Raw genomic sequence first — 60,948 nt, 5'->3', positions numbered from 1 at the left:
CTAGTGAGACTGCACCTGGAGTACTGTGTGCAGTTGTACAGGGCCCTAGTGAGACCGCACCTGGAGTACTGTGTGCAGTTTTGGTCTCCAAATTTGAGGAAGGATATTCTTGCTATTGAGGGCGTGCAGCGTAGGTTCACTAGGTTAATTCCCGGAATGGCGGGACTGTCATATGTTGAAAGACTGGAGCGACTAGGCTTGTATACACTGGAATTTAGAAGGATGGGGGGACGGATCTTATCGAAACGTATAAGATTATTAAGGGGTTGGACACGTTAGAGGCAGGAAACATGTTCCCAATGTTGGGAGAGTCCAGAACCAGGGCCAACAGTTTAAGAATAAGGGGTAGGCCATTTAGAACTGAGATGAGGAAAAACTTTTTCAATCAGAGAGTTGTGAATCTGTGGAATTCTCTGCCTCAGAAGGCGGTGGAGGCCAATTCTCTGAATGCATTCAAGAGGGAGCTAAATAGAGCTCTTAAGGATAGCGGAGTCAGGGGGTATGGGGAGAAGGCAGGAACGGGGTACTGATTGAGAATGATCAGCTATGATCACATTGAATGGTGGTGCTGGCTTGAAGGGCCGAATGGCCTCCTCCTGCACCTATTGTCTATTGTCTATTGCCTCCTATAATACTGGGGGAAAGAAAACTGCAGATGCTGGTTTAAATCGAAGATAGACACAAAATGCTGGAGTAACTCAGCAGGTCAGGCAGCATCGCTGGGGAGAAGGAATGGGTGACGTTTCTGGTCTGACCCTCGTTTGTCACCCATTCCTTCTCTCCAGAGATGCTGCCTGACCTGCTGAGTTACTCCAGCATTTTTGTGTCTAACCTCCTATAATATTGGTTTGTCTTGACAAATGCATTCTTCCTGCAGCTTTGGCTACCAATTCCATCACTAATTACATGCACAAATTGTCGTCTAGTTTGGAGATACCGCACAGAAACAGGCCCTTCGGCCCACCAAGTCCACGTCGACCATCATCACCCATAAACTAGTCCAATGCTATTCTCACTTTCGCATCCACTCTCTACACACGAGGGGCAATTACAGAGGGCCGATTAACCTGGAAACCTGCACGTCCTTGTGATGTGGGAGGAAACTGGAGGAAAGCCACGCAGTCACAGGGAAAACTGGCCGGGAGCTGGTGGGGCAGCGGTAGAGTTGCTGCTTTACAGCGAATGCAGCGCCGGAGACACAGGTTCGATCCTGACTACGGGTGCTGTACTGTACGGAGTTTGTACGTTCTCCCCGTGACCTGCGTGGGTTTTCTCCGAGATCTTCGGTTTCCTCCCACACTCCAAAGACGTGCAGGTTTGTAGGTTAATTGACTGGGTAAAATGTAAAATTTGTCCCTAGTGAGTGTAGGATAGTGTAGGCGCGGACCCGTTGGGCCGAAGGGCCTGTTTCTGCGCTGTATCTCTAAATCTAAAAAATCTTTTTTAAAAACGTGCAAACTCCGCACAGACAGCACCCGAGATCAGATCAGATCGAGCCTGGGTCTCAGGTGCTGGGAGGCAGCAGGTCTTTCCATTATTTCAAAACCAAAATAATGGTCCACAACAGACAGATGTGAGTCACTGTTCTATTTATACACGCCTCTCTCTACCTGTGGGCTCACGCCTCTATGGTAGAGAGGTTAGACACGCCTCTCTCTACCTGTGGGCTCACGCCTCTATGGTAGAGAGGTTAGACACGCCTCTCTCTACCTGTGGGCTCACGCCTCTATGGTAGAGAGGTTAGACACGCCTCTCTCTACCTGTGGGCTCACGTCTGCATCTTGTACTTGGTGCTGGCGGGGCGGGCTGTGGGCTGGGCTGGGCTGGGCTGGCGCACTGTCAATGTCAGTCTGCATTCCCCACTCACCTGGGCTTTCCCCGAGCATTGGTCTCACCTGTTCCTTGTGCTGGAGTTCAGTCCCACACTTCCTGCTTCACACACGGCGCCAAACTCGTCCTGAGGGCCAGTGCAGACGCAACCATGGTTAAAAAGTCTCAAAAGGTAATGGGGACTTTATTGTCCTTGACTCTGCAACAGTTAAATTGCTTTTTGTGTTTATTTTGCCCGTTGTTTAAACTTGCAGGAAACTAGACACCACCTTTGTTTCCGCGCAAGAGGAGAAGTCAGAGATTGGTTTGCGTCGGTTTTTGCTTTAAATGTTGATATATTTTCACGCAGTCCTCACCCACTCTGACCGTCGAGTTTGCTGTTCACCCACCCACTCACCCACCCGCCCCACGACATTTGTTCTGCAGCAGTTTGTTATTGAATAATGAACCTGTGGAGTTTCATGTTGAACCTGCAACTTGTCACAGTGCCGCCACCCCAGGAGTGGGTCCAGACTCCTGACCATTAGACCGTGTTCACCTTGGGGCCCAGTGCTCTGTGTGTCCGAGATGTCCACATTCTTTAGGGAGCCGGTGTTTCCCCTCTCCCATTACAGATGAGGCCCTCACTCGTGTCTCCTCTGTACCCCACAGCTCCGCCATTGCTCCCCCTCCCCCTGGTCGCAACAGAGACAGTCCTCCCAGTCCTCACCTTCCACCCCACCAGTTGTCGCTTACAACACATAATCCTTCAACATTTCTGCCACCTCCAACAGGATCCCACCACTGGCGACATTTTCCCATCTCCACCGCTTTCTGCCGAGACCGTTCCCTCTGCAACTCCCTGGTTAATTCATCCCCTCCCACCCAAACCACCCCCTCCCCAGGTACCTTCCCCTGCAACCGCAGAAGATGCAACACCTGTCCCTATACCTCCTCCCTCCACTCTGTCCAGGGACCCCGACAGTCCTTTCAGGTGAGGCAGAGGTTCACTTGCACCTCCTCCAACCTCATCTACTGTATATGTTATTCCAGATGTGGACTCTTACACATCGGCGAGACCAAACGCAGACTGGGCGATGGTTTCACGGAACACCTTCGCTCAGCCCACCTGAACCTGCCTGATCGCCCAGTTGCAGGACACTTTCATTCTCCTTCCCATTCCCACACTGACCTTTCTGTCCTTGGTCCCTCCATTGTCAGAGTGAGGCTAAACGCAACTTAGAGGAACAGCATCTCATATTTCGCTTGGGCAGCTTACAGCCCAGTGCTATGAATATTGATTTCTCTCACTTCAGGTAGCCCCGCCATTCCCCCTCTCTCTCTCTCTATCCCTCCCCACCCAAGTCACATCAGCTTGTCATTGTCACCCAACAAACAGCTTATAATGGCCTGGTTCCTTTATCATCGTTACTTTTTTGCACATCTTTCATTCATTGTTCTTTATCTCTCCACATCACCATCTATATCTCTCGTTTCCCTTATCCCTAACCAGTCTGAAGAAGGGTCTCGACCAGAGATGCTGCCTGACCCGCTGAGTTACTCCAGCACTCTGTGAAACGTCCCCATTCCTTCTCTCCAGAGATGCTGCCTGTCCCGCTGAGTTACTCCAGCATTTTGTGTCTACTTTCTGTCGGTTTGTTAAATTGTGCAAATACTACAACTGGGCCGGCTTGCCTTGTGGACCTTGCGCACAGCCACAGGATGCAGCGATCAAGAGTAGCCCTGTGTGGTTGTGTTTACTCCACATCCCTCCCTCCCTCGATGTGGTGGGATAGGACAGACTGCCCAGGGCCTAACCCTGAGACGGGTATCGCAGGCAGAGTGGTAGCTGGTGTGCAATGTAAATACAGCAGCAACTACCTGCCATAAACAGCAGCCTGATGTTCTGGTTGTGGTCGGGGGAAGGATTTGGTCTCGGACCACAAGCATAAACAAAGGGCAGGAGAGGGGGTTGGGGAGGGAGAAGAGTGCACGGGATGTGGGTGGGGAATGGTGAGGGCAGGAGGTGGTGAAGGATGGGAGCACAGATACCTGAGCAGGAGGGTCCTCTCTTTAAAGGAACGCACAGACGCACAGTGTCTAAAATCCCAATCTCCTGATCGTTATTTTTAGTCAAAGATGCTCTGCATTCCTGAAAGCCACATTGATCCTGTTGCGGCTGAGTGTTCTCCTGCTCTGTGAAGTGAAGGACAAACTTGCATCTCCATGGCACCTTCATGGGCAATGAAGGACACATTCAGTGGTCTTTATTGTCACGTGTAAAGCCCATACCCACAGCGGAATTCCTTTCTTACAAACAGTCCAGTAGAGTGATTGAGAATGATCAGCCATGATCACATTGAATGGCGGTGCTGGCTCGAAGGGCCGAATGGCCTACTCCTGCACCTATTGTCTATTGAGTGTGGCCATACGAAGTACATCCCCGATTAGCAAACCATACAGAAATGATCAACTGATCCTGCATGCAAGAGGCACCATGCTTTGGTGCCATTTTCCAAGTCCAGTCCGTGCTCTAGTTGTTATGAGCGGTGCCCAATCCAGGCGAGCCCTAGGCTGCTGCAGGGCCTCCGGCTGTTGCCTTCCTTGGATGTGTGGGTCGACCAGTGAACCCACGTCCCTCTCCTCTCCTCTCCTCGCCCGTCTGCCTTTGTGCCCCAGGGGGTGGGATCCTCCGGCAGCCGACCTCGAGATCACGATAGGCCAGACTCCGGTACCTTCTCCTCTCCTCTCTCCCATCGGCCTCACTCCTCGCTGGTCATGTACGTCATCGCTATCTCCATCCTCTCGGCCACGAGCATGGCTCGGCTTGGCTCAGCTCGGCACGGGTCGGCACGGCTCAGCACGGCTCGGCTCAGCACGGCACAGGTCAGCACGGCTCGGCTCGGCACGGCTCGGCTCAGCACGGCAGTCTCCCTCTTCCTGGCTCCCATCCACTGGGTTCTCCAAGTATCACTGTTGTAATGTGGCAATTGCAGCCCCCAGCCCACAGCAGGCTGGTTGTAACACAGCGCACAGAGCTGGGGCATGCCCTGCCCTCAGGGTCAGTGCCACACAGCATACACGTACGTGTCACACTCTTCCCTGTATACGGGTCAACACTGAGAACAACTTTGGCTGTTGATATTTATCCTTCAACGAACATGACTGAAGATGACTGATGTGATATTTGTCATGGATCTTGCTGGTCTTTCATACTTTCATCATTGTTGCAGTGTAGCTGTTTCTGAAGCTGCTGCTGTTGGTCTTCAGCCTCTATATATCTAATGGTAGCAGTGAGAAGGAGGCCGGGCCAGGCCGGGCCTGGGTGGTGGGTTCCGTGGTGATAGATGTCACCATCGCATGGAGGAACATGGGGTGTTGATTGTTTTGATGGTGGGTGATTGGCTGATGGAACTATGGCAATGTTATGGCAGTGTTCACTGCTCCTTAGAGATGCCAATGTGATTGGATCAAGGCAGAGTGATACAGCGTGGAAACAGGCTCTTCATGGTCCTGTTCATGGTGTGGAAGAGGTGGTCCATGGTGTTCTGTTGTTGTGGTGGGATCAGGGCTGTGCATGTTGATTCAAGAACCTGATATCTGTAGGAAAGTGTCTGTTCCTGGCTCTGGTGGTGCGGGACTTCAGGACTCTGTGCAGGGGCGCCAACTTCCTCACTCCCAAATACGGGACAAAGGGTGACATCACCGCCCCGTGCCCCATGTGACCTCACCCAGCCAGCGGCCACGTGCTCCCGCTCTACCAATGGCGGCCGCCCGGGCGATCCCATATGGGACAAACTAATTTAGCCCAAAATAGAGGATGTCCCGGCTAATACGGGACAGTTGGCAACCCTACCTCTGTGCCTCCTGCCTGATTGTAGCAGTGAGAAGAGAACAAAGTGGGGCACTGTGATACATGGCATCTCTTGAGGTAGCGCCTTGTGTCGATGCTTTTGATGGTGGGGAGGTATGAGCTGTGATAGACTGGGCTGGTGTAAATATACAACAATATAATTGTCTGTCCAGCCCTCGAGTCCCTGGCAATGTTCACTGATTTTTAGACTTACCAAATGTTCTTGGAGATTTATTTCATCGCCTGCTTTCTCCTCCAATATCCTTCTCCACGATGAAATGAATCCAATTTGACCATTTAACTGGTGTTCAAAAAAGCAAAAAGTATAACTTTGTTTAATTTCCTCTGATTTGTATTTTCTTCTTGCCTCCTCCTCTCCACCACTGCCCACATTAAGCATTCATTGATTGACACTGTCTCGGTGATTAATCCCCACTTCCTGTGCAAACCAGGGCATTCCTCAAAGGTTTTCCACAAATTGCGTAAAGGCCCAAACAACCAGGGTCCCAGCCACACACCCCAGGGTGGAATTACCTGCTCTACCTAAGACCTGAACTTGCAACCTTGGCAGTCCCCTGCCTGTGCAGGAAGGAACTGCAGATGCCGGTTTAAACCGAAGATAGACACAAAATGCTGGAGTAACTCAGCAGGTCAGGCAGCATCTCTGGAGAGAAGAAATGGGTGACGTTTCGGGTCGAGACCCTTCCTGCCGCCATAGTCTGAGGGATTTCTCTTGGAGATTTTGGGTGTCTGTTGTTGACATTTGGGCATCCAATCCAGTTAGGTTTTCGATTAACGTTGAACTCTCCCTTTGAATGGGATTTGTGAAGGAAGCGTTGCTTTTGTTAAAACCCACCAGATTCATTAGTATCCATCATGAAAGTATCTCGCTGGCTTGAAAAGCAGTCTGGTCGTATACATGCCCCTGACCCAAAGCAAGGTGCTTTCTGGACCACAATGTTGTATGACAGCTGGAATGCAAATGTTCCTTAAATCCAAACCATTTGAATTTAACCTTGTATCCATGGCCATTAGTTTGATCATAATCATTTCATTTTTAAAAATTTTTTACAAGCTCTCCTCTCTTCTCACGAATACAGACCTAAATTATTCACCCTTTTGTGCTTCTCCTTCAGACTGGGCAGGTTCTGCTGCTCCCACTTTCCCTCCATCCATCATCCAGAGCAGAATCTGTGGTGAGAGATTGTGGCTGTTCCCCTATCAGCTGCTTTGCTTCAAGTGATTTTTGCTTTTATATTTATATGAACACACAGGGGGACTGTTGGTTGCCACTCCACAGCATCTGTCCTATCTCTCTGCCCCCCTGCAAGTTATTGTGACTGGTGCCGTCAGCTCTCACTTCATCTCCTGGTCGGGTCATCTTCTGGGGATCTGGAAGGAATCGGGGACCTGAGGGCTTCCCATGCAATCACAGAGCTTGCAAAGTCCCCACTGACTGCCCAGACAACAAGGCTTTAGCTGCATAAACATCTGGTATCCTGCACTGCTGCAGAGTGGGGGGTGGGTGGGGGGGTGGGGTGGGTGGGGGGGTGGGGTGGGTGGGGGGGTGGGGTGGGTGGGGAGGTGGGGCCTGTCTACCTGCAGCTGGCTATCAAACTGTGAAAGAGTCCGTTTGCCCTGTATGTCAGTTGTACTCTGTGTAAATGGAAAGAAATGAATAAACATCCTGCCTTTAATCACCTGCTGTGTTGAACGGTAAGCATGTTTGGATCACATGGGGGTGAGGGGTGGGACAGGTAGTTAAGGAAATACTGGAAAATAAATCTGGTCAGACAGCTTTGCAGAGTCACTGCCAGCCAGTGCTCGTGTGTAAGGCAGCTTCACTGCCAGCCAGTGCTCGTGTGTAAGGCAGCTTCACTGCCAGCCAGTGCTCGTGTGTAAGGCAGCTTCACTGCCAGCCAGTGCTCGTGTGTAAGGCAGCTTCGAGTGCTTGTGCCTGTCAGTTTCTACTTCACGGAACGATTTTGGTGCCAATGGGAGGAGTCGATGGGAGGGACTGTAAAGTTGAGGTACAGTTGTCAACTCTGGTCGGTATTCTTGAATGTTTTATCACGTGATCTCTTCCCAGCCTCTATCTGTCCTTCTTCCACCCTCTGTCTATCCTTCTTCCACCCTCTGTCTATCCTTCCTCCCTCTATCTGTCCTTCCTCCCTCTATCTGTCCTTCCTCCCTCTATCTGTCCTTCCTCCAGCCTCTACTGATGCCACGCACGTATACGGAACGCAAGGATCTTTTTCAAAGATCCCACCCCGTGGGGTCAATGTTCGGAAGGGTTTCCGATGACATAGCCTGAACTACCATCCAGTTTCCATGTGATCTTCTCTCCTGCCCTCTCCAAGTTACCAGTCCACAGGAATCCCATCCCCTCTCTTGGCCCCTGATCCTGTCAGACTGCTCACTGTACAACAACCTTAGCTGTTATGTTCAGATGTTTGTGTTCCTTGATGGTTGGAGACCGTGTCGAAGCCAGCATGGAAACATGCCCTGCTCCCAACCTACCAAGTCCACGTTAACCTTCAAGTGCCCTCCACATCAGTTCCATTGCACGTTGTGTATGCTCCCAGTAACTGCCCCTGCCTCCCACCACTCACACACGCATTAGGGGAAATGTTCATTGTCTAATTAACCCAGCAGTGTGTCAGACTATGAGGAAAGTGTAGCAGCAGGGGAAGCTCGTGATGAATGGTTAAGCTCCCTAGACAAGGTTGGGATTGTGGCTGGGTGACTGAAGCAGCAGCTCTACTGGTTACACCACTGTGATTGCTTTTTGATTGTCTCATAACAATCCATTCTTGCCCCCTCCCAATCTGGACGTACACTCCCCCTTGCACACTAACGGTCCCACACTGACCTGCTCATCCCATCCAGAGCCTGGCACTTGCTCATCCTTCTGCTCCGGTATTGAATTGGCTCACTTTAAACTGTGGACTTTAGAGACACAGCATGGAAACAGGCCCTTCGGCCCATCGAGTCCATGCCGACCAGCAATTACCCAGTACATTAACACTATCTTATAAACACTAGGGACAATTTTTGCCGAAGCCAATGAACCTACAAACCCGCATGCCTTTGGAGGGTGGGAGGAAACCAGAGCACCTAGAGAAAACCCACGTGGTCACATGGAGAACGTTCAAACTCCATACAGACAGCATCCGTAGTCTGGATTGAACCCAGGTCTCTGGCGCTGTGAGGCAGCAACTCTACCGCTGCGCCACCATGCTGCCCCTCTCAGTCAAGTTACAAACGTTACGATTGGTTCCTTAGTCCTGCTCGCATTCTTTGACTCCACTACCACCCACGTCCCACCAAAGCCTCGTGTCCATCGCCCAGCTCAGTGGAATTGTCATTCATTTGGTGACATGCTTACAAACCCTGTCACAGAATCAAAGCCAGCATCTCTGTGCTCCTGTATGTGTCATGGGTCTCTTTGAGGAGGTGTCAATAGACAATAGGTGCAGGAGTAGGCCATTCAGCCCTTCGAACCAGCACCGCCATTCAATGCGATCATGGCTGATCACTCTCAATCAGTACCCCGTTCCTGCCTTCTCCCCATACCCCCTCACTCCGCTATCCTTAAGAGCTCTATCCAGCTCTCTCTTGAAAGCATCCAACGAACTGGCCTCCACTGCCTTCTGAGGCAGAGAATTCCACACCTTCACCACTCTCTGACTGAAAAAGTTCTTCCTCATCTCCGTTCTAAATGGCCTACCCCTTATTCTTAAACTGTGGCCCCTTGTTCTGGACTCCCCCAACATTGGGAACATGTTTCCTGCCTCTAATGTGTCCAATCCCCTAATTATCTTATATGTTTCAATAAGATCCCCCCTCATCCTTCTAAATTCCAGTGTATACAAGCCCAATCGCTCCAGCCTTTCAACATACGACAGTCCCGCCATTCCGGAAATTAACCTAGTGAACCTACGCTGCACGCCCTCCATAGCAAGAATATCCTTCCTCAAATTTGGAGACCAAAACTGCACACAGTACTCCAGGTGCGGTCTCACCAGGGCCCGGTACAACTGTAGAAGGACCTCTTTGCTCCTATACTCAACTCCTCTTGTTACGAAGGCCAACATTCCATTGGCTTTCTTCACTGCCTGCTGTACCTGCATGCTTCCTTTCATTGACTGATGCACTAGGACACCCAGATCTCGTTGAACTCCCCCTCCTCCTAACTTGACACCATTCAGATAATAATCTGCCTTTCTATTATTACTTCCAAAGTGAATAACCTCACACTTATCTACATTAAACTGCATCTGCCATGTATCCGCCCATTCACACAACCTGTCCAAATCACCCTGCAGCCTTATGGCATCTTCCTCACAATTCACACTACCCCCCAGCTTAGTATCATCTGCAAATTTGCTAATGGTACTTTTAATCCCTTCGTCTAAGTCATTAATGTATATCGTAAATAGCTGGGGTCCCAGCACCGAACCTTGTGGTACCCCACTGGTCACTGCCTGCCATTCTGAAAGGGACCCATTTATCCCCACTCTTTGCTTTCTGTCTGTCAACCAATTTTCTATCCATGTCAGTACCCTACCCCCAATACCATGTGCCCTAATTTTGCCCACTAATCTCCTATGTGGGACCTTGTCGAAGGCTTTCTGAAAGTCGAGGTACACCACATCCACTGACTCTCCCCTGTCAATTTTCCTAGTTACATCCTCAAAAAATTCCAGTAGATTTGTCAAGCATGATTTCCCCTTCGTAAATCCATGCTGACTCGGAATGATCCTGTTACTGCTATCCAAATGCTCAGCAATTTCGTCTTTTATAATTGACTCCAGCATCTTCCCCACCACTGATGTCAGACTAACTGGTCTATAATTACCCGTTTTCCCTCTCCCTCCTTTCTTAAAAAGTGGGATAACATTTGCTATCCTCCAATCCACAGGAACTGATCCTGAATCTATAGAACATTGAAAAATGATCTCCAATGCTTCCACTATTTCTAGACCCACGTCCTTAAGTACCCTGGGATGCAGACCACCAGGCCCTGGGGATTTATCAGCCTTCAGTCCCATCAGTCTACCCAAAACCATTTCCTGCCTAATGTGGATTTCCTTCAGTTCCTCCATCACCCTAGGTTCTCCGACCCCTAGAACATTTGGGAGATTGTGTGTATCTTCCTCAGTGAAGACAGATCCAAAGTAACGGTTTAACTCGTCTGCCATTTCTTTGTTCCCCATAATAAATTCCCCTGCTTCTGTCTTCAAGGGACCCACATTTGCCTTGACTATTTTTTTCCGCTTCACGTACCTAAAAAAACTTTTGCTATCCTCCTTTATATTATTGGCTAGTTTACCCTCGTACCTCATCTTTTCTCCCCGTATTGCCTTTTTAGTTAACTTTTGTTGCTCTTTAAAAGAGTCCCAATCCTCTGTCCTTGGATTCTTTCTATTTGCTGCTCTACAACAGCAGTAGATTCCATGTGTCACTGACATGGTGTTTCCTTCACCAGCCACGAGCTGCTGAACCTGCAGCCACAGGAGCATTGATGTACAGAGAGTCTTAGTGATGAGGAGAGGTGGAGAGACTTGGACTGTTTATGAAGCATCAAACGCTCCGGGGAGACTGGATAGAAGTGTGGGAAATTGAGAGTCATAAAAATGTTATATAGTCGGATTTTTTTCCTGCGGTAAAATTATCAAATACTCGAGGTATAGGTTTAAGGAGAGGGGGACAAGTTTAAAGGAGATTTGCTCGGCATGTTTTTACACAGTAGTTGTGGCTAGACAAGGGATGGCATTGAAGACTCATTTAGACAGGCATGTGGATCGGCAGGGGGGGGGGTGGGGATGGAGATGGATGTGAACATGATAGTGGGCAGCTGGGATGGTCTACATTGCCATCACGGTCATTATTCCCTTTATTATGTATCTGTACACTGGACGGCTCAATTGTAATCACGTATTATCTTTCCACTGACTGGTTAGCACGCAACAAAAGCTTTACACTGTACCTCGGTACACGTGACAATAAACTGAACTCAATTGAACTCGGCTCATGGTCGGCACAGCCACTGGGGTCCTGTGCTTGGTCTGCACCATTCTATGTTCTATTTCTTGCCATGTTTATCTCTTCAATTCCTCGCCCTCATCTTTATTCCTGTAATCCTTCCAATACTCTGGTCTAGTTTGTATCCCCTATTTTAATCCATTTGTTGTTAACCATGCTTCCAGCTGTCCCAAACCTAAACGCTTACATTCTCTCCTGAGCTATTTACCTATCTCTTCCTTTTGCCGATAAGATCTCCCACATTACTAGGTGTTGGAAAATTATCATTGACCACTTTGCACTGAGTTTGTATATGATTCATGTGAACTGACTAGGCTAAAGCTGTAAAATCCAATTAGTTATTGTAAAGGAAACGCCTCTTTGTCAGATTGGATCAATCGTGGTGAAACCGTTGGTTTCGTCTCCCATCTCCAGGATTTATTTTTAAAGACAGTAAATTAAAGCAAATAGAAAAGAATTCTAACGCTATTTCTCTGTAGGCTTAGCACAGTGATCTAAAGATTGCTCTTCCTGGATTCCTACAGTGGTGCGGAAGGCCCTTCGGCCCACTGCTTCTGTGCTAACCATTAAATACCCATTGACACTGATTCCATTTACATCTATTCTCCTCGCAATCCTGTCAACTCCCTGAGATTCTCCCACCTGCGCACACATTTGGAGTAATTTACAGTGACCAATTACAGAGGTGTTTGCAATGTAGGAGGAAACCAGAGTACCAAACAAGATCCACGTGAAGACTGTGCAAACTCCTCATTGTCAGCACTGGTGGTCGTGGTTGAATTTGTGTCATTGGAACAGTGAGGTTGTGGTCGTCTTGCCCCAGTGTCCCACAGAGCCTGGGACACTCTATGTTTGGTGTCAGAGTCCAGCTGGGCTTGGACATTGTCATTATTGATTTGTACATCCAGGAACACACTGACACAATGCATTCTCTTAAGAGCAGGCACAGACAGTCATTGAGAGACTGAGATTATATAAAACCATGTGCACTTTAACATCCACTTTGTGCCGGCATATAAATTGAACAAAACATTTACCTTACAACCTTCAAGAGAGCAGAACTATGGCTTCTACTGCACATTTGATTTAATGAGCGTAGATCATAACTTATGGTCTGTAACGCTTTTCCACTGCAAGTACATTTCCACCCACAAATGTGATAGTTGGTGAAACCTGACCATTGAAAACATTTCCTTGTTGGCATATTTTCTGAAGGTCAAATATCTACGGTGAATTATGTGGCAAGGTTGTAAAGTGATTCAGTTAATTCCAGCGGTTTTAGATGAGATGTGAAGGAGGTTGGGCTCGAGTGTGTTGTTGAACAGGTGCACAAGGACCATCGTTTCCTCATTCAGAGGCGTGTTCCCTCATTGCTGTGGATATGGGTGACTTCTCAGTTTAATGTGAAAGGAAGATGGCTCCCCTCTCTTCTCTTTAACCGTTTGTAAATGGGGAGGCAGTGATGTGGGTGGATTTTCAAAGGTTTTGAGCTTTGGAGGTAGCAAGGTTTTAAATAGAGTTCTGGTACAGAACATGCAAGGGGAAATTCTGAGGAAGACGATGGACAGTAAGTGTAAGTCCACCTAGCTGCTGTTTCTTGTAAATACTGCAGGTTTTGAATGTTTGCCAACTATTGGAGTAGAATTCAAGTCGTGACTGTGGACGAACAATTGATAAGAATTGAATCAAAGTGCAAAGAGCTGTTTTATGAGTCGGATAATTCGTTTTTCTCGGGTTGATCTTGGTGTTAGGGCGGTTGGGTGGCACAGCAGTCGAGTTGCTGCCTCACAGCACCAGAGCCCTGGGTCCTGGGTTCAATCCTGACCACGGGCGCTGTCTGTACGGAGTTTGTACGTTCTCCCCGTGACCTGCGTGGGTTTCCTCCGAGATCTTTGGTTTCCTCCCACACTCCAAAGACGTACAGGTTTGTAGGTTAATTGGCTTGGTATAAATGTAAATTGTCCTTTGTATGTGTAGGTTAGTGTTAGTGTGCGGGGATCGCTGGTCGGCGAGGACTGGGTGGGCGGATGGGTCTGTTCTCTAAACTAAACTAAATCTCAAGTGCTGTTTTCTGACGATGAAGCATTGCAATAATGGTAATTTATTCCCGTGCGAGTGGCTTCACACACAGGCAAGGTAAGTGATCACGGGGAGTGGTTTGGGGGGGGATTGGGATATTATAGCCATTACAGAAACATGGCTGAGAAAAGGGCAGGGCTAGCAGTCCGATGTTGCAGGGTATGGTTGCTACAGGCATGAGAGAGGAGGGTAGAGCTGTCTGTTTAGTGGGGGAAGACGTGCCCACGAGAGGTTGGCAACTGCTGCTGTGTGCGACGACAGGCTGGAGTTAGCAATGTTCAGTGAACTTTTATAACTTGTCGCCAAAAGGTGGCACCTCCTGTGTACTGTGTAGGTGAAGTCTGCTACATGATTTTACCAGGTTGTATGCAAACCAACGCATTTCACTGTAGCTAGGTCCATGTGACAATATAGAATCATTCAATCGATCATACATAGAGGACTCTAATAGATTGGGCTCAACACTGGACCTCCTCTTGGGGAATGAGGTAGGACTTGTCAGGGTGGGACTACCTTGACCAGTGACCATAATTCAATCGGATTTAAGTTAGTTAGAGACAAGGATAGGAATGGCCCACAAGGTAAGGTCCTAAATTGCAGCATGGCTGAGTTTTTGCACTAGGCGATTGGAACAGTTTGTTTGCAGGAAAGGGGACTTCTGGCAAGTGAGAGTCTTTCAGAAGTGGGATAGCACGAGTATGTGGCCAACGCGCGTCTGTCAGGGTGAAGGGAGAGACGGGCAAGTTTGGGGAACGCTGGTTGATGGCAGATATTGAGGCTCTGGTCAGGAGGGGTTGCACTTACACAGTGCATCCTTTGGGGAATGGTCACAGAATGGTGTCAGTCTGTCACTGGACACTGAGGGACTGGGGCCCGATACAACAATATATCACTGAAGCGATGTTCGTGTTGGGGAAAATAAATCCCATGTTGACACACAAGGGGGCGCCTCCAGACTCAGGAGCAGCCTCTTGCCCTCTGTTATCAGGTCCTTCCTCTGGTTACTGTCTGATTCACATCCACCCTATTGTGGACATTGGACTTTGTCTATGGAACTGATGGACTACGATATTGAGAACTATATTCTGCACCCTTTGCTCTGTCTATTGTTCTCGAGTTTAACTCGTATACTATACTATTCATGTGCAGTATTATCTGATCGGGAGAACAAGCAAAACAAGGCTTTACACATGTGATAATAATCAACCTAAAGCTAACATTGGAAGTGAATGTTTGTACAGTGAAACATTCATTACAGTGTTAAATGAATTAGTGATAACAAGTCAGCTCTTGTACACCTTGCAGAATAGGTGACATGTGTACACTCACACTTACATAAACAATTCCGAGCTCAGTCCCTAGGGTAAATCAAGATAGACACAAAAAGCTGGAGTAACTCAGTGGGACAGGCAGCATCTCCGGAGAGAAGGAATGGGTGAGGTTTCGCGTCGAGACACTTCCCCAGTCTGAGGAAGAGTTTCGACCCGAAACGTCATGGATTCCTTCTCTCCAGAGATGCTGCCTGTCCCACTGAGTTACTCCAGCTTTTTGTGTCTTATCTTTGGTTTAAACCAGCATCTGCAGTTCCTTCTTATGCACCTAGTATAATCAAGGCAGTTTGTAATTTCTACAACAGTGATCACTAATTTACATTGGAAACGAGCTGGCAATGGAGAATGTGTTGACCCAGGAGGCCACGGGTCACTGACACTGCCTGGAAGCCACTGAGAGAGAGAATCATCTGAGGGATTTCGGGCAGGGGATAGAGATGGTGGTTCTGACTTGTGTAAAATCTGCCTTCCGTAAGCATTCACGACATGTAACTCTTGTGTCAGTCGGGAGTGCCTGTAAATGCAAATTTGAATAAATTATATTTCTTTGAAAACAAGATTATGGAATCTGGGTCAAACTAGCTACTGAAGCTCAGCAGACCAGGGAGCATCCGTGGAGCGAGTGGACAGTTGGCCATTCACCTGGGCCTCCAGGTGCCACCTGACCATTCCCCTCCACAGATTGTGCCTGATCCGTGAGTTTCTCCGGCAGCTTTCCTGTTTTTGGAAAATATTATTAAGGTGGCACAGTGGCGTAGTGGTAGAGTTGCTGCCTTACAGCGCCAGAGACCAGGGTTCGATCCTGACTACAGGTGCTTGTCTGTACGGAGTTTGTACGTTCTCCCCATGACCACGTGGGGTTTCTCCAGGTGCTCTGGTTTCCTTCCATACTCCAAAAATGTACAGGTTTGTAGGTTAATTGGGTTTGGTGAAAATTGTAAATTGTCCCTATTGTTTAGGATAGTGTTAGTGTACAGGGTAATCGCTGGTCGGCACAGACTCAGTGGGCTGAAGACCTGTTTCGTGCTGTATCTCAAGTCGAAAGCAAAGTCTAAAATAAAGTATTGAGGGATTTACATACTGTTTTTGCTACATGGGATGATGAGGAGAGATTTGAGGTGAAGAAAACTGATGGCCTAAATACAGTATATGTAGGTCAAAACTAAGGGCAGACGTTTAAAATGATTGGTGTATGATTATATGGAAGAGGAGCATTGTTTTCACACAGAGGGGAGTATGGAGCAGATTATTGAAAGAATGCTGGAGGCAGAAATGCCCAGTGTTCAAACTGTCCGTCTCTCCACTGAAGAATGTGGGTGTTTTCCTGCATGAGAAAATAAAAGGTTAGTGTGCACCTCCAGGAATGAATTATATTGGAAATTATACAATTGCCTTTATTGCTGAGGGGTTAGAGTTTAAAAATAGAGAAGATGTTCTAACAGAGAAGGGTGTTGGGAGTTGTTGAGCATTGACCTCCTTCTCTGCAAATGGATACATTGGCATTGGACACTGTCCAGAAGATGCACTTGACAAATCCTGGAGGGAAAGGATTGAGTGACCACAAACAGCGAGAAAGATTACAGCTCTACGCTTTGGGATTTGGTAGAGTGAGGGGGGCGATCTTATTGAAATCCAGGTTGTCCCAACGTTATGACAGTGCTCCATTCCTGAACGGTTCCCAGGTTGGGAATGGACGGTGATGGGTGTGATGGGAGAGTGAGAGGGCCCGGGAAGAGTGGCTGTCAGTTGTCCTCGTGGGTGAGTGAGTGAAGGGTGAGTGTGCGGTAGTGAGTGTGCGGTAGTGAGTGTGCGGTAGTGAGTGTGCGGTAGAGTGTGTGCGGGGGTGAGTGAGTGTGCGGGGGTGAGTGAGTGTGTGGGTGTGCAAGTGAGGGGGGAGCGGGTGAGTGAGGGGGGAGCGGGTGAGTGAGGGGGAGTGGGTGTGTGAGGGGGGAGTGGGTGTGTGAGGGGGGAGTGGGTGGGTGGGTGGGGGTTGGGTGGGTGGTGGGGTGGGTGGGGGTTGGGTGAGTGGGGAGTGGGTGGGTGGGGTTGGGTGAGTGGGGAGTGGGTGGGTGGGGTTGGGTGAGTGGGGAGTGGGTGGGTGGGGGGTGGGTGGGTGGGCGAGCGGGCGAGCGAGTGAGTGTGTGAGGGGGGAGTGGGTGGGTGAGCGAGGGACTGAGTGTGAGTCTGCTCAGCTCAACCTAGCCCCCTGCTGTTGTACCTCGGTGGGTGGGCGGTGGGGGAGGGTGGGCACGAGGATGTGGCCTGTTGCCCACCTGGTGGGAGATGCTTCAGCCCTGGAGCAGCCAGCCACCCAGCCATCCCACTGGCCTTCCTAATGACCATTCATCAGTCAGAGTATTGAGGGTTGGAGTTTGGAGGTTGTGATCAGTTATATAAGATGTTGGTCAGGCTGCATGCAGAATATTGTGTTACGTTCTGGGCACCATGTGAAAAGAAAGATGTTGTCAAGCTGGAAAGGGTGCAGAGAAGATTTATGAGAATGTTGCCAGGACTTGAGGATGTGACCTGAAGGGAGAGGTTGAGTAGGCTGGGACTCTATTCCTTGGAGCCCAAGAAGATGAGGGGCGATGTGGTAGAGGTGTACAGAATCATGAGAGCAATAGATTGGGTAGACTCAGAGTCTCTTGGCCAGATTAGAGGAATCGAGAACCAGAGAACATAGGTTTAAGGTGAGGGGGGGAGGGGAAAGATTTAATAGGAACCTGAGGGGTAACTTTTTCATGCAAATTGTGGTGGGTGTATGGAACAAGCTGCTGGAGGAGGTAGCTGAGACAGGGACTAACACAACGTTTAAGAAACATTTAGACAGGTACATGGATAGGATATGTTTAGAGTGATATTGGCCAAATTCAGGCAGGTGGGGCTGGTGTAACTGGGACACATTGGTTGGTGTCGGCAAGTTGGGCTGAAGGGCCTGTTTCCATTCTGTATCATTCTGTATGGCTGTCCATAAGTTGGGGGCTTGTAACCTGCATAACAATGGATGTCAGGTTTGTACTAGTGGAAGGACATGGAACTGGGAGACCTAGTGACAAGATACTTTAAACCTGGGCTGTGTTGGAGTCTCTTGTCATGGTGGTGAATCTCTCTGGAATGGAGGCAAGATTCTGGTGGTATATTAAGGGGATTGATAAATGTTTAGAAAGTGTGAGGGCATTGTAGGACTGCTGCAGAAGACTTGAGGACTGGCCAGATCAACCATGATCCTATTGAACGGTGAGATGACTTGGACTAGGTAGCCTACTCCTGATCCTGTGTTCTCGTGTGAATCTATACTTCAAGAGTTGTGACTCACAAGGCTGCAGATTAATGCTGAGAAGTGGGATTATGTTGGGTAACTCTCTGGAATGGCAATGATGCCATAAGCCAATTTGCCACTGATTCCTTGCCCATGATTCCATCGTCTCTGGCTGTGCTGCTGGCTTGTGTTTGGTACCTCTCTCCTTACCAAGGGCTGCACAGTTCACATGTCACTAATGACATTGTGTCAGAGCTCGCCTGAATGGATGTGAGGCAGGAAACTCTTCCTGGCAGAGGGTCTCAAATAAGGAGGTTTCAAGGTATGGTACAAGACCTTTTAGGACTGAGATCTTTTCTCTTTGCAATGAACCTGTAGAGTTATCTACCTCAAAATGATGGACAAAGTGCAGAAAGTATTGAGAAGGTGCAGTATAACTGGAGTAAACAAAGTCATTGTTTGGAAGGAGTGCTGACTAATCACATGCTTGCAAATGGCAACCTGAGAACCTGCCGAATAAAATTGCTTTCAAGTGGATTAAGAATAAATTTAGAATGATAAGTGGGGACTTGAGCATGGGAGGAGTTGTGGTAAAGTCACCGACAAAATCTGACAAAGGGAAGAAGTGGATGGGGAGAAACTATGGAGAAGGTCCATTCAGAACCAGCTTTCCCATGTGGGGTTGGGGTCCATTAGAGAATAAAGGACCAGAAGGGTGGTTGGTCAACAAGGAGTCAAGGCCAGATCATTGTTGTTGTCGTATCGTGGTCATTCATAAAGTATGCGGATCTTCACTAGGGTAACATAAAAGGTGTGTCTGATTTATTCAAGGAGCTTCAGCGCATAATAATATGCAAGCTATAAAATATTACAAATGACGTCACTTAATTCAAGGTCATAATTTCCCCAGTAGAAGTGGGAAACTAGTTTAACAGTATTTACAAAGCGGTGTTGAAGCGATCCACTGGTATTGGGCATCAGTGTCACTGACGTTGATCTTGGAATCTGCGGAGTCTGAAGTAGCAGCTGCCAATGGACGCACTGAAGGCCGTACATCTGTGCTCATATTGTGTGTCCAAACTTCATGAGCCTCCACTGGGACCGAGATACAGCAAAGGCATTAACTGCCACAAATGTCATGCTAAACTTCAAGAATGGAAGAGAGGGCAGGAAATGATGGCCAAGGTAATCTAATTGTGTATGTGTGTGTGTGTGTATGTGTGTGTGTATATATATATATATATATATATATATATGTGTGTGTGTTTATGTGTGTATGTGTATATATGTGTGTGTGTGTGTGCGTGTACGTATATTTGTATGTGTGTATATATATATATGTGTGTGTGTGAATGCAGGAGAACATTTAGAAAATAATGTAGTGTAAATGTGGTGTTATGAAAGGAAAGGTGCTTGACATGTTGTGTGTGGTTGCAATAGGTATGTGGTAAAATGATATCTGTAGATATAGTGTGGCCTCCATTATGGGCTGGGACCCATCGTGAGGTGATATATTAGCATAGATACCCATAGACGTGGCGAGCTAGCATTGTTGGGGTAGAAGGATTATTTTGAACTTGGCAAGGTTTTAAAGGAGTAGTGCTGTGACCACAATTATTTACAATCTACATTAATGAATTGGATGAAGGGACCAAGTGAATTGTATCCACACTCACTGGCACAGAGGTAAGCACGTAGTGCAGAAGATGGTTTGCTGAGGGATATTAGAAAGGTCAAGCAGGTGGGCAGAATTTTAACCGGTTGACTGATGGAGCCTGGTTTCGATAGTTTGCAGAAGTGGATGAGCAGGAATCTATAAGTCTCGGGCTGCTCCTTTAAATATTTCTTAAACCACTGTAGAAATTTGAAACCTAGTCATTCCGTATTTAATTGAATAGTCTCGCACAAGCAAAGTGCTTACAATGACTTGAATGATTATCCAGGAACTTAAAGTGTCTGAGAAAGGTTCCGACCTAAAATGACCAAAACCATGCTTTTTCTGCAGAGATGCTGCCTGACCATCTGAGTTGCTCCAGCACTTTGTCTATCAACTTGAAATGTCTCTTGGTTTTAAATACATTCCCAGTGTAGACCTGCTTCCGCCATGTAGATTAGTCTCCATTGCCCATTGCTTGTTGCTCTTTGAGGTTTTGGCACTCAATGTGCGACTGGGAGCATGAATGAAATTCTCTCCTCGTTCGTCTGCTGGTAAGGTGGTCAGCGACCAAAGTAAGAGGGTTGTGTGGAAGATGGGAGGCAGAGGTGGACTGATCGTAGCTACAGCCAGGCTGGCCATCCCTGGCCACCCCTGGTGATCGAATGGCCTGATCGGATTTGTTGGGCGAGCTGGTTCAGTAAATATGAGGTTAGAATAAAAAGCCAGGACGAGCAGGTTTGTTGTGCATCAACTGATATGAGAGGTCTCTGGGTTTTTGCCATGAGTCAGTGGCTTCTTGAATAGTTTTCATCCTGGGGTAAATTGGCATATAATTAAAGTTATTGACTTTGCTGTAACAAGTGCATGCAATTTGTAAAGTATTGTTAATGCCCAGGGGTTTAGCAACAGTCCCAGTGCTTGGAGGTAATACCTGAGCAGGTATCTATGTTCCAAATAATTTTGGGTGAAGTTGTTGGGTGGAAATCAATGATATTCTTACAGAGTAGAACACTGTGTTTGTTGGCTCTGTGATGCCTGGTGTCTCAGGATATCATTTTTCTGGTGATGAATTAGTGTGATGGGTTGTGTAGAAAATGGTCATTTGGCCCAATTAGACTTGCTAGTGTGTATGCCCCACACTAGATTCCTCCCCATCCTGTAGCATTTTATCTCCCCCTTTTGGAATTCTCTTTTTTTCTCGGCCTAAATGGTGTCAATGATATGCATCTTGTCGATGTGCATTACTCCAGCATGGACACAGATCCGATGGCCCTAACTCGTCCACACTGACCAATTTGGCCATCAACACTAATCCCATTTGCCTGCTTTGGCCCGTGTTGCTCTAAACCTTGGTATCTGTCCAAATATATTTTTAACATTGCAATTGTACCTATCACTCCCCCTAACTCTGGAAGCTCATTCCATGTACCCACCGCATTCCATGTACCCACCACATTCCATGTACCCACCACATTCTGTGGAAAATGTTGCCTCTCAGATTCCCTTTTAAATCTTTCCCCTCTCATATAAAACCTCTGCTCTCCACTTGTAGATTCCTCAACCCCAGGGAAAAAGACTGAGACTTTCTACCCTAACTATGCCCGTATGATTTTATAAGCCTCCTTCCCAGCCTATCCAATCTCAATATAACTCCAGCTGCCCAGAGCAACGTTCCTGTGAATCTTTTCTCTCCCTCTCGTCAGCTACTCCCAGTGTAAAATTCCACAGTCTAACCTTTCCCTCCAGAGATGCTGCCTGACCCGCTGAGTTACCTCGTCTCCTGCCTTGTCTACTAAAATGGAAATGTTTTCTCCATTACTGAGTTATAAATTCTTTCATAATTTTGAAGAACCTCCATCAAGTTGTCTGTGTTTGCTTTTCTGGAGGAAAGATCCCTAGGTTCTTCACCTGATTCATAAATCTTTACCTTCTCCAATTATATTTTATATTGTGATCAGAACTGTGCACAAATTGTTTTGCCTATTTAAAGTCTAATACATTTATGAAAACCTGCTTTTAATTCTTCCCCTCAAGCAATGACACCTGGTTATGATTCCTCAGAACACTTCCCCCTCCACAATTCAACTTTTGCATTAGTATTATGGTTACCTTGTCACTAAGGAAGACATAAATAGTCTGCCGGAAATAGTGGGGGACCAGGGGTCTAATGAGATGGAGGAACTGAGGGAAATCCAGGTTAGTCGGGAAGTGGTGTTAGGTAAATTAAATGGATTAAAGGCAGATAAATCCCCAGGGCCAGATAGGCTGCACCCCAGAGTGCTTAAGGAAGTAGCCTCAGAAATAGTGGATGCATTACTGATAATTTTTCAAAACTCTTTAGATTCTGGAGTAGTTCCTGAGGACTGGAGGGTAGCTAATGTAACCCCACTTTTTAAAAAGGGAGGGAGAGAGAAAACGGGGAATTATAGACCAGTTAGCCTAACATCGGTAGTGGGGAAAATGCTAGAGTCAGTTATTAAAGATGTGATAGCATCACATTTGGAAAGTGGTGAAATCATTGGACAAAGTCAGCATGGATTTACAAAAGGCAAATCATGTCTGACGAATCTTATAGAATTTTTCGAGGATGTAACTAGTAGAGTGGATAAGGGAGAACCAGTCGATGTGTTGAATCTGGACTTTCAGAAGGCCTTCGACAAGGTCCCACATAGGAGATTGGTGTACAAACTTAAAGCACACGGTATTGAGGGTTCAGTGTTGAGGTGGATAGAAAATTGTTTGGTGGACAGGAAGCAAAGAGTAGGAATAAACGGGTCCTTTTCGGAATGGCAGGCAGTGACTAGTGGGGTACCGCAAGGCTCAGTGCTGGGACCCCAGTTATTTACAGTGTATATTAATGATTTGGACGAGGGAATTGAATGCAACATCTCTAAATTTGCGGATGACACGAAGCTGGGTGGCAGTGTTAGCTGCGAGGAGGATGCTAGGAGGCTGCAGAGTGACTTGGATAGATTAGGCGAGTGGGCAAATGCATGGCAGATGCAATATAATGTGGATAAATGTGAGGTTATCCACTTTGGCGGCAAGAACAGGAAAGCAGAGTATTACCTGAATGGTGACCGATTAGGAGAAGGGGAGATGCAACGTGACCTGGGTGTCATGGTGCACCAGTCATTGAAAGCAAGCGTGCAGGTGCAGCAGGCAGTGAAGAAAGCGAATGGTATGTTGGCATTCATAGCAAGAGGATTTGAGTTTAGGAGCAGGGAGGTTCTACTACAGTTGTACAGGGCATTGGTGAGACCGCACCTGGAGTATTGTGTGCAGTTTTGGTCTCCTAATCTGAGGAAAGACGTTCTTGCCTTGGAGGGAGTACAGAGAAGGTTCACCAGATTGATCCCTGGGATGACGGGACTTTCATATGAAGAAAGACTGGATAGACTAGGCTTGTACTCGCTGGAATTTAGAAGACTGAGGGGGGATCTTATAGAAACATATAAAATTCTTAAGGGGTTGGAGAGGCTAGATGCGGGAAGATTGTTCCCGATGTTGGGGGAGTCCAGAACCAGGGGTCACGGCTTAAGGATAAGGGGGAAGTCTTTTAGGACCGAGATGAGAAAACATTTCTTCACACAGAGAGTGGTGAGACTGTGGCATTCTCTGCCAAAGAAGGTAGTTGAGGCCAGTTCATTGGCTATATTTAAGAGGGAGTTAGATGTGGCCCTTGTGGCTAAAGGGATCAGGGGGTATGGAGAGAAGGCAGGTACAGGTTACTGAGCTGGATGATCAGCCATGATCATATTGAATGGCGGTGCAGGCTCGAATGGCCGAATGGCCTACTCCTGCACCTATTTTCTATGTTTCTATGTATTAGTTATTAGTTATTTATTGTTTTTTTAAATTCTAGTCTAAGAATAAAGGGGACGCCATTTAAAACTGAAAAAGAAACTTTTTCACCAAGAGAGTTGTGAATTTGAGGAATTCTCTGCCAAAGAAGGCAGTGGAGGCCAATTCACTGGATGAATTTTAAAGAGAGTTAGATAGAGCTCTAGGGGCTAGTGGAATCAAGGGATATGGGGAGAAGCCAGGCACAGGTTACTGATTATGGATGATCAGCCATGATCACAATGAATGGCGGTGCTGGCTCGAAGGGCTGAATGGCCTCCTCCTGCACCTATTTTCTATGTTTCTATGTTTCTATGATTATATTTTATGTGTGCATTTCATTTCAATGCACATTGAACTACTGAAAGTAAGAATTTCACAGCGCTGCTGTCAATACATGTGATAATTAAACATCTCTGACTCTCTGATACAATAAAATCCAATTCAACATCTTTGTGAAGTTAGTTGTGCACTTAAGACAATGGCATGAATCACCTTTACCTGGTCTACTTGTCCAAGCAGTCAAGTCCCTCTATTTTTTCAGAACGTACTGTTGCATGATCTTTTAAAAATATTGAAATGACCTTGTCAATTATATTCGCTATATGGCACTCTTGCCTGAAGATGGGACATGTTAAATGTCCCTCCATGGTTACTAACCTCTGATGCCAGCTCCTTTGGTGATTCCCACCAACAGCTCTCTTCTTCCAATCCCATGGCATCACGGGATGAGGAAGGGAAGGTGTGAGTGCAGGGATTCAAGATCGTCTCAGATACCTTGCCTCAAACTAATTCATGCTACTAGATGGAACCCCAATCTTTTCCAAGTAGACCGTGTACAACGGATATATGCCAATCCCTTTGTGCACAACTAACTCTCCAGTGAAGTTGTTTTGGATTTTGTTGTATCTAAGAGTCAAAGGCATTTAATTGTGATGTGTGCCGATAACTGAACAATGAAATTCTTACTAGCAGTAATGCAATACACATAGATCATATATTATAATCAGAAAATTCAACAAATTAATGTCCTTAATACTGGGTAACCATAATTCTGCCAAAACCAAAGTGTGTAGGTGCAACAAAGATACAGTGCACAAACGTTCATCATTGCAGAGGCCAGTCTTGTGCAGAATTCAAGAGTGGGAAGCTATACTTGAACGGAGTGGTCATGGTTTTGGGCTGCTGTACCACCTCACTGATGATAGGAGCAGGATGAGCATGTGGCCAGAGTGGTGTGTGTCTTTGATATTGGCTGCTTCTTTGAGGTAGTGGCTCCTGTAGAACCCTGGGGTTGGGAGGTCAGAGCTTGTGATGGGTCAGGAAGTGTCTACCACTCTCTGTAATCTCCTCCATTCCTGGGTGTTTGCATTGCCAAACCGAGCCATGATCCAATCAGTTAGTGTGGTCTCTTCCGTATACCTGTAGATGTTCAAGAGAGTATTTGTCGACATTCCAAACCTCCCTTTGAAGAAAGTGGAGCAATTGGTGAGCATTTTTTGTGACTACATCAATATGCAAGGCCTGAGGCAGATCTTCAATGCCCAGCAACTTGAAGCTGTCGACTCTCACCTTTAATCGCTGACCATCTCTCTTCATTTCTTTCAGCCCCAAGAAAGAGCGAATGTCAAGGGAGAGGCGGATGCATTTGTTCCTCAACGTCCAATAAATGCCATCATTCCAGTAGATCCAGGTGGGACAAATGACTCTCATATTTGTACTTGCATAAAGTGTGTGGATACAATCTCACTTTCCCTGCCTTTCATTAGGAAAGGTTGTTTACCTTTATCCTCTGCCTACTCTGCTTTGTCAGAGGTCAAGCTTGAGCTGATGTCATGATCATGTGATTGGAGCAGAATTAGGCCATTCGGCCCATCAGGTCTACTCCGCCATTCAATCATGGCTGATCTATCTCTCCCTCCTAACCCTGTTCTCTTGCCTTCTCCCCATAACCCATTACACCTATACTAATCAAGAATCTATCTCTGCCTTTTAAAAAGGATTTGAATGGTCATCTAGTGGGTGATAAATAGTAGACTGATAAGAATGTGAGTATTTAATATTCCATACTCATGATGAGTCATGTGCAAGAAGGCTGCAAAAAATTAGTTTCAATGCTGCAGGTCTTCATTAATAATTGTCACTGCATGTGATGGATTTTAGTAACAGGATGCATTTTTCAGTGACATTAACCCTACAGCTTTTGATCATTTATAAATTGGTACAGCGCTTTGAGCAAAATGCAATGTAAACAAAGTACTGCACTGGATTTGTGGGAGCAAGTCTGAGGTCATCCTATTCGGCCACCCTGACTCCATCAAAACGATAACAGGCAGCCTTGGAAGCCTATCCTCCCTAGTCAAACCGCATGTCGAAGACAGAAACAGGGGAATTTATTATGGGAAACAAAGAAATGGCAGACGAGTTAAACCGTTACTTTGGATCTGTCTTCACTGAGGAAGATACGCACAATCTCCCAAATGTTCTAGGGGCCGGAGAACCTAGGGTGATGGAGGAACTGAAGGAAATCCACATTAGGCAGGAAATGGTTTTGGGTAGACTGATGGGACTGAAGGCTGATAAATCCCCAGGGCCTGATGGTCTGCATCCCAGGGTACTTAAGGAGGTGGCTCTAGAAATAGTGGAAGCATTGGAGATCATTTTTCAATGTTCTATAGATTCAGGATCAGTTCCTGTGGATTGGAGGATAGCAAATGTTATCCCACTTTTTAAGAAAGGAGGGAGAGAGAAAACGGGTAATTATAGACCAGTTAGTCTGACATCAGTGGTGGGGAAGATGCTGGAGTCAATTATAAAAGACGAAATTGCTGAGCATTTGGATAGCAGTAACGGGATCATTCCGAGTCAGCATGGATTTACGAAGGGGAAATCATGCTTGACAAATCTACTGGAATTTTTTGAGGATGTAACTAGGAAAATTGACAGGGGCGAGTCAGTGGATGTGGTGTACCTCGACTTTCAGAAAGCCTTTGACAAGGTCCCACATAGGAGATTAGTGGGCAAAATTAGGGCACATGGTATTGGGGGTAGGGTACTGACATGGATAGAAAATTGGTTGACAGACAGAAAGCAAAGAGTGGGGATAAATGGGGCCATTTTGGAATGGCAGGCAGTGACCAGTGGGGTATCGCAAGGTTCGGTGCTGGGACCCCAGCTATTTACGATATACATTAATGACTTAGACGAAGGGATTAAAAGTACCATTAGCAAATTTGCAGATGATACTAAGCTGGGGGGTAGTGTGAATTGTGAGGAAGATGCAATAAGGCTGCAGGGTGACTTGGACAGGTTGTGTGAGTGGGCGGATACATGGCAGATGCAGTTTAATGTAGATAAGTGTGAGGTTATTCACTTTGGAAGTAAGAATAGAAAGGCAGATTATTATCTGAATGGTGTCAAGTTAGGAGGAGGGGGAGTTCAACGAGATCTGGGTGTCCTAGTGCATCAGTCAATGAAAGGAAGCATGCAGGTACAGCAGGCAGTGAAGAAAGCCAATGGAATGTTGGCCTTCGTAACAAGAGGAGTTGAGTATAGGAGCAAAGAGGTCCTTCTACAGTTGTACCGGGCCCTGGTGAGACCGCACCTGGAGTACTGTTTGAGGAAGGATATTCTTGCTATGGAGGGCGTGCAGCGTAGGTTCTCTAGGTTAATTCCCGGAATGGCGGGACTGTCGTATGTTGAAAGGCTGGAGCGATTGGGCTTGTATACACTGGAATTTAGAAGGATGAGGGGGGATCTTACGTATAAGATAATTAGGGGATTGGACACATTAGAGGCAGGAAACATGTTCCCAATGTTGGGGGAGTCCAGAACAAGGGGCCACAGTTTAAGAATAAGGGGTAGGCCATTTAGAACGGAGATGAGGAAGAACTTTTTCAGTCAGAGAGTGGTGAAGGTGTGGAATTCTCTGCCTCAGAAGGCAGTGGAGGCCAGTTCGTTGGATGCTTTCAAGAGAGAGCTGGATAGAGCTCTTAAGGATAGCGGAGTGAGGGGGTATGGGGAGAAGGCAGGAACGGGGTACTGATTGAGAGTGATCAGCCATGATCGCATTGAATGGCGGTGCTGGCTTGAAGGGCTGAATGGCCTACTCCTGCACCTATTGTCTATTGTCTATTGTCTATTGTCAAAAGCCTTGGCGTGATATTTGACTCTGCATTAATGTTTGACAAGCAAGTCAAAGCTGTGTAAAAGCCAGCTTCTTCCAGCTTCGTACCATAGCTAAAATCAAACCATTCCTCCAATTTGACGACATTGAAAAAATCATCCACACATTCATTTCCTCCCGCCTAGACTACTGCAACTCCCTATACACTGGGATCAGCCAATCATCCCTGTCCCGCCTGCAATTGGTCCAAAACGCCGCAGCGAGACTCATCACCCCGATTCTGGCCTCTCTCCACTGGCTCCCAGTACAGTACCAGCTTCAAGCTCCTCCTATTCACATACAAAGCCCTAAATGGGCTTGCCCCCCCCCCCCCTCCCCCCGCCATATCAAAATTCTTCTAACCCACCACTCTATCTCCAGGTCCCTCAGGTTGGCCGACTTGGGGCTACTGACTATCCCGCGGTCTCGGCTTAAGCTCAGAGGTGACCGCGCTTTTGCGGTTGCAGCTCCTAGACTGTGGAACAGCATCCCTCTCCCCATCAGAACTGCCCCCTCCATCGACTCCTTTAAGTCCAGGCTCAAAACCTATTTCTACTCCCTAGCGTTTGAGGCCCTCTGAGGGGGCGCTGTGAACTGTTTATGTATGTGCTGTTATGTTTGTGTGCCATTGTATGTTCGTTCATAGTACCTGAACTGATGTACAGCACTTTGGTCAACGTAGGTTGTTTTTAAATGTGCTATACAAATAAACTTGACTTGACTTATCATATCATATCATATATATACAGCCGGAAACAGGCCTTTTCGGCCCTCCAAGTCCGTGCCGCCCAGTGATCCCCGTACATTAACACTATCCTACACCCACTAGGGACAATTTTTACATTTACCCAGCCAATTAACCTACATACCTGTACGTCTCTTGACTGAAGTCTGCATTTCTTCAGATTTGGGAGTGGAAATATTCAGATGAAGTTGCTAGGTAAAGAGAGGAATGATAATCTTACTCTTTTAATAAACTATTTTTAAGACCTACTCTGAGTACTGAGGCTTTGTGTGGATCATTCCAGTTGGAGTGTTTCAGTCACTCCCAGGTCTGATGGTCCCAACACTGCTTTCCTATCTCTGTAATTAGTTTGTTGTGAGAACAAGCACATGGCAGAGTCATCAAGGGTTTATTTAAATACAAGCACCTGTGGCTAACTCTTTCCCTGGGGAGCAATCAGTCTCCATTAACTCCAGTATACAATCTAGATTGTTACTTTAGTGCTGTGATGTTAGACAAAGGTCCTTTACCTTATCGAGACATAAAGGATACCGCCACACAGGTGAGTCCTGTGTAATGTTAACTCCTAATTATTCCATTGGATTGGGTAATTTGGCCATTATTTGTAAGACTTTGCCCAAATTTGGTTTTCACATTTGCAACATTACAACTTGGTTACATCCAAAGATTTCAATGACTTTAAAGTTTCTTAAGATATCCTAATAAGATGAGTTGTTGGATAAAGAGAGTTGATTTTTGTGGGGGGGGGGGGGGGGAGACAAATGTGGCTCTGTTCCTGTGTGCCATTTCTCAGTAGGATTCTTTAGATCTTGCACCCATATAAATTGGAAGTCAAAAACACTCCTGAATATCTGAAGGCCCAATTAAAGTGAATCCGGAGCCAGACCCTGCGCCTGATCCCAGCTCCTTCCTGAATTTGTCAATGTGGGGATGGGTGAAGAAGCAGACTGACTGACAAGCATTGCACTAACACATTCTCCATCCTCCAGATGACTCTAATTCATCCAAATGTGCCATGGACAAGAGGAAGAAGATCATCATGACGGTCCTCATGGTGCTTATTGTCTTAGCGATCATAGCTGTTGCCGCGTATTTTGGTAAGCTGATTTGCTTCTTTATGCAAAACATGTTCCCAATGTTGGGGGAGTCCAGAACAAGGGGCCACAGTTTAAGAATAAGGGGTGGGCCATTTAGAACTGAGCTGAGGAAAAACTTTTTCAGTCAGAGAGTTGTGAATCTATGGAATTCTCTGCCTCAGAAGGCAGTGGAGGCCAATTCTCTGAATGCATTCAAGAGAGAGCTAGATAGAGCTCTTAAGGATAGCAGAGTCAGGGGGTATGGGGAGAAGGCAGGAACGGGGTACTGATTGAGAATGATCAGCCATGATCACATTGAATGGCGGTGCCGGCTCGAAGGGCCGAATGGCCTCCTCCTGCACCTATTGTCTATTGTCTAAAACATTTTTATAAAGTGTTCCTCCTCTGTGTGCTTTGAATTTGCTGAAATTCTGATTTGTTGTTCTGCTCTGCTTGTTTCCATTGTTCACAAACAAGCCTGGCATCAAATGTCCACTAGGCATTTGGTTGCGTGAGGTATCATGTATGAAGTTTATACCGCAATACAGCTGATTGCATGCTTCCCAGGCCTATGATATCACTGCAAATTATTTTATATGGGGAGGTGTAGCAGGCCATTGACAATGAAAGGGGAGGGAATGTAATTATAAATGGATTAAAAACAAGAGACTAATTGGATTTGGACGTTTGTGGAGAAAAAGAAAGAAATTTCACGAAACTCAGAGCAAGAATTGAGGGGGGGAAAGATTTAATAGGAACCTGAGGCGTAACTGTTTACACAAAGGGTGGTGGGTGTATGGAACAAGCTGCCAGAGGAGGTAGTCGAGGCAGGGTATATTACAACATTTAAGAAACATTTAGACAGGTACATGGATAGGACAGGTTTCGAGGGATATGGGCCAACTGTGGGCAGTGGGACTAGTGTAGGTGGGGCATGTTGGTCGATGTGGGTGGGGTAGGCCACAGGGCCTGTTTCTGCACTGTAAGACGCTATGACTCTAGTTGTTTAGGAGCACTTGAATTAGATCTTGGATCCTCAGCTATTCCTTGCCTTGGAGCTTAAATGTCCTTGTGATTAAAAATACCTACTTCACGACATTGAATATATAATTGACTCTCCACTGAGCTTTTCTGGGAGAGCATGCCAGAATTTCCCTGTCCTTTGTGTACAGATGGTTCCCAGCAGCAGCTGTGAATGCCTTTGCTCTAACTGTATCACCTGTATCACCACCACGAGCCCCGCTCTGCTCTGCCCTGCTCCAGGAAGTGACTTTTCTCTACCTCATGATTGTTTATTCATTCCATTCACCACAGTAAAATCGTCCTGTATTTGCTCTTGGGAGGTCTGATCTATTTGTTTGAAAGGTGAGATTGGTTTTGTTTGTTTTTATCCAGAGATTTCCCTACATGATGGCTCATCAGTTTTAATAACCTTCATGATGGCTCATCTACATGATGGCTCATCAGTTTTAATAACCTTCCCTGGTGATCAGGCACTTACTATCCAGCAATTTAATTAGCTGTGGCTGTTTGTTTGTCTGTTTCTCTGCACATTTGTTCCAGGGGTAGTCACTAGATAGGGTTTGGTCGAAGGGAATCTTGGTTGCCATCATCTAACCCCAGGGATTGGTTTGTTTGATGTCCTTGGGCTGGTTTTCAGCTGGTGCATTGGTGATTGTCCTGTTGTGGTTTGTTGTGATGGATCAGGTGAGGAATCGCTGCTTTAAGTTATTGAATCCTTTGCTTCATTTTGTGAAATACTATCTTAACTGGTAGGTTGGAGCCACTGCCCGGGATTCCTGCACCATCCCATTGGCCACAATAGGCAGTCTTGAGCTAGTTGACCTTGTGTTGATATCTGACCAGCATTGTCCTTTCCCTTTCAGTGAAGGTTGCCATCGACACATACTATTTCTTCTGCCACAAATCTTTTAAGTTCATTTCTGTGGATTTGCAATGCAATGGGATCAGAGACTGTTCCAATGGCGAAGATGAGATTGACTGTGTGGTAAACATTACCTTCCAAGGAGAATATCCAGGTAGGCAAATAGTGATCTTCAGCACAGTATTCTTCAGTGCTTCCCCTGCGGAATGAATTCATCCATGGTGCTGTCCTATGTTCCTTTACAGTGCGGATTTACGGACCCAGCTCCATTCTGCAGGTGAAGGATTCAGCGTCACTGGAGTGGAAGAGTGTGTGTTATAAGAACTGGAATGCCAAGCTTGCCCGAGTCGCCTGTTCTCAGCTTGCTTACGCAAGGTATGGGGCAGCAGTCACGATGACGTTTCTATCCCAGTATCTGTTCAGTGAGATATTAAACAGAAAATAAACTGCTGATATCAGAAATCTAACATGTATTAAAAAAACACAGAAAACACTGGAAGATTCAACAGAGCAGGGCAAATCTGTGGGAAAAGAGACAATTAATATTTTAGGACAAAGACCAAAATAGTGGAAGGCCTGGATAGAGTGGATGTGGACAGAATGTTTCTACTAGTGGAAGAGTTTAGAAATGGAGGGCGCAGTCTCAGAAACAAAGGATGTACCTTTAGAAAGATGAGGAGGAATTTCTTTAGTTAGAGGGTGGTGAGTCTATGGAATTCATTGCCACAGACAGCTGTGGAGGCCAAGTCAGTGGGTATTTTTAAGGTGGAGATTAACAGATTCTTCATCAGTAAGGGAGTCAAAGCAGAAGAATGGGGTTGAGAGGGAAAGAAAGATCAGCCATGATTGAATGGTGGACTGGACTTGATGGGCCGAATGATCAATTCTGCTCCTATCACTTTTGACTAGAATGTTTGAGTGTAAATTAAATGGGCAGGTGGTGACCCCATGCATGTATAATTGATGTCACTGCATTATCAGCAAGAAACTATACTGTCTAACATATATATAATATATACTGGAGCTGAGAATCGGACCATTTGCTTGGTAGAAGTGACTGCAGCGACTGAGACAGAAATGATCTCCTCCGCCCTCTGATGTTGAACCTGCCTCCGTTGGTCTTCAATACCACACGGCACTGTTGCTGTTTAGTTCAGTTTATTGTTGTGTGTACCAGGGCACAATGAAAAGCATTTGTTGCGTGCTAACCAGGCAACGGAAAGACAATACATAATTATAATCAGCCATTCACAGTGTACAGATATATGATACTGAATCAAATTATGCAGTTAAATCATATCCTCTTGAATCCTTAGCTGTGAGTTACCTGGGCCTCTGGTGCCAACACTGTTCCGGCCACACTTGCAAGGATTATGTTTCATTAATGAGTATTGTTTCTACGCAGGGACCCCATCAGTGTCCCGATGTCCTTAAACAACTGGCCCATGCACAAGATTATCAATGCCAACCATGCTACAAACCCTAGCTCCATCCAAAGTGTACTAACGGAAGGGTGAGTAGCATGTTGTGGCCTCTATTCCGCTCATATTCAATAAGATGTGCAGACTTCATTTAAAGCTTGTCCAGGGGATCTCCTATCTCTGAAAGCTGATCCAGGAGAGTAAAGCTCATGCAATGTGTGGAAACTTGGTAGATTGGATTCAAAGTTGGTTTTGACCATAGATGACAGAGGGTATATTTAGAGGGTGTTATTCTGACTGGACGTATAGGGCCAGTGCTGACATCGCTTTGTGATTTTATAGATATAAATGATTTGGATGAAAATGTTGGTGGGTGATGAGTGATCATCTAGTGGGTCTGGGAAGGTGCAGAGGAATCTTGCCAGCATAGCTCCAGGGAAAGATGGGAAAGGGCTTCAGGCAAAGATTTGGATTGGTGAAGTAGGTTGGTATGTGGCTCATCTATTAAAGCCTCGCAGCTCCAGAAAATCCAGGTTCAATCCTGACCTTGGCTGCTGTCTGCGTGGACTTTGCCTATTTTCCCCATGAACGCATGGGTTTCTGCTGGTGCTTGAGTTTCATCCCACATTGCAAAACAGTACAGGTTGTCAGCTTAACTGGCCATTGTAACTTGCCCTGGGTAGAGGTGAGCAGGGAGAATCAGGGGGCAGTTGATGGATATGTGGGGAGATTAAATGGGCTTGGTGTAATTGGGTACTTGATGGCCAGCATAAGCATGATGGGTCGAAGGACCTGTTTCTGTACTCTATGACCATGAGTTCTTGGAGTGCAGAGGGAGGGATGATATTTGATAGCGGTGTACAAGAGCATGGCCGGTCAAGATAGGGTCAACAGGCAAGAAATTCCCATTCGCAGATGGGTTTAAAGCAAAGGTCCTAAATGCAGAGATTCCTGTTGGCGTTGAATCCACTGCCACCATCAACCTTTGCACCTCTTCAAAAAAGTTGATCATTAATTAGGGATAATGTTCCCTAACAGATATGCCAAGAGGGAGATGTGGGGAGAGGAGAGTTTCAATTTGAGAGTCACAGAATTGAGGATGTTAAAGCACAGAGTAGAAGATCCAAACAAGCCAGATGTGGGCAATGCTCAACCATTCCAGAGGCTTGTGCAGCAGGGAAGGAATTTCAGGTCAATAATGTTCTATCAGAAGGAGGCAAATTGGTTCATTAAGTCTGTATCAGATTTGCAGAGTAAACCCCTTAATCCCACTCCATAGTTCTTCTCACTAAATTTTCCTCCTAATTATTTGTCCACTTCCCTTTGAGAAAGCTCTTCCTCCCACATCCCATCAGGTAGTGCATTGGCCCTTGGTTGTTTGAATTTCCTCATTCCAGTGCCAATCATCTTAAACTGGCATCCTTCACAATCTAACTCTAGTCACCAGAAATGCTTGCTCACAGTTTACTCTGTCTAAACCCTTCACGATTTTAGTTCAGAGATACAGCACAGAAACAGTCCCTTTGTCCCACAGAGTCCACATCGACCAGCGACCCCGCACATTAACACTGCCCGATGCACACTCGGGACAGTTTTTATATTCATACCAAGCCAATTTAAACTTGTAGGTCTTTGGAGTATGGGAGGAAACCAAAGATCTCGGAGAAAACCATTGCAGGTCACGGGGAGAACGTACAAACTCCGTACAGACAGCACCTGTAGTCAGGATTGAACCCGGGTCTCTGGCGCTGTGAGGCAGCAACTCTACTGCTGCACCACTGTGCTGCTCCGTGCCTTAAGATATTAAATCATTTATGAAGTTGCAAGATTTTTGAATCTTTTAGAAGCAAAGAACTGCAGATACAAAAGGACACAGAGTGCTGGAGTAAGTAAGTCATCAGGTCAGGCAGCATCTGTGATGTAATTAAAGTAAAGGGGGAGATGTGATGTGTATGTAATGTCATCTTGTAAGAAGATTTTAATAATCATCCTTCAGCAGGAAACCTCTAGAAGGTCACCTGACCTCAGTCACGAGGCACAAGCACATTGGTCAGCTTCTGCTCTTGGTCTCAAGGTCTCTGGCATTTATATTACATGTACATCACAGCATCTCTAGAGACATTTTCAGTCAAGACAATTCAGTTTTTTGTATCTTGCTTGGTTCAGCTCGGAGTCAACATTAAATCACAGAGGGTGAAAGCAAATCAAGATAAAGTTAACTTTCAACTGAAACTCAAACAAATGCTTATTTTGGTTTTATTTTCAGGACTTGCACTTCCGGTCAGATTGTGTCCCTTGTCTGTGCACGTGAGTTAATTATTTAGCTAGATATTAAATAAGTAAATGGGTGTTTGGTAAACAGTCCTTTCATGTGTTCTGTGAAGCTATAAAGCGATCTCATGGATAGGGGCATAGGAATGATCTCAAAGATAAGATTTATTTGGTTTGCCTCCTGGCAGTTGTCTCATAAAGGCATTTGAGTTGATCAATCACAGTGAGCCTTCTCCTCGGCTAATCCAATGCCGGCTTGGACATTGGGCCAGAATGGTTCAGATTGCTGGTTGGTTATTGGGCCAGTCAGGAGGTCCACTTGTCTGAGGTCACTGGCCTTGGTACAGCTTCACGGCGATCTCTGCTGCTTTACTCCCCAACTGCTCACTCGAGTTTTAATGCTCATTGAGAAATTCTGGCCCAGTTTCTCAGACTCTCATCTCCAGCTGTTTGTTTATTCATTCATGGCACGGGTCAAGGATGGTCTTGGAAACGCGAGCACCTCGAGCCCGTCTCTAATTCCCCCTGACAGGTGAGAGGCAGAGGCCACATGGTCAAGGTTCCAGTGCTAAAGACGCAATCTCTCCACTTCACCATGGCCATGGATTCATGCAGAATAGTTTGTGACTTGGACTTGGGCCCATTCACTGGCCACTTTGCCATCTCGATGGTGAACACAGCAATGGCAAGTGATTTTTCAGCAGTCCATCTTGTTGATAACACTCTTTGGAATGAAGGAGCGAGTGGATGTTTGGAGTGGGCTTGCTGAAGCAGATGGGCTGGGTTGACTTTGAGGCTGGGCTACAGGGGTAAATGGTCTCATCCAAAACCAACAGATTTTAGTATTCGTAATTCCTGCTGATGAGGCATCAGTTGACGATCCTCAGGTTCTGACCTTCTCAAGTAGCCATGATGTTTATGGTAAAGTTAACTATGAAAAATGGATGCGCTATAAAATGTGATGGGCTAAAAGGTACATTTGAAATGGATAGAGAAGCCAAGTCAACATGTTTCTGCTATTTCCCCCCCCCCCCCCCTCCCTCCCATTCATACCCCATTAACAGAGTAATGGATAGGCAGAAGCATAACCCCAGTACCCACCCACTCCTCCCCAATCACCACGTCACACCCACTTACAGCCTGACTCCAGTCTGCACTAATTAGGCCCTCGTCCACTACACCCCCCCCCCTGCTGCCCAACATCAGTCTGGCCACTTCTCCATCACGAACAATAGAAATTGAGGAGGTGGAGAGGCTATTCAGGAGACAGAAAAGCCGGAAATCCCCAGGACCAGACAATGTTTCCCCCTCTACCCTCAAGCTCTGTGCCGAACAACTGGCACCGGTCTACACAGACATTTTCAACCAGTCCCTGCAAACCTGCACTGTCCCTGCCAGCTTCAAAGTCTCCATTATCGTTCCTGTACCCAAAAAGCCAAGGATGACTGGTCTTAATGACTACAGGCCGATCGCACTGACCTCTGTAATCATGAAGACCCTTGAAAGACTTGTGCTGGCCCACCTGTAAAACATCGCAAACCCCCTGCAGTTTACATACCAGGCCAATAGATCAGTGGATGATGCAGTCAACCTAGGCCTGCACTTCATCCTCCAGCACCTAGACTGCCAGGGGACCTATGCCAGGATTTTGTTTGTGGATTTTAGCTCTGCATTCAATACCATTGTGCCAGAGCTACTACACTCCAAACTCTCCCAGCTGACTGTGCCTGAACCCCTCTGTCAGTGGATCATCAACTTCCTGACAGACAGGAAGCAGCATGTGAGACTGGGAAAGCACATCTCAGACCCGCAGACCCTCAGCATAGGAGTACCGCAAGGCTGCGTACTCTCCCCTCTCTACTCTCTCTACACCAACGAATGCACCTCCACAGACTCCTCTGTCAAGCTCCTCAAGTTTGCGGACGGACTCCTCTGTCAAGCTCCTCAAGTTTGCGGACGGACTCCTCTGTCAAGCTCTTCAAGTTTGCTTGATTGGACTGATCCAGGATGGGGAGGAATCTGCCTACAGAGGGGAAGTGACACAGCTGGCATCCTGGTGCCATCGCAACAACCTGGAGCTCAATGCTCTTAAGACGGTGGAACTAATTGTAGACTTTAGGAGAGCTCCCCCTCCCCTCCCCACCCCCACTCACCATCAACAACACCATTGTCACATCTGTGGAATCATTTAAGTTCCTTGGAACCATCATCTCCAGGGCCCTTAAATGGGGGGCCACCATCGAGTCCACAGTCAAAAAGGCCCAACAGAGGATGTAATTCCTGCAGCGGCTGAGAAAACACTATCTGCCACAGGCAATGATGGTCCAGTTTTATACTGCCTTCATAGAGTCTGTCCTCACCTTCTCCATCATGGTCTGGTTTGGCCCAGCCACCAAGCATGACATCCGGAGGCTGCAACGCATCGTTCGTTCAGCTGAGAAAGTTGTTGGCTGCAACCTTCCCCCCATTGATGAACTGTACACTGCAAGGGCCAGGAAGCGAGCGGGCAAGATCAACTCTGACCCCTCTCACCCTGGCCACAAACTCTTCGAAGCACTTCCCTCTGGAAGGCGACACCGGACTGTCAAAGCAGCCACAGCCAGACATTAAACCAGCTTGTGTCCACGAGCAGTAGCTCTACTCAACAACCAAACGTTTGTAGCTTCCTTGTGCTCTGGTATTTTATTTCATTCTTTGCATGTTTAAACTATAATGTTTTTTTAAAAATTGTTTACTGTATATTGTGTTGTTATCCTTGAGAGCAAAGCACCAAGGCAAATTCCTTGTATGTATACATACTTGGCTAATAAAAACATATTCTAATTCAAATTTTAAATTCAAATTATTCAAATTTTAAATTTAAATCTATAATCTCTGCTGATGTATGTGATAAGATGCATCTTGGTTTGGATTGGGATGTGACCCTGCATGTGTGTGGTTTCAGAGTGTGAACGGAGTGCTATTGAACGCATTGTGGGAGGGACAGATGCCAACATTGACGAATGGCCGTGGCAGGTCAGCCTCCAGTACAAGAAGCAGCATCTGTGTGGGGGCAGTATGATCAACTCCCAGTGGGTGCTGACTGCCGCACATTGCTTCCCAGAGTAAGTACGCACTCCACTCTCCTCCCCCGCACGCACCACTATACACACTCCACGCTCCTCCCCCGCACGCTCCACTATACACACTCCACGCTCCTCCCCCGCACGCTCCACTATACACACTCCACGCTCCTCCCCCACACGCTCCATTATACACACTCCACGCTCCTCCCCCACACGCTCCACTATACACACTCCACGCTCCTCCCCCGCACGCTCCACTATACACACTCCACGCTCCTCCCCCACACGCTCCACTATACACACTCCACGCTCCTCCCCCACACGCTCCACTATACGCACTCCACGCTCCACTATACACACTCCACACTCCTCCCCCGCACGCTCCACTATACACACTCCACGCTCCTCCCCCACACGCTCCACTATACACACTCCACGCTCCTCCCCCACATGCTGCACTATACGCACTCCACGCTCCACTATACACACTCCACACTCCTCCCCCACACGCTCCACTATACGCACTCCATGCTCCACTATACACACTCCACGCTCCTCCCCCGCACGCTCCACTATACACACTCCACGCTCCTCCCCCACACGCTCCATTATACACACTCCACGCTCCTCCCCCACACGCTCCACTATACGCACTATACGCACTCCACGCTCCTCCCCCACACGCTCCACTATACGCACTCCACGCTCCTCCCCTGCACGCTCCACTATACACACTCCACGCTCCTCCCCCACAAGGTTTGATTTGACTGAATATTGTTCAAAGCTAAGTTGTTTTACACTGTAGCTGGGTTTTACACTGTCGCTGGGTTTTACACTGTCGCTGGGTTTTACACTGTAGCTGGGTTTTACACTGTCGCTGGGTTTTACACTAGCTGGGTTTTACACTGTAGCTGGGTTTTACACTAGCTGGGTTTTACACTGTAGCTGGGTTTTACACTGTAGCTGGGTTTCACACTAGCTGGGTTTCACACTAGCTGGGTTTCACACTAGCTGGGTTTTACACTGTAGCTGGGTTTTACACTGTAGCTGGGTTTTACACTGTAGCTGGGTTTTACACTGTAGCTGGGTTTTACACTGTAGCTGGGTTTCACACTAGCTGGGTTTCACACTAGCTGGGTTTCACACTGTAGCTGGGTTTCACACTAGCTGGGTTTCACACTGTAGCTGGGTTTTACACTGTAGCTGGGTTTTACACTGTAGCTGGGTTTTACACTGTAGCTGGGTTTTACACTGTAGCTGGGTTTTACACTGTAGCTGGGTTTTCCACTGTAGCTGGGTTTTACACTGTAGCTGGGTTTTACACTGTAGCTCAGTGCACACTGCATGTGCAAGCACAATGTGGGCTGAGGGTACATGTCTAAACGTAGGAGCAGAGGTGTTTAAGCAGCCATCTGCGATACTTGCCTTCATTGGCTGGGATATCCGTGTACGGACAGGGTCATTTATGGAGCAACTTTACAAAGTATTAGTTCGATCACACTGGAGGATTGTGTACATTGCTGCCTGGCATGGTGTGATCACACTGGGGAGGTACAGGGGATGTTGCCAAGAGTGGAGTGTTTCAGTTGTGACTAGACTTTGGATAGGTTGGGTTGGTTTTCTTTGGAGCAGAGATAGCTGGGGGCTGCCCTGATTGAGGTACACAAAATTCAGGCGGAGATGAGATGGGGTAGGGAGTGAGATACTTTCCCCTGACCAGCCCTTAGTCTCTGCGCTCTCCACTATTCATTCTGCAGATTTAAGGCGAAGGGTAAGAGCTTAGGATGGGATTTGAGGAATTCTTACATTTGCGGTTGGTTGAATACAGAAGAATGGGTGGAAGTAGGTAGAAATATTCAGATGCCATGGTAATGGGCCATGTGCTGTTTAATGCTCATAGTATGGAGAGTTACTAGGTAGTTGGCATGGGGATGGTTGGCATGGGGATGGTTGGCACGGGGATGGTTGGCACGGGGATGGTTGGCACGGGGATGGTTGGCACGGGGATGGTTGGCACGGGGATGGTTGGCACGGGGATGGTTGGCACGGGGATGGTTGGCACGGGGATGGTTGGCACGGGGATGGTTGGCACGGGGATGGTTGGCACGGGGATGGTTGGCACGGGGATGGTTGGCACGGGGATGGTTGGCACGGGGATGGTTGGCACGGGGATGGTTGGCACGGGGACGGTTGGCACGGGGACGGTTGGCACGGGGACGGTTGGCACGGGGACGGTTGGCACGGGGACGGTTGGCACGGGGACGGTTGGCACGGGGACGGTTGGCACGGGGACGGTTGGCACGGGGACGGTTGGCACGGGGACGGTTGGCACGGGGACGGTTGGCACGGGGACGGTTGGCACGGGGACGGTTGGCACGGGGACGGTGGGCACGGGGACGGTGGGCATGGGGATGATAGGTAAGTTGCACTTTCAAACACTCCATGAACAGGAACAGATAGATCCAAAGTAAAGCTCATTCTCAGCCAGACCATTGACCATTGACCAATGTTTATATAAGGGCAAGTTCTTCAATTTGCTGAAAGGCTGGGGTCACAAGTGTTGTGTTTGGGGATCAGTGGTGACGGGAGTTGTTTGTTACAGGGAATATCAGCAGGTAGCAAACTGGAAGGTGTTTGCTGGAAGTGAGACCCTCTACTCTGGAGGGAATACCTATTCTGTCAAGAAAATCATCACAAACGGGAACTATGACCCCTCGACCAGTGACTTTGACATTGCACTGGTGAAAATGAGATCATCCTTGCCCTACACAGGTGAGGCATAGTCTGCATTAACAATGGACAATATGAATGAAAGCACTGTTAACCTCTGGCAAGTGAGTTTTGCCCCTCCCAGGGATGCCTTCCCCATTCACAGCCAGATTCACGCTATCTTTCCACAATATTTATCTTGCTGCCAATAGTTGATCAACTTTGGGGGTGGGAGGTTCTTGGTGTAGTAAGGGTCTACCTTCTGTGGGGTCGGGTGCGCCAGTTGTCAGTTGAATAGTATAGTCCAAATCATTCACGTTATTCCAGCCATGTTGGGCTTTAAGCATACAGCGCATAAACAGGCCCCTTCCGACCACCCAGCCCAGACTGACCAATGATCCCCGCACACTCACACAATACCACACACACCAGGAACAATTTACAATTTAACCAAAGCCAATTAACCTACAACCTGTATGTGTTTGGAGTGTGGGAGGAAACCAGTACACCCGGAGAAAACCCAGGAGGTCACAGAGAGAACGTATAAACTCCGAACAGATAGGACCCAAAGTCAGGATCAAACTTGGGTCTCTGGCCCATAAGGCAGCAACTCTACCGCTACGCCACCATGAGGCCCCATTTTTGGCAACTCGTGTTTGATCCGAGCCACACTGAATGGGCAGGATGTGGTTACACACTTACTCTGACTGGCCCACGGTGTAGTTGACCATTGCCCAGTTACAACATCCATCAGGGCATGGATCCCCAGAGCAAGAGACAATAGGTGCAGGAGGAGGCCATTCAGCCCTTCGAGCCAGCACCGCCATTCAATGTGATCATGGCTGATCATTCTCAATCAGTACCCTGTTCCTGCCTTCTCCCCATACCCCCTGTCTCCGCTATCCTTGAGCTCTATCTAGTTCTCTCTTGAATGCATTCAGAGAATTGCTCTCCACTGCCTTCTGAGGCAGAGAATTCCACAGATTCACAACTCTCTGACTGACAACGTTTTTCCTCATCTCAGTTCTAAATGGCCTACCCCTTATTCTTAAACTGTGGCCCCTTGTTTTGGACTCCCCCAACATTGGGAGCAAGAGTGGACACATCTAATTGCAGAGCTACGAACAGTTTAACAGTTTAAGGAAGGAGCCTAATGTGTCAATGGTACCAATTTATCACAGCAAGAAATGAAACAGATTGAACATTCTGCCGCCATGTATGAAAGAGGAGCAGAAGAAAAGAGTTTTCCTTTTTTCCCCCCCCAAAAGATGAATATTTTCAAACTGGCCACTCCAATGTTTTTGGATATGTAATGTCAACGTATGCGACACCAGTGGTGGTGAGTGACTACATCAAGATACAGACACAGATTTGCTATCTCTATCAGACATGTCTCTGCCATTTATTTTGCTGTGAACACAATATCTTCTTCTATATAATTCTTTTCATTTCTTTCCCTAGATTTCATCCGTCCAGTTTGTTTACCCAACTATGCCATGCCCATTCAGAATGCAAAGCCATGGGTCACAGGCTGGGGTTACAGGAAAGAATTTGGTAATTATGGATTGGTTGCTGTTGACTATGAGGCAGGGGTAAAAGTAACCTGAATACTAAAAGTAACTTGTATACAAAAACAAGGATGTAATGCTGAGGCTCTATAAGGCCGCATTTGGAATATCGTGAGCAATGTTGGGCCCCATATCTGAGGAAGGATGTGCTGGCTCTGGAGAGGGTCCAGACGAGGTTTACAAGAATGATCCCAGGAATGAGTGAGTTAACCTTTGATAACTGTTTGTCAGCACTGGGCCTGTACTCACTGGAGTTTAGAAGAATGAGGGGGGGACCTCATTGAAACATACAGAATAGTGAAAGGCTTGGATAGAGTGGATGTGGAGAGGATGTTTCCACTAGTGGGAGAGTCTAAGACTAGAGGTCACAGCCTCAGAATTAAAGGATGTTCTTTTAGGGAGGAGATGAGGAGAATTTTCCTTAGTCAGAGGATGGTGAATCTGTGGAATTCTTTGCCACAGGAGGTTGTGGAGGCCACAAGTCAGTGGATATTTTTAAGGCAGAGAAAGATAGATTCTTGATTAGTGCAGGTGTCAGAGGTTATGGGGAGAAGGCAGGAGAATGGGGTTAGGAGGGAGAGATAGATCAGCCATGATTGAATGGCGGAGTAGACTTGATGGGCCGAATGGCCTAATTCTATTCCTATTCATGATCTTATGACGTTATGAATATATTATCTGTGTGGTGGTATCGATAACATCCCCACTTCCCTGCAGCTGTGCTGTACCAACCTGCTTTCATCTCCGCTACCTTGGCACCCAAATTCCTTATCTGTTGACATTCAACCACAGCTGAATAAGAGAAGTTCTCTGCTCCATGGCAGTACTATTCAGCTGGAGGTGGCGTGGTGCGGCAGGTAGTTCTGCTGGCTTGGCTCCAGTGACCCAGGTGTGATCCTGACCACCAGTGTAGTCCATGTAGATTCTGCAGGTTCTTCCTGTGACTTCCCAAAGCCACACAGTTGGTTAATGAGTTGCCCACTGTAAATTGTCCCTGGTGTAGGTGGGTGGTGGGGGAATGAGATGAATTTCTTTGACATATGATGGGGAACAGTTTACAGGGATGTAAGTGGGGGAATGATGTTGATAGGATTGTTTTGACAACAAGCACAAACATGACGAGTTGAATAGTCTATATTGTTGTGAAACATTTTAGCTCTCCAATAATTTTCAGATATTTCCTATTACATATTTTGCACATATAAAGCTTAAAGGCTATTGAGGTAATGAATAAAAATAGAACTTACTATGGCAACCTTTCTTCAATGGATTATTGGAAATGTTATCGAGAAAATCTTCAGTAGCATGTCTGACAAATACAGTAACGATGCAGTGTGTAGCATGTATCAGTCTACATTATGCATCATGTATGCATTGTGTAGCGTGTTTCATGTATCGGTATACATGCTGCATCATGTATGCATTATGTAGCGTGTTTCATGTATCAGTATACATTATGCATCATGTATGCATTGTGTAGCGTGTTTCATGTATCGGTATACATGCTGCATCATGTATGCATTGTGTAGCGTGTTTCATGTATCAGTGTACTTGTTGCCACCACTCTCAGCCACTATTTCATGGTATTTATGATTCACTAGCCCTTTGTACAACACAGTTAACTCACTTCTTAATGACTGTTTAATGAGTAGAATTCACAAACTGCAGTGACTTCTGAGTAAAAGCAAAGTCATTTCTGCATTAATTGGACTATAGTTAGTTATTTGTGCATAAAGTCAACATTGGCCACTTGCAGGAACGTGAGCATGAAGGAACATTTCCACTCCGCCTTACAGCGCTGCCATCTTGATCGTCTGAAATAACTTGCTGCTACATTTCCCAGCAGGAGACTGCATAATAAATTAGAACCATTTCAATAGACAATAAACAATAGGTGCAGGAGTAGGCCATTCAGCCCTTCGAGCCAGCACCGCCATTCAATGCGATCATGGCTGATCACTCTCAATCAGTACCCCGTTCCTGCCTTCTCCCCATACCCCCTCACTCCGCTATCCTTAAGAGCTCTATCCAGCTCTCTCTTGAAAGCATCCAACGAACTGGCCTCCACTGCCTTCTGAGGCAGAGAATTCCACACCTTCACCACTCTCTGACTGAAAAAGTTCTTCCTCATCTCCGTTCTAAATGGCCTACCCCTTATTCTTAAACTGTGGCCCCTTGTTCTGGACTCCCCCAACATTGGGAACATGTTTCCTGCCTCTAATGTGTCCAATCCCCTAATTATCTTATATGTTTCAATAAGATCCCCCCTCATCCTTCTAAATTCCAGTGTATACAAGCCCAATCGCTCCAGCCTTTCAACATACGACAGTCCTGCCATTCCGGGAATTAACCTAGTGAACCTACGCTGCACGCCCTCCATAGCAAGAATATCCTTCCTCAAATTCGGAGACCAAAACTGCACACAGTACTCCAGGTGCGGTCTCACCAGGGCCCGGTACAACAGTAGAAGGACCTCTTTGCTCCTATACTCAACTCCTCTTGTTACGAAGGCCAACATTCCATTGGCTTTCTTCACTGCCTGCTGTACCTGCATGCTTCCTTTCATTGACTGATGCACTAGGACACCCAGATCTCGTTGAACTCCCCCTCCTCCTAACTTGACACCATTCAGATAATAATCTGCCTTTCTATTCTTACTTCCAAAGTGAATAACCTCACACTTATCTACATTAAACTGCATCTGCCATGTATCCGCCCACTCACACAACCTTTCCATTCCTCCTTGAGTTGTTACACACCACGAATGTCATGGTAATTGGGCAGATTGCCGGAACCCTTTCCTTCCGTGTCACTGGCTCTGGGTCAAACCTTACAAGATGACACGTGCAGAAGAATATAGGCATTATTATCTTCATGACCTTTTCAAAAATTCCTAAAGGCAAATGAGATGATTTTGAAGCTTAGCCTTTATTACACAGTGGGCAATTTGTGCACCTGATTTGTTCTCAACACAGTCAATAAATAGAATTGTGATGAGGCCAGGTGATCTGTGCTGGTTGAGATGGGTCAAAGCCACAATGGAAGGTCCCAGTCTTGCCAGGGAGAGGGTGCTGTGGTCAGCAACTCGATCTAAAAGAAGGCAGCCTCTGTGTGTCACTAGGAGAGTTGTCTGAGTTGAGTTTAGTTTATTGTTACATGTACCGAGGTACAGTGAAAAGCTTGTCAGCAGAAAGCCAATACATGATTACAATCGAGTCCTTGTCTTGGTTGGATGGTGTATCGGGCCGTCTTTCCTCCTCTGACTTTGTGTGTTTTTATTTTTGTACAAAGGTGAAGTATCTTCCATCCTGCAGCAGGCCAACGTGACGGTGATCCAGCGAGCTGTTTGCAATCAGAGGGCGTATTACTCTGGAAGGATCACGAAGCATATGCTGTGTGCAGGCTATCTGGAGGGTTTAGTGGATGCATGTCAGGTATGTGTCACACATTAACACCTGATCCCTTTGTGCACTTCAAGCATTTCTGAGATGTTTTGCAAGATTAGAGCAGCCGAGTAGCACAGCGGGTAGAGCTGCTGCCTGACAACACCAGAGACCCAGGTTCCATTCTGACTATGGGTCCTGTCTGTGTGGAGTTTGCATGCTCTCCCTGTGAGTTTCATCCAGGTACTCTGGCTCTTCCCACATCCCAAAGATGTGCGGGTTTGTAGGTTAATCGGCCTTTGTAAAATTGTCCCAGATGTGTAGTGAGTGGATGCAAAAGTGGGATAGCATTGAACCTGTATGAATGGCTAGACACAAAATGCTGGAGTAACTCAGCGGGACAGGCAGCATCTCTGGAGAGATGGAATTTATGAATGGGTGATTGATGGGGAGGGGAGGAAGTACGGGAAAGGAACAAAGGCAGGAGATGGTCCAAGAGAGAGAGAGAGAGAGGCAAGAAATTCATGAAACAGGAAAAATTCCTTATCTATTGACGTTTGGAAGTGCGAGGAACTTAACTGATACAGGATCTGATCTGAAACTTATTGACAATCTCTCATGTGGGCACTAGAGACCTTGTTTTGCAAAATTAACGGTCACCTCTTTAAATCTGTGTGGCCATTTTGTTTTTTCTCTTAACAGTTGGGTCTCTGGAATTCTCTTCCTTTGATGTTGAATATTTTAAGATAGCGGTTGGCAGATACTTGGGGAGGAAGGTTATCACAGTGCTTGAAAATTCTAATCTTGCGATTGGTATGATCATGACCTGATTAAATGTAGAGCCGGTTTGGGCTGTATAACTTGTTCTGGGATCCAAATTTGTACTTGTGTGTGGAAGCAGAGGTCTGTCATCTAACTAAACCATTTAAACAGTTGATTGAACTCAGCATACAATGGAGGAATGCTGTATAATTACCGGTAAGGTACATATCTCAGAGGGCCATTGCCACATCCCAGTGTGAAGGCCTGACAAATTCTCAACATAGAAGCTGGTGTTTATGGTCTCCAATGCCCTTCCACCCTTGCCCTTTGTTTCCCAACTCCTTCTTGGAAAATCAGTCGAGAGTCAAGAATGTTTTATTGTCATACGTACCAAAACAGAACAATAAAATTCTTACATGCAGCAGCACAACAAACACGAGTAGGAAAGAACTGCAGCTGCCGGTTTAAACCGAAGGTAGACACAAAATGCTGGAGTAATTCAGCGGGTCAGGCAGCATCTCTGGAGAGAAGGAATGGGTGACATTTCGGGTCGAGATCCTTCTTCAGATTTGTACACACAGTACTCATAGATGGGCGGCACGGTAGCGCAGCGGTAGAGTTGCTGCTTTACAGCGAATGCAGCGAATGCAGCGCTGGAGACTCAGGTTCGATCCTGACTACGGGTGCTGCACTGTAAGGAGTTTGTACGTTCTCCCCGTGACCTGCGTGGGTTTTCTCCGAGATCTTCGGTTTCCTCCCACACTCCAAAGACGTACAGGTATGTAGGTTAATTGGCTGGGTAAATGTAAATGTAAAAATTGTCCCTAGTGGGTGTAGGATAGTGTTAATGTGCGGGGATCGCTGGGCGGCACGGACTTGGAGGGCCGAAAAGGCCTGTTTCCGGCTGTATATATATGATATGATATGATATGATAATATAATAAACAAACTTTAAAAAGTTCCCTAAATGAAAAGCCCAATACAGTGCAAGTAAACAAAGCCAACCTGAAGTAATCATCTCTTCCTGGCCCCGTGTTCTGCATTTCTACCCCCACCCCAATCTAACACAGATCCTTTATTTCCCTATCAAACCTCTTTGTGATTTTAAAGATTGATGGTTCATCCCAGAGCATTTGGCCTTTATTTCTCAACCAATACACAAACTGCTTTTCCCTCCTACCAAAATCGATCAGAAAGTTGACACTAACCACGTATTTTACATAAGTTAGTATTTGGGACTTGTTTTTGCAGTTGTCGATATTTTTAAGGCAGAAATTGATAGAAAGGGGGGGGGGGTGAGAAAGTGAGCGGGTGAAATGGTACCTTGGTGGATATAGATGGTACCTTGGTGGATATAGATGGTACCTTGGTGGATATAGATGGTACCTTGGTGGATATAGATGATACCTTGGTGGATATAGATGGTACCTTGGTGGATATAGATGGTACCTTGGTGGATATAGATGGTACCTTGGTGGAGGTAGATGGTACCTTGGTGGATATAGATGGTACCTTGGTGGATATAGATGGTACCTTGGTGGAGGTAGATGGTACCTTGGTGGATATAGATGGTACCTTGGTGGAGGTAGATGCAGACTTAGACAATAGGTGCAGGAGTAGGCCATTCGGCCCTTTGAGTCAGCACCGCCATTCAATGTGATCATGGCTGATCATTCTCAATCAGTACCCCGTTCCTGCCTTCTCCCCATACCCCCTGACTCCGCTATCCTTAAGAGCTCTATCTAGCTCTCTCCTGAATGCATTCAGAGAATTGGCCTCCACTGCCTTCTGAGGCAGAGAATTCCACAGATTCACAACTCGGACTGAAAACGTTTTTCCTCATCTCTGTTCTAAATGGCCTACCCCTTATTCTTAAACTTCACATGAGTCTCACTCGCCCTTCTTTCAACCCATTGTGTATGTAAAGAACCACTTCCCGCTACATTGTCCTGCTGAGTCTACGCTAAAGTTTACTTTTTGAGTGAGGCCATCAATGGTGCCGCCTTCAGTTCCGTCCATCTCCTGTAACTGAGGTTAACTTGCTTGTGAAGTGGCGAATGAAGCCAACATGGAAACCATGGTCTGCCTCCCTCGGGAAGGAGTTGCCTGATGGGACGTGCAGGTAGTTGTGAGATGCTCACCTCCATCAACAGTTTGCACAGGGCTTCTATGTGCTCCCAATAAATGGTCTCAACATTCTCAACACCATCTTTGTGGGTCATTGACTTAGAGTCAAAGTTCCCAGCAGTTGGAATTGTTTCTTCTGTCTGCCTGATAATATCTTTTGGTGATAGGACTTGGAATAGGATGTTTTGGAAATGAGGTTCTGAGAAAGCTAAAGATGCTTTATAGAAAGGAAGAAAATGCAAGCCGATGGTTAATGATGTTGATTCTCCATCTAACTGGAACTAAGGACTTGGAAAAGCCCATTATGTAGAAACAAAGAGCTGCAGATGCCGGTCGATACAAGATGGACACAAAGTGCTGGAGTAACTCAGCGGTCAGGCAGCATCTCTGGAGAAAAAGGAGAGGTGATATTTTGGGTCCTGCCCTTTCTTCAAACATCCATTAGCCTACAAGGGTGTGTTTGTCCATTATGTTGCTGGCTAAAATATGAACATACATTGGTTAATATCCCAAAAAATCTCATGAAGAATTTGAATTTGGTGTTTAAATAGATGCATCTGGTGATGTTGGTAATGATAATGGATTTTGAGACTGTTTGGTTGTCTGATTAATGCAACTGGTTCATTAATATCCTTTAGGGAAAGATATTTGTCATTTTGTTTTTGGCTGTCATCCAGCTAACATGCCCTGTTCAGGTCCCTAGGCAGTTGCCTACTCAAGTGTCCCAGCAAGGTTGGCCAAGTTATGTCACCACTTCCCCGGGAACAATGGACGTGCTGTAAATGTTGGCCACATCTCAAGTCTGAATTAGAAAATGTTGAGTCTATTTCATGTTGTAACTTGAGTCTGGTAGGCTGCAAAGCCATTCAACACTGACAACAGATCAGATGAGTGGACTACCTGTGATCCAGAGAGATGGACATTCTCGCCAATGTAAATCTAAACACAGAAGAACCTGGTGACTGAAATCCACCTTGTAATCTTGGTGTCCTGTGTTGCAGATAGCTGAGTGGAATGTGCATCAACAATCTAACAGACAGTGTTTCATCACCAAGACCTTCTGCTGTGATGCACATGAGGAGGGCAATTAATGGAAAAGATCCGTCCCAGTCGAGTAAAATTGGTTGGGGGAAGACGGTGCTGGGGAGGGTTCATGAAAGTTGGTGGGAAGGGTACGTGAGTGTTTAAGACAGAGCCAGAAAGTTATTGGGCGAGGGTATTAAGAAGTGCACGGAGATTGTTAACAGACTGGGATAGCCTCAAGGGACTGAATGGCCGCCTCCTGTTCCTTGATCCATGTTTGTTATTGTACACTGTCACCACCAAAGCACGGTTCTTGTTAATCTGGTGAATTTGGCGTTCTTTTCTTTCCAGGGAGACAGCGGGGGCCCATTGGTTTACCGTCACCGGTATTGGCAACAGATTGGCATCGTGAGCTGGGGGACAGGCTGTGCTCGCGTGGATCGACCAGGAGTTTACACAGACGTGACTGCTCTACTAGACTGGGTCTACTATGCCCTGAATCAACGTGTAAGTCGGACAGGTGTGGAGCCAAGACTGCTGTGCCCTCTCTGCACACCTGTGGACATTCTCCTCCTCCTTCCACCACCCCTCTCTAGACCACTTTATCTCTCCTGTCATTTCTTTCCTTTCTTCCTCCAACCACTCCCCTCTCTCAGCCCAAATCTCTCCCTCGCTTCCTCCTTCTCTCTTCTCCCTCCCTGCCCCCACCTCCACTCCCTCCTGCACTTTCAAACCTTAACCCCAGCCTTCGATGAGGTGGTCGTGGTGGGTGTGGTTTCAGGGCCGGAGTGGGAAGACCACCTACACCTCTGCATTCCAGGCTAATGTGGTCCTCTTCTGCCACCTGGTGTCCAGCATTAGAAACGGAAAATCATCAAACATAGGAAATTGTTCAACGACAGGCAATCCGTTTGACATCAGATGAAAGACGTAGACAAAGGGGTTTTGTAATAATAAGTGAGGTGGATAATAGTCAGGGCTCTGATCACTTGCCTCTCCTCTCCATAAATGTCAGACGTGAGCCTGAGGTTTGAACAGTTCATCGTGGTGGAGCATGGACACTGCGACTATGCCAAGCCAGCAGAACCAGTGGTTCATAGAAGCCATTCCTATTTTATAGAGGCAACTTAACCTACTGATGTGCAGTCTTTGGGATGTGAAAGGAAACCCAGGTGGTCACAGGGAGGATGTATGAATTCCACACGAACGGCAGCAGGTCAAGTTGGTCACTGGAGGTGTGGAGTTGGTACTGCACCAGAGGCTACTACGCCACCCAATGCGATCCACACTGTGCTTGCTGTTCACACAGCCATCTTGTTTTCAATTGGTTTTCTCTAGAAATGAGTCCAAATGCTTTGTACCATGAATATTTATTACATTATCCTCTCTATCTTTCCAAAATGTGTTTAAAACAAAATGTATTATTTTTTCCCCCATAGGTGTAAGGATGAGGGCTTTGGGTAAATTTTCACGCCAGTCTTCGGTTTCATTTTCTGGGATCCTGAGTGAACATTGCCCCAGTGTGATCATCGGTAATGGACTCGCTGACTGAATCCAAACTACTTGCGTGAGATGCTGCCGAGGTGTAGCCTGGACTGGCAGAACACAAGGAACACTGTCCCGGCCCAATCAAAGCCCCTCCTCAAAGCTCACACCTAATGGGGTGTAAAGCCAACATGCGGGTCATTGAAGATTATATATTGAAGATTGAATACAATCCTACAGTGCAATTTGTTTTTTTTGCGGTTTTGATATTTACAAACAAAAATGTATATTGGAGGAACGGACATTTTAACTGAGATGCCACAATGAGCCAAATGTAAATCTTTGAGTCGGTGTTCTCCAAAATGCCTTTAACATTTACATTAACAATATTACATCAAAAATATTTGTAGAGAGCTAGTTTATTACTTCATTCTTCTTGATTTAATTATGAATGTCAAATGAGATTTGCAGGTTTTTAAAAAAGGGAATTTCAAGATTGCTAATAAAAACAATCCAGTTTTGGAAATGTAGATTTGATTGCTAGACCTGACAGGCCAGTGATCACACCTCTTTAAATCACCCAACCTTGCCACCAGAAGTCAAATAACCATTTTATATGTCTATGTTTTGAAACTATTTGTACTTGAGTTGAGGATTGTTGGTCCCAGAGATGCAGTCTTGCCTTGTCTTATGCACCCGGTGTTGATATTGGAGAAATTATATTCAACACCCTGTGATATTAGAGTATTTATATACAACACTCTGTGTTGATATTGGAGCATCTATACAAAGGATATATTTTACTGTAGGAAAGAGAACTGCAGATGCTGGTTTAAATCGAAGGTAGACACAAAATGCTGGAGTAACTCAACGGATCAGGTAGCATCTCTGGAGAGAAGGACCCTTCGGGTCTCGACCCGAAATGTCACCTATTCCTTCTCTCCAGAGATGCTGCCTGACCCGTTGAGTTACTCCAGCATTTTGTGTCTACCAAGGATATATTTTATTGTGCAAGGTAAGTATTGCAGGTTCTCAAACATTAGATGCAGGGTTCATCATACCTCAAGTTGTCCAACACAAAAGTTTTTCAGTTTTTTATCCATGTGAGATTCGTCAAAGTCACATTGAGTTTGGGGCTGTGTATTTGTGGTTAGAAACTAGACCCAACTTGCCCAGAATGATGACGTGTACACCAGATCTGGATTTCACCCCAGGGCCAGGAGCTGAACATCTGTGTAGAGAAGGTCTTCTGCAGCTGGATTAAGAGGCAGCAAATCTTAATCTGGCAAATCCTGTCCCTGGGGTGCAGTCCATCCCTACTTCAATGTCTTTATGCCAATTTCTGTTGTCCCCATAATCTGTATCGTGGAAACGTGATGGATTTTACATTGTGCTCTTCCAGAACAAAATATATTTTTTAATGAAATGTTATTTTGCAAAAGCTTTTATTTCAATGGAAGTCGATCTTTTGTTGAGAATTTATTCAATTGCACAGCAAGGATGTGCAGGATGTAGTGTCTAAGCTTGGTGTGAGAACATTGAAGTGGTGCTTGTACCCATTTACCAGCCCGCTCCTCAGTTACTTCACTGAGAGCAGATCTCTGCCAGAACAGTGGGGTGGGGCAGCAATGAGTGTCTGCCCTTCAATCAAAGAGCGAAAAAACACATGCCAACGTTCCCAGTGGATCCTAGTGGACAGTCGGCATAGTACAAGTTGAGGATCAGCCTATGATACATTCCCTTTCTCCAGTTATCCTGTCTGCACGTGTGATCTGGATTGTCCGTGGTGAGCAGCCAAGTGTGATGCAGATTCAGATGCCAGGGGGTTGGACTCCAGAGCATCTCTTTTCTCAGCTACAGAGCATTTTCTACATATTTATATTGTGCAAACCAATCTGCTTCCATTCACTGTAAGTGGTGCCTGGAGGAACCTCCAGTTTACTCAGTTTGTCTGCTTCTCCTTCTCCTATTTTCACTTCCCTTCCGTTCCTGATTAGCTGCAAGGACATGGTCAAAGGCTGGCACAATCCTCCTTGCTGGCTGAGTGTGGCTCTCGTTTTTACCTTGAAAGCATGAGATAACTTATTTGTCAAAATGTGATTGTTTTGGATTGTTTTAAATAAATCAATAATTTTAACACATGTTCATGGTGTATTTCTCCAATGCATTGAAGAGGGAAGTGCCTCAGCCCAGTGTAAACCAGCGGCCATGTGTGGCAGCAGGGGGAGAAACTCAAATGAGCCAGCACCAAGGTGATAGTTTGGGCGTAGACAGCAAGGAACATTCTTCCTCAACCCTTGGAGAATTCCTCAAAATTGCTGTTCAGAAAAAGTGACCTAATAATTGTAGTCAGCTGATGGGATTCCATGAAGTCAAACGATTATATCTTTATGTATTGTGTTCCAGCTTTGGTTTGGTCTGTGCTACCTATCTGAGTCAGTAGGTTGTACATTCAAACTGTGTTTCTGGGAAGTTGGATGCATAATCTAGGCTGACCCCCCAATGCTGTACAGATGTTTGCTGCATGTTCTATGTCTGAAGGTTCACGGGTGGCACGGTGGCACAGCTGCTTCACGGCGCCAGGTACCCGGCTTCGTCCCTGACCATGGGTGCTCTCTGTATGGAGTTTGTACGTTCTCCCCATGACCTGCGTGAGTTTTCTCTGGGTGCTCCATTTCCTCCTACATTCCAACGATGTACAGGTTTGTAAGCTAATTGGCTTGGTAAAAATGTAAATAGACCCTAGTGTGTAGGAGTGTTAATGCATGGGGATCACTGGTTGGTGTTGACTCAATGAGCCAAAGGGCCTATTTTCTATCTCTAAACTAAACTAAATTATGTAGATTACGGCCCCACATCACTGCCCTCTGTGTCTGAAAATACAAACCTCAACCTCAACAAAATCTCAAGGGAAAACCAGAAATAGTATGAGCGAACCACTTAGCCTCTCATTACCCAGTTATTTAACAAGATTGTTGTATGTTTTCTATCTCAATGCAATTTTCCTGCCTTACTCCAATAGCTCTTCATTCCTTGCATTCCATTATCAGAATGCTTCCTGGATTAGTGGGTATTAACCATAAGGAGAGGCTGGACAAACGTTGTATTGTCTTCTCTGCAGCATTGGAGGCTCGGATGAAACCTGAGAAGTTTATAAAATCTGAGGAATAGAGAGGGTAGACATCTTTTTCCAGGATGGATATGTGAAAGACTACAGGGCACGTCTTTAAGGTGAGAGGAACACGTTTAAACGAGATGTGTGGGGCAGGTTTGTGTTCTGGGGATGGCAGGTGCCTGGGATGCTTGGCCAGGGATGGTGGGGGAGACGGATAGTGGCATTAAAGAGGCTTTTAGAAGGGCACATAGATATGGTGGGGTATGGATTATGTGCAGGCAGATGAGGATGAGTTTAGCTTGACATTATGTTTGGCATTGACATCCTGGGCTGCAGGACATGTGTCATTATTTTCAATGTTTATGGTCCATATTCAAAAGTCTCTTGACCTCTGTTATGAATGCAAATAATGACCCAGCCTCCAATGAGAGAACTCTAAAGATGACTTATTTTAAAGAAACGACCTTGTGGTCATGTGCGGGGACTGTGCGGGGACTGTGCGGGTCGGTCGGGGACGAGCTGTCTGTCCGTGGGCGTGGGGAAGAGAGTGGAAGTTTTTGCCTCCATCACAGTGAGGGGGTGTTTGGAGTCACTGTGATGGACGTTTGTGTTGGGGTCATGTGTCTTGTGTTCTTTTTGTGTGTGACTGCTATGTAGTTTCGTTCGGTACCTTGGTACCGAATGACAAATAAAGCTCTGTTGAACTGTTGTTTCATTAAGCAGCCCCCTCCCTTTAAACTGCAACAATTAACTCTAGATTCGTCTGTGAGAACAATCGTCAGTTCTTTACCGACCTTCTCCAGCTTGCTCAGGTTTCTGAATAATGTTCTTCATTGAAACATACAAAGAGAACATTTTAGTTGTATCTAGACCCACCCCAATGTAATGGATGATCCAAATTCAACAAGGAGATTCCCTCCCCACAGACTGGTTCAGCTGCAGAGAATGATTCAATACAAAAGACTAGATTGAAATGTGTTTATTTAATTTGTGACAGATTCTGTTTTCAGTATAAAATAGATCTATTACCAGCATACAAAATTAAATATAATCTAGAGTGTCAATCCTTTATACATTAGCAAGACATGCATAGTTTGTATTTGGCATCTAAATTAAAAAAAGGCAATGCATACTTCATTGAGAGTTTGAGAATCACCGTTACCTGATGACTACCATTACCATGTTGAACCATTCCTTGCCGCAGAGTGTCCATCACCAGAGGGGACCATGCACTCCGCTACCTACAAGGCACAGGAGTTCAAGGAGGTGGGGTGGGAAGAAAGGACCAAGAGGGGCTGTTGGCCAGGCTTATTGAAATATCAAAGTGGCAAAGTACTGGAAACCAGACGAAGGAAGGATGTGCAGAAGCTGCTCTGCACCACAGACACAAAACGCTGGAGTAACTCAGCGGGTCAGGCAGCATCTGTGGAGAACGTGGATAGATGACGTTTCACAGAGTGCTGGAGTAACTCAATGGGTCAGGCAGCATCTGTGGAGAACATGGATAGGTGACGTTTCACAGAGTGCTGGAGTAACTCAGCGGGTCAGGCAGCATCTGTGGAGAACATGGATAGGTGGAATATCAGGGGTTCAAGCAGCACCTATGGAGGGAAATGGACAATGCTTTGGTACGAGGAATAATTGGTAGAAGGAAGAGGGGAAAGGGTCAGGCAAGAGCTGGCCATGATGGCTGGATCCAGTTTGGGAGAGGATGATTGGCAGATAATTTGGGTGGGGAGAGAAGGATGGAAATGGACACAAAAGCTGATGGTACATGGGGATGGCTGGGCTGGGATACATGGGGATGGCTGGGCTGGGATACTGGGATACATGGGGATGGCTGGGATACATGGGGATGGCTGGGCTGGGTACATGGGGATGGCTGGGCTACTGGGATACATGGGGATGACTGGGCTGGGATACATGGGGATGACTGGGCTGGGATACATGGGGATGGCTGGGATACATGGGGATGACTGGGATACATGGGGATGGCTGGGCTGGGATACATGGGGATGGCTGGGATACTGGGATACATGGGGATGGCTGGGATACTGGGATACATGGGGATGACTGGGCTGGGATACATGGGGATGACTGGGCTGGGATACATGGGGATGACTGGACTGGGATACATGGGGATGACTGGGCTGGGATACATGGGGATGACTGGACTGGGATACATGGGGATGACTGGGCTGGGATACATGGGGATGACTGGGATACTGGGATACATGGGGATGGCTGGGATACTGGGATACATGGGGATGGCTGGGCTGGGATACATGGGGATGACTGGGCTGGGATACATGGGGATGGCTGGGCTGGGATACATGGGGATGGCTGGGATACATGGGGATGACTGGGATACATGGGGATGGCTGGGCTGGGATACATGGGGATGGCTGGGATACTGGGATACATGGGGATGGCTGGGATACTGGGATACATGGGGATGGCTGGGCTGGGATGGGATACATGGGGATGACTGGACTGGGATACATGGGGATGACTGGGCTGGGATACATGGGGATGACTGGGCTGGGATACATGGGGATGACTGGGATACTGGGATACATGGGGATGACTGGACTGGGATACATGGGGATGACTGGGCTGGGATACATGGGGATGGCTGGGCTGCAGATGTGGAGTCTGATGGAGAGATGAGGTGTGCAATGTGGCATTGCGCGGGTGGGGGGGTGATAGATGACAGGAAAGGTGGAGAAGGGGACATGGAGTGAGAGTGGGTGGATCATGAGTAAAAGGAGGTAGCAAAGGAGGGGGGAGGAATGGGGAGAGTGGGAAGAGAAGTGTATAATTCAGGAGAAGGGGGGTGGATTCATTCTGAAACTGGATAATTCACTGTTCGTGCTGTTGGGTTGTGGACCGCCTAGGTGGGATATGAGGTGCTGTTCTTCCAGTTTAGGTGTGGCCTCGCTCTGGCAGTGGGGAGGCTGAGGACAGATGGGCCGAATGGGGAAAGGAATGGAAGTGGTACGCAACTGGCTCAGGCTGACCCTGGTGGACAGAGTGGTAGCGTACAATGCATTTGGTGCCTGGGCTACACCTGGTGCCACTGATGTGGAGGAGGCCACATTAAGAGCTCTCCCCCTCCCCTTCCCCCTCCCCCTCTCTCTCGCAGTCTGTTGTGCATCAGGTTAGTCACCCTCCCCTCACACATGGGCTAACTGGGCAGGTAATTCGCCACCTGGCTCTGTCAAAGGCTCCGGGAGTGACTAGCTGGGATCCCCAGGAATGGTCACCTCTGGAGAATTGGGAAGGAAGGACAAGATGTGAAGATGAGATCCATCAGTGAAGCTGTTAGTTGCAGGCGTCAAGGATATTGCAAACACTTGTCACTTTCTTTTGTAACACCCGAGATCTTTGGCAAATTGTGACTCAATGTCAGGTGAGCATATCCGGCAAGCTTTGCCAGGTAAGGCATGAGGCTTTACACCATCCAGCTGACAGTCACTACATTCCATCACTAATACAGATTCAGCAATGTCAGGAAGCATCCAAGAGATACAATTGCCCAGAACGGTTACTGGATGAGAACAGCTTTATTGACCCAGAGTTATTGACTCCCTTCTCCACAGGCTGCCTTTGTGTGGAGAAGGAGAAGTCTCTTCAATGAACTCTGCTGTCTTTATCCCCAGTGGTCACAGCTCAAACCCCCGCTCCACCTTTCTCTCCGATCCCAGCAGTGAGTCAGCATTGCCAGAGTGGTCTCTATGTGGGGGATGTCTTGGGCTGACTCAGTTAGGGACCAGCACTTTGATTCAATGACCAGGGAGCCAATATGGACCACTGAGGATGGCTGAGGGTTCTGTGGCCAGATGCCCAGTTGGGTCAGGTTGCTAGACAAGGCCTTCACCTGGGTCACGGAGGGTCATAGTTCAATCAATAACTACTTCAGTTCCTCTGATACATTCTGAACATGAGCAAGCATGTGTCATCAATTGAAAGGCAGCAGTCAAGTTGGCTGCTCTTTGTTCACACTATATTTTTGTTGCCTAAATTTGACACTTGCTCCCTGTCTCGCCAAGACTCTCTGCTTCCCATCGCTGCTCCTTGGCCACTCCATCTGGCAGTTCCATATCCTTTAGATACTTCCTGCTTACACTTCAGGATGAATACAGTTGATGAAAAGAGGTGCAAATGGGCTAAACCTGTCAGCTCTGGCGGATCAGAGTAACTAAGTCCCAGCAAAAGCTGTGAACCGTTTACTCTGCCTCCACCACCTTCCTCCCCAACCCCTCATCTTCACACCCACCACTACACGAAGGCCATACAGCATACAGAACGCATCTAGAACTCATAGGTGGGCAAGGTTGCTCAGCAAGTGAATGGAGGGGGAATCAGCTACGATACTGCAGATTCTGCAAGGTGAATGGCAGGGCTATCTCTCTCTCTCTGTACGTCTCTCACTGGTGCAGCCTGAAGACAGGTCTTGCTGGTGGGCATTCCCTGGACATTCATGGGGGCATGGGCAGGGTAGGGTTAGGGTGGGAGAGGGGCCGGGAGGCAGTGGAAGGTTGGGAGAGTGAGAAGTGAGACATGGAAAGGGTAAGAGGAAGAGGAAGGTCCAGAGGAAGTGAGGAGGGGGATGGGTTGGAACTGTGGGAATGAGGGAGGAGAATGGGAAGTAGGAAGCAGTCAAAGACTGAAAGGTTCTGATGGAGAGAGGGAGGAATTGGGGCTAGAGGGAAGTTAAGGAGGAGGGATAGAGGGAGAAGGATTGGCCAGATGTGGGAGAGTGAAGAATGGTGGGAGGGAAAGGATTGTTTATTCTCTGGAGGAAAAAGGCACAGGAGCAAAGATAACACAAAGAAAACCTTTTAGGATTGGTAATTTGATATTTGAACAATATATTCGTGTAATGAACTCCAAGATAGCAATGGTCATCAAAGACATTGTAATTCGGTCAAAGGTGGTTGTATTTCTGAGACATATTTTTGATATTTGGGTGATATTTATCATCGGAACATTATGTAGTGGACAATCTATGACGTATATGGAGAGTTACTGGGTGTTAAGGATGCTAACTGCAGGGGAGAAGTTTATTGTCATGACATTGGTAAGAACACAATGGTTTTGGTAGTTGGGTAACAACACCATCTCTCTCTGCGGCAGTGAGCCAATGATAATCTATCACACTCATGGTCATCTTCGAACCCGAAGGATGAACAACAACATCGCACTCTCATTCACTTGTATCAACTTGAAGGCAAATAACAGGATATAGTTCCAATCTCAAATTCACTACTTTTACAGAACATGCTTATTGTTTTCATGTTATGGGTTGTTCACTGAAGTGTGGCAGAGTGAATGGTGCAATTACACACTTGCATGCGATGGCAGTGTGACATGGACAGCCCTCGGCCTTCACCGTCTGTGCAGATTTCATTGAGAATGACCCTGCCTTTTGGTTTCTGCTGGATGTGAAGGCTTGTTTACACCGGACAGCAATGGCAGCCTCCATTGTAACAAAAGGCCACAGGCTGTTGATTAGTAACAGCACCAATCTAACGGGACTGTCACTAGGAGATTTGCCCAGCGAGAGAGGGTTGTTCAGTTTGAGCTTAGAAAGGGAAAGGAATATAACAGACCAATGGCTGAGAATGGATCCCAGGCTGAACGCGAAGCTCCCAGATGTGTGGTGGACCTCCATGGGAGCGGCCTTTCTGACAATCTGATGGAGACTAGGGAGAGAGAGGTATGGTCATGCCATCCCAGTAACTCAAACCACAACTCCCATAGATTTAGTTGGTAATCAATTTGTGGTAAATTATCCTTCATTGATTGCAGGTGTCATGCATGATTAGGTTTACATTTGCAAAGTGCAGGGTGCACTATAATGCAATTACTCACACTTGCAAAGTGCACAGTGCACTTACTCACACTTGCAAAGTGCACAGTGCAGTTTAGTGTGCACAATGTATTGACACAGGTTGCCGCAACTGCAAACAAGCTGTCAGGTGGTTCACAATCACATTTCAATCAGCAGTTGTCCAACTGAAGCATATGAAGGTGTCCGTGACTGAGAACATGCATGAAGGTAAGCCACATGAGGCATCCATGAGACAACCAGTGGGATCGCAACGTCTGAATGCCCAACATCTGCTTGAATAGATCTTGAATCCTAGAGGCAGGAAGGTGGAACATGCATAGAGGTGAAAGCTCATGCATTGTAGTAATATGAAGCAAGCATTACGTGGGCTATCTTGTGAAATGTTTCCAAGTGTAATGTTATCAGTGTGACA

At 46.6% G+C, this 60,948-nt stretch overlaps 2 protein-coding genes across 3 annotated transcripts; one reads left to right on the top strand and one right to left on the bottom strand.

The window, feature by feature from the left end:
- The first annotated feature begins 1,964 nt into the window (after window positions 1–1,964).
- LOC144608667 (transmembrane protease serine 4-like) lies at window positions 1,965–52,457 on the top strand. Of its 2 annotated transcripts, none has more exons than XM_078426654.1 (13): window positions 1,965–2,002; window positions 25,488–25,572; window positions 29,779–29,886; window positions 31,752–31,904; window positions 31,996–32,125; window positions 33,156–33,263; window positions 35,438–35,478; window positions 38,387–38,546; window positions 41,110–41,279; window positions 42,678–42,770; window positions 46,076–46,218; window positions 50,431–50,586; window positions 51,519–52,457. In XM_078426654.1, exons 1-13 carry the CDS (start codon window positions 1,982–1,984, stop codon window positions 51,522–51,524), a joined length of 1,374 nt encoding a protein of 457 aa, XP_078282780.1. In that variant the 5' UTR covers window positions 1,965–1,981; the 3' UTR covers window positions 51,525–52,457. The 2 variants fall into 2 exon arrangements, with proteins under 2 accessions (XP_078282780.1, XP_078282779.1); XM_078426653.1 differs by lacking the exon at window positions 1,965–2,002 and adding an exon at window positions 7,600–7,692.
- A 3,812-nt stretch (window positions 52,458–56,269) lies between these two features.
- On the bottom strand, window positions 56,270–57,438 carry LOC144608785 (uncharacterized). The gene is made up of 2 exons (XM_078426880.1): window positions 56,525–57,438; window positions 56,270–56,492 (listed from the first exon to the last, which is right to left on the bottom strand). The coding sequence occupies exons 1-2, from the start codon at window positions 57,436–57,438 to the stop codon at window positions 56,270–56,272; spliced, it is 1,137 nt and encodes a 378-aa protein (XP_078283006.1).
- Window positions 57,439–60,948: the final 3,510 nt, after the last annotated feature.

Source organism: Rhinoraja longicauda, chromosome 32 (genome assembly GCF_053455715.1).
Source record: "Rhinoraja longicauda isolate Sanriku21f chromosome 32, sRhiLon1.1, whole genome shotgun sequence".
Classification (NCBI taxonomy): Eukaryota; Metazoa; Chordata; class Chondrichthyes; order Rajiformes; family Arhynchobatidae; genus Rhinoraja; species Rhinoraja longicauda.
Note: the sequence above shows the minus strand (reverse complement) of the source record. Positions and strands in the feature narration are given on the sequence as shown.

Excerpts from the sequence above, each read along its gene's own strand:
- LOC144608785 (XM_078426880.1), bottom strand. The coding sequence starts at position 57,438 with ATGATCCACCCACTCTCACTCCATGTCCCCTTCTCCACCTTTCCTGTC. Across the intron at positions 56,493-56,524 it reads GCCCAGCCATCCCCATGTAT|CCCAGCCATCCCCATGTATC; the intron begins CCCAGCCATCCC and ends CCAGTATCCCAG.
- LOC144608667 (XM_078426653.1), top strand. The coding sequence starts at position 7,657 with ATGGGAGGAGTCGATGGGAGGGACTGTAAAGTTGAG. Across the intron at positions 29,887-31,751 it reads AGCTGTTGCCGCGTATTTTG|TGAAGGTTGCCATCGACACA; the intron begins GTAAGCTGATTT and ends TTTCCCTTTCAG. Across the intron at positions 31,905-31,995 it reads CTTCCAAGGAGAATATCCAG|TGCGGATTTACGGACCCAGC; the intron begins GTAGGCAAATAG and ends GTTCCTTTACAG.